At 35.0% G+C, this 60,948-nt stretch overlaps 8 protein-coding genes across 11 annotated transcripts; 2 read left to right on the top strand and 6 right to left on the bottom strand.

The window, feature by feature from the left end:
- Positions 1 to 1,739: 1,739 nt before the first annotated feature.
- Positions 1,740 to 3,047, bottom strand: LOC132309744 (uncharacterized). Its single transcript, XM_059808028.1, has one exon. The coding sequence runs from the start codon at positions 3,045 to 3,047 to the stop codon at positions 1,740 to 1,742; it is 1,308 nt and encodes a 435-aa protein (XP_059664011.1).
- A 1,437-nt stretch (positions 3,048 to 4,484) lies between these two features.
- On the bottom strand, positions 4,485 to 9,280 carry LOC132307709 (uncharacterized). Its single transcript, XM_059805540.1, has 3 exons — positions 9,045 to 9,280; positions 4,922 to 5,001; positions 4,485 to 4,761 (listed from the first exon to the last, which is right to left on the bottom strand). The coding sequence occupies exons 2-3, from the start codon at positions 4,995 to 4,997 to the stop codon at positions 4,655 to 4,657; spliced, it is 183 nt and encodes a 60-aa protein (XP_059661523.1). The 5' UTR covers positions 4,998 to 5,001; positions 9,045 to 9,280; the 3' UTR covers positions 4,485 to 4,654.
- Positions 9,281 to 11,776: 2,496 nt separating this feature from the next.
- LOC132307708 (E3 ubiquitin-protein ligase RMA1H1-like) lies at positions 11,777 to 14,147 on the bottom strand. The gene is made up of 2 exons (XM_059805539.1): positions 13,928 to 14,147; positions 11,777 to 12,756 (listed from the first exon to the last, which is right to left on the bottom strand). Exon 2 carries the CDS (start codon positions 12,749 to 12,751, stop codon positions 12,002 to 12,004), a length of 750 nt encoding a protein of 249 aa, XP_059661522.1. The 5' UTR covers positions 12,752 to 12,756; positions 13,928 to 14,147; the 3' UTR covers positions 11,777 to 12,001.
- Positions 14,148 to 17,153: 3,006 nt separating this feature from the next.
- Positions 17,154 to 20,411, bottom strand: LOC132307707 (uncharacterized). The gene is made up of 2 exons (XM_059805537.1): positions 20,015 to 20,411; positions 17,154 to 17,781 (listed from the first exon to the last, which is right to left on the bottom strand). The coding sequence occupies exons 1-2, from the start codon at positions 20,265 to 20,267 to the stop codon at positions 17,468 to 17,470; spliced, it is 567 nt and encodes a 188-aa protein (XP_059661520.1). The 5' UTR covers positions 20,268 to 20,411; the 3' UTR covers positions 17,154 to 17,467.
- Positions 20,412 to 21,874: 1,463 nt separating this feature from the next.
- Positions 21,875 to 22,758, top strand: LOC132307706 (uncharacterized). Its single transcript, XM_059805536.1, has 2 exons — positions 21,875 to 22,258; positions 22,388 to 22,758. Exons 1-2 carry the CDS (start codon positions 21,965 to 21,967, stop codon positions 22,547 to 22,549), a joined length of 456 nt encoding a protein of 151 aa, XP_059661519.1. The 5' UTR covers positions 21,875 to 21,964; the 3' UTR covers positions 22,550 to 22,758.
- A 1,499-nt stretch (positions 22,759 to 24,257) lies between these two features.
- On the bottom strand, positions 24,258 to 29,265 carry LOC132307705 (3-deoxy-manno-octulosonate cytidylyltransferase, mitochondrial). Its single transcript, XM_059805535.1, has 8 exons — positions 28,909 to 29,265; positions 27,874 to 27,919; positions 27,048 to 27,134; positions 26,841 to 26,965; positions 26,493 to 26,632; positions 26,323 to 26,374; positions 26,091 to 26,201; positions 24,258 to 24,723 (listed from the first exon to the last, which is right to left on the bottom strand). The coding sequence occupies exons 1-8, from the start codon at positions 29,155 to 29,157 to the stop codon at positions 24,631 to 24,633; spliced, it is 903 nt and encodes a 300-aa protein (XP_059661518.1). The 5' UTR covers positions 29,158 to 29,265; the 3' UTR covers positions 24,258 to 24,630.
- A 2,461-nt stretch (positions 29,266 to 31,726) lies between these two features.
- LOC132307704 (uncharacterized) lies at positions 31,727 to 43,016 on the bottom strand. 4 transcript variants are annotated; one of them, XR_009482299.1, is made up of 15 exons: positions 42,423 to 43,016; positions 41,857 to 41,969; positions 41,649 to 41,705; positions 39,004 to 39,099; positions 38,848 to 38,918; positions 37,984 to 38,026; positions 37,783 to 37,863; positions 37,627 to 37,686; positions 35,326 to 35,376; positions 33,984 to 34,081; positions 33,772 to 33,820; positions 33,293 to 33,337; positions 32,471 to 32,771; positions 32,208 to 32,318; positions 31,727 to 31,906 (listed from the first exon to the last, which is right to left on the bottom strand). XR_009482299.1 is itself a non-coding variant. In XM_059805534.1 (14 exons), exons 1-14 carry the CDS (start codon positions 42,994 to 42,996, stop codon positions 32,284 to 32,286), a joined length of 1,674 nt encoding a protein of 557 aa, XP_059661517.1. In that variant the 5' UTR covers positions 42,997 to 43,016; the 3' UTR covers positions 31,944 to 32,283. The 4 variants fall into 4 exon arrangements, 2 of the variants coding, with proteins under 2 accessions (XP_059661517.1, XP_059661516.1); XR_009482298.1 differs by having other exon boundaries at positions 32,413 to 32,771; positions 42,423 to 43,014; XM_059805534.1 differs by lacking the exon at positions 31,727 to 31,906 and having other exon boundaries at positions 31,944 to 32,318.
- Positions 43,017 to 56,278: 13,262 nt separating this feature from the next.
- Positions 56,279 to 59,005, top strand: LOC132309743 (uncharacterized). The gene has a single exon (XM_059808027.1). The coding sequence runs from the start codon at positions 56,279 to 56,281 to the stop codon at positions 59,003 to 59,005; it is 2,727 nt and encodes a 908-aa protein (XP_059664010.1).
- Positions 59,006 to 60,948: the final 1,943 nt, after the last annotated feature.

Raw genomic sequence — 60,948 nt, 5'->3', positions numbered from 1 at the left:
CGTGGGTTTGGAGTAAGCTTTTGGTCTAATAATGATGAAGATAGAAATGATGGATTCAAGCAGACCACTTTTTTGACTTGGTTTTTTATTCACGTGGCATTATTTTGTGGTGAGCTTTTGTGTGAGGAGTCGGTGCAATTGCCTATTTAATGTGTTGTGTTGTGAATAAAGTTGAGGCAGAGAAGATAGAAAGAAACAGAGTGAGTTGAGAGGGATGACAGTGAGTGAGCCGAGGGTATGCAGAGGTGATCTTGGAGCTTGAGGCTTTGATGATCCAGTAGAGAATTATACTTTTTCAGTGTAGGGTTCTCTATACCTTGAATGGCATGAGGAGATTTTGTTTTAATGTTTTTATTAAATGTTTTTAATTAAATGCATATGTATTAAATGTATATGCTTATGTTGTGAATCTGTTTTTATTAAACCTCCATGAGATTCTTGTTATGATTTTTCCTACTGGGACTTTTGTGTCACCACCCTCCAGTTTTAAGTACCGAGGACGAACGGGGATTGCTAAATTCGGGCTTAGGGTGAAGAGTCGGCGTTGCAGGATTTTATTTATTTATTTGGAGAATTTTTTTGTATATTGAGATTATGGCAATTTTTATGATCGTGGGTATATTTTGATGTATTTGCATTGAATAAATTGAGGATTTTGTTAGAAAATCCGGGGTGTGACATAAAGTCAACTCAAGCATATCTTCCTAAGGGCGATGCTATTTAGACCTAAAACTCTAACCGGAAAACTTAGTGTGGGGATTTTTATCCCCGATGACTAAGTAAAGCAAACACATCTTGATATTTGACAGACGCCTTTTAAGGTACCTCTCATTAGCTTTGACAGACGCCTTTCAATTGAAGTTTTCAATGTTAATATCCATATTAGTTTCACCCTAGCTAGAATTGTGGCATGCCGAGGGACCAGTAAATGCATTTCATTTTGGATTTTCTAAAATGGAGAAAAAGAAGAGAAGTCAATATGGGTATTTATGTCAGAAACAAAAGGATTTCCATTAATTTTTGAGCATTTTGTTACAAACTATATTTGTTACACCAGGCTCATATATAAGGGTAATGTTGCCATCAAATATGCAAAAAGTAAGACCATTTCTTGTTACTTTTGTTTCTTAACTCATTTCCATTGCCTCTTCAACCTGTTCGCTTGAATCGAAAGCAAAATATGCACTTTCGTACCTGTAATATGATCATTTAGTTCTAAAATAAAATTTGGAAGTTTTTACCCAATCCTCCACCAGGCTTATACCCAGTTCTTTGATGTCTTTTTAAGATCATATAACCATTTTCTGAGTATAAGGACATTACCATATATATGCTTGTAATCTCAAAATTTATACACAAGCTCAAATGATTTGATAGACAGAAGGTTGTAGGGAGAAGACTCCACACACACACAAAATTTAGAGACTATAGGACTAATCAATGGTTTTATCCAAATCATTACATTACAGTGACCCTGGTTATTGCATAGTATCAATTATTTTTATTTTTGATTAATCATAATTTTTTTTTTTTCATTAACCAAATTGTTGCTTGCAACTCATTTCAAAATAGAAATTATTAAATGGAAAGAGAGATTGGACGTAACACTGAAATTCAACTTTATTTGAGGGTTTTATTTTTTTTAAAAAAAGCTCATTTTTCAACAACATTTGAAAATTTATTATAGGCTCCATTCAATGGGCAACAAGTTCCACAGATTTGCCGTAGTGTATGGAGCTCTAATGTCGAACCATTGCATCCTTTGGATTTGGAGTGGAGAGCCTTATTGGGACAACGTGTTCCATGGTGTCTTTTTGGTCTTCTTGGGCTGTAGCCTCTCTCGCAGTGGCATCCATGGAATCTGTAATGACTGGTTCATTACAGAATCCAAGATGAGGATTACAGCCACAATCATTACAGGTTGGTGGAGGAGCGGCTGGCTCAGGAGCTGGAGGAGTAGTCACAGGTTCACCACCTGGAGGTTGAGGCACAGGTGCATGACTTGGGCAGGAATCACCACACGCTGGAGGTTGAGGCACAGGTTCAATGTCTGGGCAGGAACTAGGTTGCTGCACAGGTGGCAAGACTCCTATTGGCTGCTGCACAGGTGGCAGGATGCTTGTAGGCGGCTGTACAGGTTCAGTGTCTGGAGAGGAACTTGGTGGTTGCACAGGTGGCAAGACTCCTATTGGCTGCTGATCAGGTGGCAGGATGCTTGTAGGCGGCTGTACAGGTTCAGTGTCTGGGCAAGAACTAGGTGGCTGCACAGGTGGCAGGACTCCTATTGGCTGCTGATTAGGTGGCGAGATGCTTGTAGGCGGCTGTACAGGTTCAGTGTCTGGGCAAGAACTAGGTGGCTGCACAGGTGGCAGGACTCCTATTGGCTGCTGATTAGGTGGCGGAATGCTTGTAGGCGGCTGTACAGGTGGTAGGACACCAATTGGCTGCTGATCAGGAGGTGGGCTGCCTGTAGGCGGCTGCACGGGTGGCAGGACGCCTATTGGCTGCTGATCAGGTGGCGAGATGCCTGTAGGCGGCTGCACGGGTGGCAGGACGCCTATTGGCTGCTGATCAGGTGGCGAGATGCCTGTAGGTGGCTGCACGGGTGGCAGGACGCCTATTGGCTGTTGATCAGGAGGCGAGATGCCTGTAGGCGGCTGCACCGGTGGCAGGACGCCTATTGGTTGCTGATCAGGTGGCGAGATGCCTGTAGGCGGCTGCACGGGTGGTAGGACGCCTATTGGCTGCTGATCAGGTGGCGGGATGCCTGTAGGCGGCTGCACGGGTGGCAGGACGCCTATTGGCTGCTGATCAGGTGGCGGGATGCCTGTAGACGAAGGAGGTTCGGAACAAGGAGGAGGAACTGGCACAGGCTCGTTGCACTCACCACAATCTAAGTCCCTCTCAGTTGATATAAGCCCGGTAGAGGATTGAATGTCACTGGCCTTCTTGTACTCCTTCATTTCTAGGAGGAGCCTATGAGCTGAGCAAAGGCTTAAACTTGCTAAAACCAAGAACCCAATGGTGATACATTTTGGTGAAGTCATTTTGACACTTGAGTGCTTAGCTTGATTCTGAACCATACAAGGCCTTTGTCTATATATAGTGAAAAACTGCGAGGTTTAAGAAAGAGAGAGGGAGGGAGGCATAACTCTAGTTCAGCTATTGTAGTGTAAGCACAAAAATTGTTGAGGCTGTTAGTTCTGGGATTCCGGAGTCATGAATCTTGTGGTTTGAGGAACTGCAACTATTTTATTAATCTTTTGCTTCTTATTATGAGAGAGAGAGAGAGAGATTTTCTGAAATTCTCTTTGCATGAAGCAGCATTACTGCAAGAGCCCACTTTATTGCTGTCATGAATTTATTGCTCAAATTTAAAGCATCTGATGAATCCAAAAATCCCAGTGATTACATAGTACAGTATGAGGCTGCAAATTACCAGTGATTACATAGTACAGTATGAGGCTGCAAATTATTGTTTTCAACATGGGTCTCTTGTTAAAAATTTAATAAGTAGTATTTATTTGCATTCAAATAAATTTATGAAACATGAATTTTTCAATATGAGTCTCTTGTTAAAAATTTAATATTTATTTGCATTCAAATAAATTTATGAAACATGAATTGTTGAAGTTTTCTAAATTACTTTGTCAATCACATTTACCTTTCACATTTTGTCAATTATTTGTTACATGCTACTATTATTAAAGCAGGCCCAAGCAGCACCAGCAGGAACCATTCCTCTGTTTTAAACCCTCAACTAACATGGCTAAATGTGTATCACAAAATTTGATTTTCCAAATATATCATATCTTTTTCTGGATTGTTTCTGAAATTTATGCATGTCCATGAAACAAGGTCCAGAGAACACAAAGTCAATTTTGTCATGAGGTAGCGGACACAGGTCCGATCCAACCAATCACAAGTTACCATGCAACAATATGTGTTAAATTTATTCAATTTTTTAATTGCTATACAGCTTGTAATTGGCGTCTAATAATTTTTCCACAAATCAGATGTATGACAGATGCAATAAATTCCCAATCACCTCTAGCGTATGAACAAAGATAATATGTGACTGATAAATCCTGCATAGAATTTATTTCTTCCCTAAATTAGCCAGTAAATTATATTGCATCATCAATAAATCTATATGGAAGCAGAACATTTTACACCAGCAATAACAAATAGAACAGTTTCGCAACTTAATTTGCACTTTCTTATCAATAAGTTTTTGTTCCACAGCTTGTCATCTGAAGAACCCGTCTCTTGGATTCGGCGCCCTTTTGCCCAAGCAAAAAGTTTTTGTTCCACACCATTCTAATTAATTGATTTGGCAAAAATGAGATTCTTCCTACTAAGAGTATTACTCTGCACCACCACTAGATATCAAACATGCTAAATCAAAATTTTGTGAAACACCGAAGTACCCTGCCATCTCCCATTTCATTGTGAATGCATTTAAAGGTTTAAAGACTACCAAAGGCACAACATAAATATTATTAAACTGAAATAAAATTTTCAAAGGCATCCATAATTGTGAATGTCCAAATTCAACAGACTCGTAAACCTACACAAAGGACCTGTTGCATTCACAGGAAGCATAGAAAAAAGAAACCATAAGTAACATATTGAAATTTAGACTAGTCCGCATTTAAACTTCATCGCCAGTGTCTGCACCCGATTCCATTTCCCTCATAGCTTCAGCCATCATCCGGTTCCTATTCTGTGTTTGTCTTTCTACAGCAACCATATAAAAGCCTAAGGAGTTATAGTTGCCAAAAGTTAGTGACAAACAGGGAAGGGAAGCAGATATAATTGCAACAACTGCCTGTATGGATCAATAAAATTTTAATTTCATTTGAAAAGAAAAAACGAATGAAGTGATGAGCAAACATTAAAGAGAAGTAGAAAACCATACCAACTGCACTTCCAATTGCACAGCACCAGAGAATCCTCATGGACCATTTATCACTAATAACTCCTCTGGTTCTCATCTCTCTACCAAGATTGGAAAGATGCATTTTTAAAAATAAAAAATTAATAATTAAAGAATATAGTGCCCAGTAAACAGTTGATGAGAAATAAATCAAATTCGTATTCTTGTTTTTAGCTATCAAACAACATAGCAATATGGAATTGGGAGTAAAATCATATTGAAAAAGAATAATGGTGAAGATGAAGGGGAAAGAACAATGCTTAACAAAGCTTTACTATGTTAAAGCAACTATCTAACAGCTTTGAACCTCAACATCCACAAGAATCAAAAGTTGAGATTGTACACATTCCAATCTCCCCACCCCAAAAAACATAATAATAATAATGTAACTCATTATACTGTTAACAATTTCCAACTACTTCCCTTTGTAACAGGTAGCAAACCAAAGTATAAGCATAAAACAATGTCCAACAACAGATGGATCTCCACTGCACTATGTATAAAAGAATTTTACTTTTAAAGAGTGAATGTCTAATTGAACTAACTAATTCAAAGTGAAATGATTAGTACATCTCAACCATTATACATATTGAGTTGAGAAAGGAGAGATTGGATGCCTCTCCTGCTGCACCTCTCCCTAGGTATGGCAATGGGGGTGTGTTCGGGCGGGGAGTACCCTCCCCGGTTTAAGTTTCCCCACCCCATCCCCGCCCAAAAACCCCCTCCCACCCCGGCGCCGCCCCACCTTCCCGACTCGTTTAAACCCCCACTAACACCAACCAGTTGTCACTATGCTGAAGAACAATCAAAAGTTCTAAACTTGCACAAATCATGCACATACAATCAAAATGCACAAACCCTTGTTGGATTTGCAAAGATATACAAATATAGGGTAAATATAAGCTAGGGTTTTGTTTAAGAAGGTGTGAAGATGAATATTAACAATTAGATCTGCAAATTTATAGTGATATTCTGAGAAGAAGAGGCCTTGGCAAGAGAAAACTAGAGAAAAAAGAGGACTTCAAGCTCCTACAGAGAGAGAGCAGCGCTGATTGGGAAAGAAGAAGAGGGCTTCGTTGGAGCTAGTAGGTTTTGGCCATGGCATCTAAGAGTGAGTGTATTTTCTTCTTGGATGCCAGCAAATTCACCGTTCATGGCACTGATCGGAGACAGCTAGATGGATCATGACGAGAAGTGACTGCCGACGAAGATCTCTTTAGAAGCTGCTGGGCTGAACTGGTTAGAGGACAGCTAGATGGTCATGGCAAGAACGGTGATGTGCAGTTTCGGAGGCATCTTCAAGACTGGGAGATGGAGGATATAGTAGCTTTCAAGTTGGGTGGGCACCTGGCAAGGGGGTTTTGAAATGTGAGTCTTTTATCAGTAGTTTCAGGCTGTGGTACTTGGATTCGAGTACACGTGTCTGGTGTAGGAATGTTTCGTCAAATCGTCAAACAAAAGAACACACAAACACTACTAAATATTAATATTGTTAAATTTTCTATAGTAAAAAGATTATTTATATAACATAATGTTCAATTAAGCATTTCACTCGTTTTAAAGCAATAATATAACAAAGTTGAGTTCTTCGATATATTTTTTAAATACTTGTTCAACCAAAAGCATCGGAGTGCATATCTTATACCATGTTCAAGTATTGCTTGTCCGACAAAACCTACATTTGAAGAGTCCATGTAACAAAGGTTTCAAAGTGCTCAGGCGGCAACCTGTCCGTGAAAAGCAGTCTAGAGAACAAGAGCCCCTCTCAAGGTGACTTTCTTTGGATGGACAGTGGCTTTGAGAAAGATCTTGATGCTCGATAATTTGAGGAAGTTTGTGATGAACTGGTATCGTATGTGCAAAAGGGATGAGGAATCGGTAACTCATCTTCTTTTGCATTGCCTAGTGACTAGGGTTGTTTGGGCTACGCTTTTTACTGGTTGTGCAATGGGTTTTACGGCTTCCAAGATGGCCATGCTTGAGTCTAGGAGGAGATGTATATTGGGAAGACAAGTTCGAGATGCATGGAAGGCAACTCCACTTTGCATGTGGTGGGATTTGAGGTGTGAGAGAAGTAAGAGGTCCACCGATTATGTGGAAGCCCCCGATATGGGTGATAAAGCATTCCATTCTGAATTCTCTATTTTTTTGGGTTGAAGGGAGGTTTGTAAATCTTATAAAGGACTCTTCAGATTTTGTGAATAGCTTGAGATTATAGAGGTGTTTTCTTTTGTATGATTTTTGTTTGGGTGCACTCCCTTTTGTGTGCTCTTTGATGAAATTTTACTTATCAGAAAAATGATATACGGGGAATGGATGGAGACATGTTGTTCATTCTTGACTTGCCAGCTTTTGCTATTATATCTATTGTAAAACTGAAGACAATCTGCAAAGACAAGAAACATGCCGTTTGACTCTGATATTTGAGAAGAAAAAAAAAAAGAAAAGCAGGGCTTGGTGTTTTTCAATCTAAATGGTCATCATCTACTTTGTTCAGGAAACTAAAGAATTCTTGAGGCTTATTGAACATCATTCATGGCTAATCTTTAAAGTTTAATTGTAAGAGGAAAAGAGGCTTTCTACAACTGTTCAACTCAAAAGCACATATGAATCCTGATGTAATGTTTTGGAAATAAATTGTTAAAAGTTCAAACCTTAGTTCTCTCTTTATATGTGCGGCATTGTCCACAACACAGGGTCAGTTTAACCATGACTTGGATTAAGTTTGCTCATGGTTTACTGTTCCATTATACCAATAATGTATAGCAAAATCCAAGAGATTGATTATATTGAGAAAATCTGTACTTTTTGTGTGTTGGGGGAATGAAGAGTTCACACTCATATGCTACCACAAATTCCTTGGTTGACAATGCTTAAATCTTTTTCAGAAACTGCCATCATGTTTAGAGGTGCAGTAACAAAATCAGAAACATTTTAGAACAGTATTAGACACGTACAAAGCTAAGAACAAAGGCATTTTGGGCTAAAATAGTACAAGAGAGAAAATTGGAAAAAATCGTTGAAAATAATGCATTAGATGTGCAAATTATACAAGAACCTAATCTCAAGCATACAAGAAGCCGTCCTTGTTATTTATCTGAGAGAAGCGCATGGATGCATTTACTGATTTGCATCTTTAGATATAAAACCAGAAATCCTAATCCTGTTTCTAACAAACTCAAAATGTGAATGAAATGTGGGGAAAGCAAATTATACTAATAAATTATTAGATTAATTTTACTTGTATGCATTATTGATGACCAACCATGTACCCAATTATGCATTGACAGAAGAGGGAAGAGCAATAATGCAAAATCTTTCGGCTTGCTTTCTCCCTTATCAAAATATGTATGTGTGTGTGTGTGTGTTTACATCAGCACGCAAACATCAAAACCAACACAAGCTGGATCCTCAAATCTAATATACTGTCAATTTTAATGGGGATTTAGGACATTGCACTCTGATGGAACTGCTAAATAATTTTATAGAATTAGAAATTAAATTATTATTTTCCTAACATTTGGGGGGAAAATGCTAAGATAAACCACTACTTGATTTTGCAGTAAAATAATAATACTAATAATAATTTAGGAGTGCAACCAAATCAAAGTAATTAAATCTAACAAAAACGAAAATTATTTTCATGATCATAATTACTTGATACCCAAAAACCTGAATAAATTCCAGTAAAATCAAATGTTCCATATGTGTGTGTGTGTGTGTGTGTGTGTGTGTGTGTGTGTATATAGTCTTGACAGAAATGAAAACCATAAGAAGGAGTGTAAGGAAAAATCATTCAATTTTTTTTGGAGATAGATTACCCTACTAAGAAAGGACAGGCTGAAAATAGTTGATAAACCAAAGAGTCTAAAGAATATCACAACGATTTCTCAGAAAATCATGACCTAAAATCAACCTTTCCCAAATCGCTATCTTATTCAAAACATACATTAAGAGAGAGAGAGAGATCAATTACTAACAAAAAGAACGCAAATTTTCCACATAGTACCTCGTTTAAAGCAATAAAAAGCTAAAACCTTTCATACATTAACATGAAAATGATAGTAATCGATAAAAGCTAGAGAGAGAAAGTCTAACAACATACCGATTTATAAGAGTGAGAGAACAACAGGCACTGTGAATTCCCAAATTTCTGAACGAAAGCTTCAATGGCGAATCAAATCAATGGCGGTGGGTGGCTATATAGAGATAGAGATGGAAATCTCAGTATATTTTAGCCTTCAATTGCCAAACGGATCGCGTCGATAACAGCCAAAGTGAGAGAGAGGGAGTAAAAGAAAGTAAACGGCGTCCTAGGGTGAGTTCACTTCACTGTAGTGTCTTCGACTATCTGGATGTAATAATCTAACTTTTTAACACTTCTTAACTGATAAAAAAATAATAATAAATAAAATAAAATAATAATAATAATTGACTTGAGAGCAACAGAAACATTATCAAATTATAATTATTTTTAAGTACAAAAATTGAATTATATTCTCACTGCTTGAATTTATAATTATAATTATAATTATAATTATTTCTAATGAGCTTAACATTAGAAATTTTAACTTTACTGTACAAAATAATAATACTCCATAATTACTTGTCCTCCTCACTGAAAAAAAATAAATTAAAATACCTGTAGTTCCTTTCATAGTTAGTAAAATTCGAACGAAAAAAAAAAAAAGACGAATTCAGGAATGCACGATTATAATTTGATTTCTTTTTCAAAAAAGAAAAGAAATGCGTTACAAAAATTTGATTAAAAAAAAAATAGAAAAAAAAAAAAAAAAAAAAAAAGAGAAAACCGTAAAAGTACTAATATGAATATGTACTTGTATAAATACATTGGATGAATTAAAACACTGAGTCAAAAAATTTGATCATACATATTTTATTCATTTTCTTATATGTCATATACTTACACTTATAGCACCCCATCGCAGTGAAAATTTAAAAAATGACTATACCCCTTCCTTATATTAAAAGATTTCAATAAAATGACAAAAATACTATGTATTACCATCGGACCGCAAAGAATCAATTTTCATATCAATTTAAATTATTAAATTTTACAAAAATAAATTTTTTAATAATTTTTTTTTTCTTAGTTGGTATTTTAATGACATTTGATTATGTGTATTTTTATGGTTTGATTATTAATTTTTTTTTGTTTTGAAAAAAAAAATTAGATAGGGTAACATAATATTTACAAGATGGGGAAAAAATAAAAGGATAATAGAGTCTTTTGGTTTGACAAAATTTTTTATTTATTAAACTACTATTATATTTATTAAGTGTATGAAAGATTTTTAAGAAAAGTTAAAACAATAAAGATCAATCATTCCATTCATGTATAATTTGTTCAAACTGAAAAAAAATATTAATAATTTACCCTTTTATTTTCACCATATGATAAAAATGATAGATACCATAGATATTTATATATATATATTTGTCATTCAAAGTCTCAAAGGTCTAAAGTCAATATGGCAATATAAAGGCATAAAGCCAAGTCAGAAAAGGCATATAAATCTTGAAGCAAAGCAAATAAATGAAGAACAGATTCCAGATTTGTGGAGAAAACAGAGTCCAACACTCTGCAAACGGAACCATCATGAAAAAAAGTAACAAACTGGAGAGATCGAAAGGTCTGGCCATCAGTACGGTAACCGCTCCAAAGTTACAACCACAAGGAGCTCTGACAAACAAAATCCCACACAAGATCCAATCAAGAAAAAAATGATCAAATCTAAGCGGGAAAAAAATCCAAAACCGGCCTAGATCATAGATCTAGCCGGAGAAAAATAATAGATCTGTCCAATTGAGCCGAAAATGAAACAAACAAGAGCAGATCTGGTCAACAAATACAAAAACATCGTAAAAAAAAAAAATCCACGGAACGTACTTATTCGAACATACTGAGTTTAATGTAACTGTAGGAGGCAGCTAGCAACTCCCCACTCCCATGGAAAGAAGCGCAGAAGGAAGAAGACCAAGGCTTGTTTAGAGAGAGAAAGGTAGAGGGATGTGGGATCGTTTTTCTGTCGGTGAGATATTTTTTGATAGATACGATATTAACTTTGCACCACTTTTGTCTCTACTAACTAGTCACAAACTACCATCCACATTCTTTGCCAATCTCAACTTTTTTATTTTTTCATATGGTGAAAAAGAACAAAAGACAAAATAAAATTTTCTTTCTTTTATTTATTTTAATTTTTAGCAACCAAAAGGAATAGAACTCGTATTGTGCGTATAGGAAATTTTCCTTCACTAACAAAGAATCTATGGACTGAGCATTATAAATAAATATATTGAAATTGGAAAATATTGCTCTTGGAATTTATGGGTTTCTTTAATCTGGGTTTGAGTGTTAAGTCAAACTAAGGACATTTAGACTATATTATTATATTGTATTGTAGAGCAAGCTAGCACGAAGTTTCTGAATATTGCCTCGGGTATAGATACGGACAGCCTTTAATTTCTGGTCTTGTGTTGTTAAGGTCCAAAAAAGTTTGCCATGACTTTTAGTTTTTGACTACATTGTGTGTTACAAGCCAACTTTCATTAGTTTACCCTCAACAACTCCATCGACGAGACTTGCCCAAAATGTTTTCTTTTTCACTTCCATTCTATGTTCTGTCCTTCGTCTTGACTAAATCCGCCAACCAAACATAATTCATTCAGTCCCAAGTATTGCATTTTCTCCGCTTTGCGCCAGATATGAAAAAAGAGGAAAATAGCGTAGGGAAGGTGGTCTAATAACCATCACCACTCCCATCCTCTCTGTTATTCAAATTAATGTGCCTATAGAGTGACAAAGATGCAGAATTAAGTGAAACTATACAAACATCAGAAATGGCATTTCTTTCCATGATAGCGATCAAATTGAATATAATATACTGGAAAATGTCATTTTACAAGATAAAAGCAAAAAAAAATCTCATAGGATTTGCAAAGTACTTAATGAAATATGTTTACAGTATATCTGAGCTATTCCCAACTGGTTATTTGATCCTCACCTGTATAGCATAAATTTTGCAGGGGAATAGACCTTCAGAAAAAGATAAGGCATAAAATAAAACAACAAAAAAGAAAGATGGATACTCTGTTGAGAGATGTGTCAAGCTGCATTTCCTGCCGTCTCATCCTAGGGCTGCCACTCCCCATGACTGGGTAAGAATTCTGATTAGGATACGCAAATACACTTGTGTCCGAGTTCCCAAACATCCTCGCAAAGACCATCTCACCAAACATCCCAACTATTGGACTGAAAACATTGGACGTCACTGCAGTGCCCCCAAAGTTGGATGTTGCCATGGAGGTATAATCGCCATAAGGGTGAGGGAAGTATTGTTGGTGATCAAAAGACTGAGATTGTGATTGGAAAGGATTAGGACGAAGCTGCTCATTTGGATGGGAAGTCACTGAGGTTAACAAGGTGTGCACCCCAAGAGCAGGTGGTCGGTGGGGTATGACAAGATCCAGTCGAGGCTTTCTGGAATTGGATTGGGATGGGGATGAACCACCCCGGCCATATAGTGGGACCAATGAAGAAGGGGAGATGTTAGCTTTACAGACAGGGCACTTGGGCTGCTCATCTGACTCAGGGGAGGAGCCTTGGACATTGAGCCACTTGTAAATGCAAGGCCAGCAGTAAAGGTGACCACAAAGGGTGACCACGGGGTCATTTGCAGAATCTAAGCATATGTTGCACTCAAAGGAGCCATTCACATTTTCTGAAGCTGCTGTTGGAGCTGAAATTGCCTCCCCTGTGGATCCTTGGAAGTTTTGTTCAAATGCCATGAATTCTGTTTTAAAATGAAGACTTCTCATAATACAAAAATCACAAATATACTTTCAAAATGAGAAAAGAAGACACTTTACACAAATACTCATATGTGTGTGTTTCTACATTAATAAGATGTAACGTTCATTCCCATGGTAGATCACAAGTTCGCATTTCTTAGAACACAATAGAATAGGTAGTTCTAAATAATCATGCTGATATACCACAAGGTCATGAAGACACCCTCCTAAACTAGAGTTATTAACACAGAAGTAGCTGAGCTTCTCCAAGCATAAAAAACAATGGACCTCAAATTTCCTTTAGGCAAAAGGATAAGCACATGTTAATCTGTGAGACTTCTGATAGTATCAGTAAAATTATACGAAAGGTAAATGTTTCTCCATTCACCCATGCATATCAAAGATAATATAAGTAATGAATTGAGCCGAATCACTTCTCACTCCAACCAAATGAAGCAAAGTAAGGATGACCAACAGAGTGCCACCAGCATAAATTAGGTTGAATGATTATACCGAACAAATTAGGTTTAAAAAATCTGACGGAAAAAAGTTGGGCATAAATTAGCGTGAGCCTTCGGAAATCGTGAGTATCATTAACCTAACAATTAGAGAAACAACATGTACATCATTCCAGAAAAAATAGATAACTAGTTGTTCGATTTGAGAGAAAACACAAGGAAACCATAAGATAAAACTGAACAAATTTGGAGGATGGGTTTTATATATCAACCAGCAGAGAGGGGTAAATTTTTTTTTTTCCCAGTAAAATCAAATGTTCCATATATGCGTGTGTATATATATATATAGTCTTGACGGAAATGTAAACCATAAGAAAAAAATCATCCAATTTTTTTTGGGAGATTGATTACCCAAATCTTAGTTTTAGGAGAAAAATGATGGAAAGAAAGGACAGGCTGAAAATAGCTGATAAACCAAAGAGTCTAAAGAATATCACAACGATTTCTCAGAAAATCATGACCTAAAATCAACTTTTCCCAAATCGCTATCTTAATCAAAAGGTACATTAAGAGAGAGATCAATTACTAACAAAAAGAACGGAAATTTTCCACATAGTATCTCGTTTAAAGCAATAAAAATCTAAAACCGTTAATACATTAACATGAAAATGATAGTAATCGATAAAAGCTAGAGAGAGAAAGTCTAACAACATACCGATTTATAAGAGTGAGAGAACAACAGGCACTATGAATTCCCAATTTTCTGAACGAAAACTACAATGGCGAATCAAATCAATGGCGGTTGGTAGCTATATAGAGATAGAGATGGAAATCTCAGTGTATTTTAGCCTTCAATGGCCAAACGGATCGCGTCGATCACAACCAAAGTTAGAGAGAGAAAATAGCGGGGAAGATAACAATGGTTCTCTTTTAGGGGAACGTTAATATATATAGAGAGAGAGAGTAAAAGAAAGTAAACCGCGTGGTAGGGTGAGTTCCAAATTGACTAGAGAGCAACAGAAAAATTATCAAATTATAACTATTTTTAAAATACAAAAATTGATTTCTATTCTCACTGTTTGAATTTATAAATCACCTCAACATTAAAATTTTTAACTCTACTGTACAAAATAATAATACTCCTCACTGAAAAAAATAAATTAAAATACTTGTAGTTCTTTTCATAGTTAGTAAAATACGTAAGAAAAAAAAAAAAAAAAAGGGGATTCAGGTATGCACGATTATAATTTGAATTTATTTATTTATTTATTTAAAAATACGTTACAAAAAATCGATAAAAAAAAAAGGTTAAAGTACTAATATGAATATGCACTTGTATAATATATTGTATGAATTAAAAATTTGAGACAAAAAAAAATTATTATACATATTTTATTTATTTTCTTATATGTCATGTACGTAATGCGTATAACATGATTTAAATGACTTATTTATAATTCTCAACATTAAACAACCCTGCTCTAAATATAAAATCTAAAACGTATATCTAATCATGAAGGTCAAAATTTAAAGATTGAAATAAAGGATAAGATATTGTTTAAGTTCAACAATTCCCTCTTCTTATTTTATTTATTACGTTTGATATTATTATAAGCCTGTCCAACATATGTAATCCATCTTTTATACGGCCGCCTTGCTAAAAATTGTATTTGATTATTGTGAATGAAAATTGTCAGTGCCCAGTTGCGTTTTTTTCTGTCCCAAAATTTTTGTTTATTTTTTTAATTTTTTTATATCCTAAAATTCTAGTTTCATTTTAAAAAGTAAATGTAGAAAGATCATGTATTTTTTTTTTTTTTTTCAAAGTATCATTAACTTTTGAGAAAATATTCAACAAAACAAAGTCTTAAATTTTAATTATGTATTTTTTAAATTTCAAAAAGAAGCAACGCATTAAATGTCTCTCAAGAATTTTTTATCAAGTATTAGTTACCATTGTAATTAAGAAACGGTAGTTCAGTTCTCATTTTCCTTAGGGAAGCAATACTCAATTTTAATTTAATATTCTACTTTTATTTTTAATTTTTAAATTACCTTCAAAAAGAAAAGAAAAAATATTGGAGAATTATGAGATACTTCAATAGATATAACACTATTGCGGAACAAAACTATATATATATATATATATATATAGTTAAAATTAACAAATTATTTTTACAGCTTTAATGGCTTCTTTCATGTCCCACATTTTCAATTCAATAGGAGGGTTATTATTGTCATCAACAAGATTGCAACTAGAAGTGTACAAGTTGAACAAATCAACCTTTGTTAGCCTTCTCGATTTCTCTCTCATCTGGTCAATTTCTTTGTTCAATCGAATCCCGGTTATACTCTTTCATTGACTAGGGTTCCTGTAGAACAAATTCAAGTAAATCAAAATGGTCATGTTTCCTTAATTCCTGCACCATAAAAGGTATCAGCACCAAATTTGCAGTTTGCCTTTTATAAATTCTTGAACCAGAATCTTTGGGCTTGATTGTAGAGTTAGGCCGAGGACGGGGTTGGAGGGGACGTGCAGGTCGGATAGCGTGGGAGGGTGATTGGTTGTGGATCCGATGGGGGTCTTGAGTCCAGAACCGTCACTGCAAAACGAATCAGAAATGTACAGGCATCTGGACCTCGGTTTTGTATACTTTAGTTAAATACCGGGTAACACTGTGTTGGTTTTGTATACTTTGATAATATACAAGATACCTTCACTTTCTACTTTGAAAGGTAGATCAGAAACCGCTTGACTAAAATTCTCGGTTGTTAGGTCATTGTAACGTAACCTAAGTATACTGCAAAGGAAAGTTAGATTGGTTGGGAAAATATATGGGGCAGATCCTGATACACAGTTGATAACAGTACAATATTAGTAGTAGAAATGACAAATGAGTCCTGATAAGAGTGTCCCACAGGATGGTATTTCAAAGAGCATGATAAACATGTTGTTTATGACTCAGTTTCAGACATCTATCTCACAGTAACTGTTCAAGATAACAGCTCCATTTTGCTACTAATGGTGACTTAAACCCTACATCTCCTCCTTTAGGGGTTGCAGGACGTGCTACTCAAGATTCACCATCAATCAAGTTGTGCTCTAAGAGATGCTTAATTTTCACTTTCACACGTCCATCTACCAAACATTGTCCCATAACTTGGAAACCAATCATATTGCGCACAGAATTATAAATTTAGCATCTATTGCCTAATAATAAAACACAATTTATTTTTTCATCTGGTAAGATGACCTAATAAAACCCCAACCCCCACCCAAAAAAAAAATGAAAAAAAAAAAAGGTGTCTCTTACGGGTTGTTACACGTATCCTATCTCAGCATTATGGTCAATTAACATTAATAATTTAGTTAAATCACATTTTATCACATCTTTCATTGTTATTTCAATCCACGTTAAATTTGTCCTACTTTTTGTCCTACTTTTTTGTTAAATAGCATTCTCTCACACATTTCCTTGTTATTTCAATCCACACTAATTTTGTCCTACCTCTTTCGTTAAGATTACTCTCAATGTGGACAAGGACACTCCTAGGTCTTTGCTTCACATGACAAACCCATCCTACTCAATTTTCTCTATTTTATTTCAAGTAGATGTCACATCTATCATGAATGGTGAATATTTACATTTCAATTTTATTCTTTCTTGTCATACCTCATATTTTAACATGCACATTTTAACGTATTTAAACCAAGTTGATCCTACAGTTTTTCTCAACACCTCACAGATCATCAACAAAGATAATACAGCATGGAGTTTTTTTTGGTAACCCAAGAAGATAATTCCTCTGGAAGAATCATCTAAAAAAATAATAATGCTAAAAAATATATATACATACCATCAAGAAAACTGAATATTGGGAAAACATGGGCAATGATAATAAGAATTATGTAAAGATTGAAAATCTCACACCAATGCCACTATAGAACTAACATTTATTAATTGGCCAATACTCGAATCTAACTAAATCGGTACATGGCATCAAGAAACAGGCACTGTGCAGTTTAATCCATATATACAAGAATTCTAAAAGAGCCCGTTCAGAAAATTTAAGATAAAGGTAACTAGATATCTGAAGAAAAGCAGGAAACATAGCAGCATCCGACAGCTATACAGGAGTATATCGTGTTTATTGAGGAGCATGCTATCTCGACTTGTGACCTCGTAAGCTTTAGAGAGGAAACAAATTTAAGAGACATCTTAATTCCCAGAAGGAATTTATATACTTACCACGTCTACAAGAATTTTTCTATGCTGCTGGTCAGTGTTGATTTTGGAACTGCACCAATAACTGCATCTTTCTTCTCCCCATTCTTGAAGATTATGACAGTCGGGATGCTTCGGATCCCATATCTTGTTGCAATTGAGGGGCTCTCATCAGTGTTCACCTTGTAGCATTTGAGCTTCCCAGCATACTGCATGGCCAATTCATCGATAACAGGGTGGATCATACGGCATGGCCCACACCATGGAGCCCAAAATTCAACCAGAACTGGAGAATCAGACTCAAGCACAAGTGACTGCCATGTTGTATCAGTGACAGCAGGCACTGCAGTTATTTAAGAAACAAGAAAGTTCATGATGCAAGTTGGATGTAATATTATTGTTTTCATACAACGGTGAAAATTAAATCATAAGCATCAATAAATGAAATACTACCATAAGATTTGGCAAATTTTGAATCTCAAAACAAAATACGTGGCCAGATTCCTAAAACAAATGACCAATGTACTGACCAATACCATCAATTATTGTAGAAGCAGCATGAACACTTCCAAGGAGTAAAGAAAAGTAATTATTATAGTGCCCACCAATTGGACACTTGAAAAATACTTCTCAGACACCCACCAAATTTGTGACTGACTAACCTTCAATGTTAGTATATAATAAATTCCATGTGATGCAGAGAAAAGTGAAAAATATTTAAAAGTAATAAAAAGAGGATTTATAAAAAGATTAAATTTTGTACCACCTAAAAAAAACAGAATTACCATACATTATCATATATAGCTCATGCAGTCAGAAAGGAGAGCATCATAAATTACGTCCAAACACATAACAAAAGCCAAGCCCTTGTTGTGTTCGTGTCTGTTCAATGATTGGTTATTGATTCTTGTGGCTTAAAGGTTACAAATTCCATATTACAACCATAGGTATTAGCTTTTGTCAACCATGGACTTGGGTATGTGTCGTGCAAGCATGTGTCTGTGCGTCAAACATATCAAATCTCCAAACTCAAGGGGACAGAGACATGGCCAAAGATTCATATTATTTAAAAAAATACATTTGCTTTCTAGAGTAACATAATGCTTTCACTCGTTTTGAAGCAATAATGTAATGAAAAGAACAAAATATGCGAGTTTCATGTACGGTGATAAATTTGAAATATTATAGAAATCTAAATGGGCATGGCCAAGTGGTAAGGCAACACTTTTGCTCCCACTATTCAGAGGCTCAAACTCTTTTGTCTTGGAGCATATCCCTTCTATCAGAATGAAGCTTCTAAACCTGCCTTCAGGAACGGATCTATAGTTTGCCAAGTGGGGGCGTTTGCCCCTACTGTTATTTATTTATTTATATTACATACCTATAATTTTGTTAAAATCCTAATAACACCCCCACAAAAATTTTACAAAACCCCACTATATATGCTTGTCCCACTGGATTTTTGGGTCCTAATCGACTTTCTCTAACTCTATGTTTTCTCACACTCTCCATCGTCTCTCTTTCCACCACCACACACACACACACACACACTCTTGTGACGATCGGGCAGTTCGGGTATTCTATTTGTCTAAAAATAAATAAATATATATCTATACATGTATGTATAATATGATAAAAGTGATAATAACAAAATCTATTTCTTTGCTTATTATTGTTCAAAATTTTGCAATCAAGTTGCACTTAAATATAATTGATCATTTTAATCTAATCAAATTGCAGTTAAATTTTGCAATCAAGTTGCATTGTGGTTAGTAAAAATATCAATTAGCATTAAAGTTCTTTTGTTTATTATGATAGTTTGAATTTTTTATTATTTTTTTTGTCTTATAGTTGTTGTCCCCCTCCAAAATAATATTCGAGTTCCAGCAATGCCTGCCCTGATTCAGAATTTCAATACAAATACAGTAGATATAATGCTAATACAATAGATGCTTTAAACCTATACACTAGGTTTATTCCATTTTTAACTTCAAACAACTTAACGTAGACTTCACACTAGTTTCAGGACTAACTAAAAAATTCAATTACAACAATGACTTCAACAACCGGTTAAAGATCAAGAGTTCTCCAACCTAGTTCGGCATTAATTCAAGAGTTCTCCAACCTAGTTCGGTAGAGTCATTAATATAATATTAGAGAATCACAAAAATTAATTAGCCACTATTTCAACGCCTACTAAATTTTAATTCAATTACAACAATGAGTTAAACAACCAGTTAAAGATCAAGAGTTCGTCAACCTTCTCCAACCTAGTTCAATAGAATCATTAAAATTAATTAGCTCACGAAATTTAAAATATTGTCAAGCACTAGCTTTCATTTTTGCACGAAATGGACAACAACAAACCAACTTCATCCCGATTAACATTTACTTCCTACAAGAACCATAACTCGCGTCAAAAAAAATTTGTTCACAATAAAAAATGAGTTCAACTACTATCACTAAATTTTATATATACAATAAATAAAAACATGCATATAACTGTGTTTCTGAGTTTTGATTGACAGAAAATTTAGATTCAATCGAACACTGAAAGAGAAAAGAGGGAAATAGACCTTCAACGGCGGTCTCCTGAGCCTCGCATACGATTCGTCCACCACGACGAACTAGTCTCGACCTCGAACTAACCGATCCCATAAAGCGACTCGAATATCTCGATTGGATCTTAAGGCCTCTAAATTCCGGCAGATTGACCGATTTACAGCTACCGGAAAGTGCAGAAATCGATGAACTTGAGATCGGAGCCAATGAAGCCGCCGGCAAACCGGCATGGCGAGGGACAGTGAGGGTTTCAAGTACACCAGCCATTGAAGAAAACGATCAAAACTATATATGGAGAGAATCGTGTAGAAATGTGGAGTAGATGATCGGAGATCTGAGGGATTGGACTTCCCACAGGGAGGGAGAGAGAGAGAGAGAGAGAGAGAGAGAGAGAGAGACAGGTAACTCACGTTTCTTTAGTTATCGAGGTGGAGATGAATGATTGAAGAGGAGAGAGTTGGACGGATATGTATGTGGGGTCCATTCCACGTGACTTGCACTTGATACGGAGACACGTTAGGTCTTTGGGTTGGGTTCGGGAGATTGGGCTTTTAAGTATGGCGATCTTATTGGGCCCACGAGTTGGGTTTTTGGTAAAGTTAATCGTGCAAGTTATTGCTGTGTCTAACCAAGTCAAAGACTCGAGGGTGACCGCTGCCGACTGGAAGGAAGTTTTTTTTTTTTTTTTTTTGGACATGATAGATATTAAAGGATCTTGTGGTTGATTCAATAATAAAAAATAAAAAATAAAAGAAAAAATAAAACCACCTAATAAAATTCATAATACCATAAGGTACAAATACTTCCAAGAAACTTGTGTGCCAATCAAATTTTAGATTTTATGTTTTAGAGGAAAAATCCTTGCACATCATTTAATTTGATTGACCAAAGAGCATGTTCTTGGTAGGAGATCATAGCGGCACACATGGCATTCAGTCAAGATTCACACAGTAATAAAGGCCTAACCTTTGTTTTTTTTTTCACAGTAAAGGCCTAACTTGGCATCCTTCTATTATTATGCAGTATAAGTATTTTATTTTTTACTGTATTATATATATATATATATATATATATATATATATATATATATAAAATTACGGTGATGTCAAAACTCTTAAAATACTCATAATTTACTATTGGGTATACTCAATCTCTCGTCCTCCATTCACCAAATAATTATCAAAAAAAAATTGATAACAATGATCCAAAAACTTTACCCTAAAATAGATGTTGCGAAGTGTTAATAGGTCACATTATAATTTATAACTTGAGGTCGGGATTAATTGTTTCCTAAATGAGATTGAACTCCTTAAGCTTAAATTCTTTTCCCTCATGAATGACATATGAATTGCAATTCATAACAGTTTGATTAAAGAAACAAAAACAATTACATGAATCAAATTCCCAATTGAATTTCCTAATCAGAATTTCTATTTATTTATTTTTTTAATAAAAAAAAAAGGAACTATTTTCGTTTTGAAAACATGTAATATGATCACATTTATGGGGGTCGAATTTTCAAATTTACCAGTAAAATAGTAAAAGGCTGCATAGTGCATACATTGTAGAGACGAATCATATGAGTAAGAATCTCACACGCTTGTCATGACAATTCCATGCTTTTCCCGTGTCAGTAAACAAAGACAAACATGAGCACACAAATACAACGCCCCTCTATATCACGTCGGATGTCGTCTCATCCAATCAAACTTAAACTTGGATCAAACAGTGGCACAAACCCATTGGATAGTGTAAAACTTTTCTGTATGAAGATGCGTGGTACACCATCTTTACTTTTCAAATCGGCTTAATATTCTCTTCCTCAATACAGTCAAGTCAGTCAAATTTGTTCCTCCCTCTCTCTCCAACTATTCCAACACACTCTTTATATGTATAGATTATATATATATATATATGTATGTATGTATATATAAGTTTATTTTGTTATTCTTCTCTTCATATATATGGTCAAAGTTCAACCTTTTTTTGTGTTGACAGCTCCAGTACTCTCTCTCTCCCTAATGGAGAAGCCGAAGGCATGGAAAGAAAAGCAAGGCTTCCAACATAAGGTTGATGGTTGTTCAACAGAAGAAGTGGAATTGGCTGCAATTGCTATTGGTCTCAACATAAGGTTGAGATCGGCCGACATGCCGGTCAACATGCAAGAACGTGCCCTGCGATTCACCCGAACGCTCGTCGACGAAACGCCGCCCAACACCCGCCCCAATCACACCCACCTAGCTCGAGCTCTCAAAAAGGTCCCCCCCTCTCTCTCTCTCTATACAAATATATATGTTATGGAACTTATGGTTTATTTTGCAGGAGTTTGAGTCGTTGTATGGACCGGCATGAACTGAGTTGTGTTTTGTGTTGGTTTTGTTTTGCAGGAGTTTGACTCGTCGTATGGACCGGCATGGCACTGTGTGGTGGGGAAGAGTTTTGGATCGTTCGTGACTCACTCACCGGGTGGGTTCGTCTACTTTTCTCTGGACTCGCTCTTCATCCTTCTCTTCAAAACAGAGGTTCATTTGGTCAAGGAACAGCCATGAATTGTCGACTTGGATTTTCGGACACTGTTGGAGGACATATCAAATGGAACGCTATAGAACAACTTTGAGCATGTAATCGATGTGTTTCTATTTTAATTTATTTCTTTTTTTTAGAGAAGCCAAATTTTGATCAGTAAAAATTCTCAAAGGTGTTTTGTATAATTAGCCCAAATCCCTCGGTAATAGTCTACCAATTACTTTTTCTTTTATATTTCTTTTGGATTGTTGAACATAATTGAGACAGAATTAGTCCATCGTTGCCGACCTTGCCATTGGATTATATCATTTTTAAAATAAATGTGGCCAAAAAACATATAAATGTGTAATATATACACACACATACATACACTTTCAAAATAGCTGCTTTCTAAATAAATGTATTCTGTTTCTAATTGTGGTTTGAGAATTAATCATTTTGATAAAGAGCAATAAGTAATTCTTAATTTTTTTTTAATTCTAAGACGGTGTTTCTAAATTTCTAAATATAGTTTGTAAATTGTAATGTAACTATTTTTGCATTCTCACGCATCTTCTCCTCCATGTCTTTTCTTGCCCCCAAGGACATAACGTAGAATGCAAGTCCAAAAGCTCCTACCCACTTCTCTTCCATGGATGCAGCTATGCGTTTCAGGTTAGGTGGAGGGCCTGAAGCTAGTAACTGTGTGTTCATGTGACCTGAAGCTAGTCTGATTATGTGGTCCTGACCTGCCTCTCCCTTTTGTCTCACGCTATCTATCTGAAACTTCCTGCTTTTAAACAACTCCTCTAACCCCTACTCTTTGATTTCTCCATTTAGAGCCTTTTTTAAATGCATCTCCATCCACGTTTATTCAAATCTAGTTGGACCAACTAAATGAGTCAAATGAAAGTATCATTGTAAAGAGAGTTCCACAATAATATAATGTATACACTACACACACAGATTAATACACACACACATATGTGTAACAGTAGAAGATGCTATATACCAACCAAAAGGGAAATAATACATGAAGTTTACAAGAAGTGCAAAAAAGGTACAAAAAACATCAAACCACCAAAAGGACCCAAAACCACTTATATACATATTGACCCTCCCCAGACCAATGGCAGGGCGTGTACCGTGCTTAGACTTCTAAAGTTTCAATATATTAGCTACAAACTCCATCAAAAGACTGAGCTTTAAGTTGTGAGGAGGAGGACTTCTCAAAAATTGAGCATTTACCAAGCTTGGATGTACCACCACAGGGAGGGAGGGCCTTCATTCTACCATTTCTACAGGTTTAAGAGCTAAATGAACAATAGCTATGGTTTGAGCAACTTAATTTTCTTATTCATTATTCTTTACTCCATTATTAATGAGACTCAAGTACCGCGAGGAATAAATATACAAAAAGAGGAAATTACTTGAAGCAATTTTCACCTCCCAACCCCCACAAAACTTCTACATCAATCTCTATTACGATTTTCTTAGAATAACCGATCAAATGTAAAAGTGTTAAAATATATAATTGTTAAAATTAATGTAAAACAAAAATGAAGATAGACCTAACCTTTGTCATTTTCTTCTAGTGTGGCTGTCCTCGAACTTGAACTTGAATCCTTGTGCTTGTCAGTTCGTGCTTTTTCCATTGCATCAATCTTAAACCAAAAATTAAATTAGAGGAATATTACTTAAACAAAAAAATTAAGACTCAGTCAACGCGAACACAAAGTTCTGTTCACCCCATTCTCATTAAATATCATGATCATTGATTCCAAATTAAGAATAGTACATTCTAGTTCAGCAAAACTATATAAAAAGAGATGAACAGAATATGAAAGTACATGAAACTTTGAATTTCAACAGCCTGGTACTAGGAAGAAAAGGGGCCATAAAGTGGTTTGTAGACATTGCAAGCTCTTAACTCTATCGAATAAAGGAAAATGATTAACTTATATACTACTTTCAATCGTTTCGTCTGGTCAGGCCAGAAAGCTATAGCCTCTAGATGAAGAAGATGATGATGAAGAAGAATGCCACTGAAGCAAGTGTAAAAATTAAATGAGAGCTGCTTCTTGCCAGTGCATGCTAGGCTCGCTTTCTCTAGGTTCATTTGCAACTAAGACAAATTTCTCTCACGCATAAAAGCTTCTATCTTCTCAACATCTTCTGGGACATCAACACCGTGAGCCTCGTGATCAACTTTTATCACCTGCGACAAAAGAATAATATGAATATTTGGACCATCCCAACAAGGAAAGAAAATATACCAATGCTCTATTCAATCAATGTTAAATGTCAAAAAGTGAGGTATCAAACAACAAAACCCAGTTTGGACACACTGAGTATAAACGTTCCTCCTTTCCCTCTTTATTTTCTTTTCCTTTTTCTTTCAGAATATATCTTACACCACCTTTGACTGTTGAGCATTTAGTTTGAGTATATTGGTTGCACCTAAGATGGTAAGATTAGAGTTTCATAAGACCACACACTTGTGATAGCCGCTTAGTTCCAATTTCTGAGAATACCACTTGGGAAGTCAACGTGCATTTAAATGACATGCAAATTAAGACAGAGTCATCTCATTTCCATGGATAAATTTGTGAAAAGAAAAAAGGGGAAATCAATGGATGTACTTGTCACAGATATTAAACTCTGTAACAGAAAAAGGAGAACACATGAATCAAATATGATTCATCCTCAAATATGCAAGGAGTGGAAACAATTTGGAACGAGAAGCACATCTGATGAGAAAAATTACATATATTGGAAGATTTAGTAAAGCAGATATGAAATAAAAACTTTAGGCAGGCCCAGGGGAGAGAAAAAAAAAAAAAAAAAAAGGCAGGAGAATCAAAGAAAATACTGAGCAATGTTACAAATTATTTTAGGAAAGGTTTGAAAAAGCATATTTAGTCTGCAAGGTTCCCCCAATTTTCCAAATCATTTGCCATGGAAAATATCAAATCTCATTTTAGATGATCAGCAATTAATACGGCTTAGGCACACGCTAATATTCAGTTTTAGAGCCAAAATAACCTGATATGCGTCAGCATGAACAAAATCAGAACAAGTGCTTTTAGTTTCTTACAATGCTTACCGGAACCACACATAACGACATATGGGTATATGTGAATAAAATTTTCCTTTTCATTTTCTTATTAGTATGTGAACACTTGAAAGTTGTAACTTGAGAAAAAATTATTTATTGCAGGGGCCAATGCATTCGAGTGCCAAGAAAATTATGTGCATTCAATTCTAAAATTTCTCTAGCTTTTAGGCACAAGTTCATGCATAATTTATCAAATTGGCGATAGAAACTAGATAAGACGTCACAGAGCCTATTCTGAAAATCCTTCGGAAAAACAATTATTTATTTATTTTTAATTTTTTTTAATGTTACCAAAAACAAAAGCATAAACTTCAATTGACAAATGAAACAGAAAGGATTAAATTTATGTACATTGGCCAAATGTTTGTAACAACTTCAAAGAAGCATCGAGATGTCAGATTTTAGCAAGACATCGGGAAAAACAAGAATCAATCCAAGGAATAAAGAATTAAGAACACTACTGATACCTTCATCTTATACCCATTCTCAAGAACTTTTAATTGTTCCAGGTCCTCTTCTAGTTGCAACGGAGTAGGAGGCAGCTCCGGATATATCCTGAGGAACTTTGAATCATAGCTCTGACAGATATCAGAAACACAATATTGTTTACTCAAGAGTATAGACAACATGGGCAGCATACACTCATCTACAGAACCACATACAAAAAAATCATTTAAAGGAAATAATTCACTATAATACCTGGATCCCAAGATGAAGCAAATATGGGAAGCGGGGATTGACCTTCCCTGACCTTTATTAAATAGGTGGACAAATTTATCAAGTTTTAGTATGCAGCATATAAAACCACAACCAGATAGAACATAAAAAATAAAAAATAAATAAAATAAAATAAAATAAAAAGCACTAACTTATTATGTGGAATCAATCCTCTTGAAAAATAAATTGCATAACCATGATTATCCACTACGCATTTCACCCGATTTGTATCAAATGCATCTTCAGGTCTCAAAGACGTGACTGCAGTGCTAAACACTGCATCTGGGGCGGCCTGCAGAAGTCAGAATATTATTAGTTGAATAAGACAAAATATACAAATAAAGTAATATGATCCAAAGCAAGCTTATTGTTCCTTAATAACAATTCATGTGTGCAAGATGTATGATCAAAAGTCCAGTTATGCTTAAGGTGGTTCAAAAGTTACTGAGATGTTCACTTCATTTACATAACATGTTGAAGCATGTTAAGAGCTATGTTACCTGAAGTGCTTTGACAATACCATCTATTATTTCAGGTTCAATAAGAGGTTCATCCCCCTGAATATTAACAACGACATCATACTTCTTCTCAAGCTTTTGAAGTGCTTCATTGCAGCGCTCAGTACCTTCATTGCAATGACTATTAGTTATCCACATATAGAATAAATTTTTTGAAAATTCTGTTGAAGGAACAAAAATGGCACTTGCCATTGCTACAAGATTCTGATGTCATTATCACATCAGCGCCAAATCCTCGACAGCAGTCAGCAATCTTTTCATCATCCGTAGCCACAACTAGAGCAAGAAGAAACTATAAATGAGAAAATACACAAACAAACCAACCAGAGAAACAGACAGAGAGAGATGTCAGGATGACGAATATATATGCTGGGTGGTTTCCAGAAACCTGTTTATCGTCAATAAAGCACTGTTCTTATGCTTTTAATGATGATCATGTATACAATACAGAATTTGAATGGAGGAAACTTGTCCAACCTAAGAAGAGTAAAGTAGAGCAATGTCTCAATTTCGGTGCCAGTTTGCGGTTGTTAGCACATCAAAAAGAAACAAGAGATTGTGCTTCAAGAAGCCTACTCAACCTTTTAATCATTAATATGAACTTTAAAATTAGGTAAATCATTTAACCAATCCATAATTCTGCTCATCATAGGGTGTTTGTTAATCATTTTGGTTGGCACATGTTGAATATATTTAGTGTTGGAGAGAATGCTCGTAAAGGAAAGCCCCAACAAGATGAAGCAAGTCAATTACCAATAAAATTAAGATGGAATCAAAATTGAAATCTAGTGGCCATTACTACACTGCAGCATTAAGGTTTATACATTCATATGCAACATTTATGCCTGTCTAAATAGAAGGAATACACTATATAAAAGTTGCATTCATTTTTAGTCTGAAACACGTGGCTCTAAAATATCCTCTTGAGAAGCATTTCCTGAGAATATTATGAATTGGAAAGAACCTCAACATCAAAACTAGTAAAATCAGATGAAGCTCGAGAGTCAAGACATACCAACTCGATCCAATGTGGATGCCAGTTTTGCTCTTTCCCATGTTCTCTGCAAAAGATCAGCTAAAAGAATGAGTGAAGCAATTAATTCCTCATAACCTCTCTCGAAATAGGTTAACACTATTATAAAATATTAAAGGAAGCTAAAAGAAAAGCTTAAATAGTGAAATCATAAGTAAAAGATAAAACAAATGCAACTCTGGATCGTGGGGATCAAGTAAATAGTTATTATATGTGAAGAAAGTACAAGAAATCACAAATGCAATCACGGTCTTCATTCCAACTCCACTTTTATCTCGGCAAGAACATATCCACTTTTATCTCGGCAAGAACATAAAGGACCACAATTCAGCTTAATATTTGTGAAGCTTAGAAACTAGTGCAAGAATTACACCCAACATACTGATCAATTTAAAAACCCATAATTGTAACAATCAATTCTAACTTCACAGATACTTACAAAAAAAAAAACAAAAAAAAAAATCTAGCTTCACAGAAAACACCATCCTCAATATTTCCCTCAAAGATATTAACTTTAAATATCTTCTTGTGGTGTCAACAGTATTTCCGATTTGACTTGTTATTTTACTAGGATTCATATTTACAAATACCCACATGTCTATTTTTCAAAAAAAAAAAAAAAAAATACCCACATGTCTCCTTTCAGTTTCATCTCTCTTCAGCGCCTCAGCTAAGGTTAGGGCTAGGATTTGGGACCAAAAAACCTTCTCTCGGTCTCTGAACGATTTAAAAGCAATTCAATTTGAATATTGTTTCATCAATTCAAATAGAAATTAATATTAGATCTAACAGAAAAAATAAAACAATGCAATATCAAAACAGTTGATCCAGTGAGAGTGTGTGAACAAAGAACAAAATTATCACATCTATATCATCAAAAATAGTTAATCCAGTGAGAGTGTATGTGAACTAAGGAGTAAGGACTTGTGTGTATGTATATTATAAGAATAATGAGAATGAAAATTGGAATTCAGATTAAGGAAAGCGAAACAATTGGAGATTGAGTGTGATGTATACCTGGATCATGGGCTTTCCCAGGATTTGAACAAGAGGTTTGCCTTGGAAGCGAGAGGAAGCGAAACGAGCAGGTATAATTCCAACGACACGGCTCCGAAACTTCGCAGATCGGCGGAGATAAAGGTAGGCGTGAGAGCCTAGAGCCACCGCAACTGCAGCTCCGACCACCAGGCCGTGCACAATCCATGCCTTGGTAGATGTTGAAGATCCAGACGACGTAGACGAAGACGATGGAGTACAGATCGACATTTCAATGTTTGCTATATATTAGTAATATTTTGGGCGCGAGAGAGAGAGGAATGTCCTTGAAATCAGATATGAGAGAGAGCAAGTGGCGTTGAACAGCTAGAGTAAACTCGACTCCGTTTATATATACGTGGCGTCGTTGAGTGTTGTAAATTTGAGAAATTATTGTATGGACCAAGTCCATACACCTCACTTGCTGAGTTGGTGGATTACACCAATTAATTCTAGACACATGTAATAAAAATTTATTTTTATATTCAATTTGCCACATCCGCTTTGCAACATCTGTCTCCTCTTTCAGCCCCCCAATCGCCTCCATCTTTATTCTCCTTCTCGACTCGAGCTGAACTTGCCCTCTCTCTCTATGCAACTGCAAACTTTAAAATCTAAAAGAATCAGAAGTTCAAAACCCATATATCCGGAGCGACGAGCGGCGTTGACGGCTTTCTCGTCCTTCCGGGTGGCGGCGTTGGGAGCCTTCTTGCGGATCACCACCGGCTCCCAGTCTGGAGTGATTAGACCAATTCCTGACATCTCCTCTCTTTTCTCTCTCTCTCTGATTCAGCAACTTGCAAAGGAAGCCGGATTGCGATGGTGAGTTAAAATGGTCGCGTGTGGTTGGCCAATCACGTGAGCGATCGGATTGCGATGGTAGGACTGGTTGGACGGATTGTGCAGAGAGAGAGGGGGGGGCGGCACGCTTGAGAGTTGAGAGACAGCGGCTGAAGCTTGCGAACGGCGAACCCGAACTCGAACAGCGAGGGATGGAAACTGAAGATATGGGTTTTGATTTTTTGAAAAATCTGAAATGATATACCGATATGGGTTTTGATATATATAGATAATAGGTTTTATATTAGTTTCTTGTTTAAATATAAATTTTTATAAAAAATATATATATATTAAATATAAACAAATCATTTTTACTATGCAAATTATTGTATTACGTATATAAATTGATATTATAATTACATATATATTGTCAAAAAAAAATTAAAAATTATTTATTATCATAAATTCACATAATACATGTATATTATTTTTTAATTATAGAAATTATAGCTTAAAATGGATATCGTTTAATCGATTTAAAGGTTAGTAATATTTAATTATGGAAAGTAAATTTGAATCCCCTCTAGATTGGAGGCACTACGCGACTGGGCGGTCGCCTTTTCCCGGACCGGTCCTGTACGGCGCCAACGATCCCACTCACCGTCTAACTCTCACCTACTCCGCAGATCCGAAAATCGGCGAGCTTCAACCAGTTTCGAGAATCGAGCAGGACGTCTTCCGGCTTGATATCGCGATGAGCGATCCCCAAAAGGTGATGGTACGCAATCGCGCCGATTAATTACTTCACAATCGGACACACCCGAAATTGGCGAAGTTCAACCGGTTCCAAGAATCGAATAAGACGTTGCCCGGCTTGATATCGCCATGAGCGATCGCCAAACGGTGACAGTACGCGACCATACCGATTAATGACTTCGCAATTGAATCTGCTTCTGGTCCGGAGAATGTGCGCTCGGAGAAATCGGAAGAATCGCAAAGATCCGTGCCTGATCCTGATGTGTAATTTTCACTAATTTAAAAAAAAAAAAAAAAAAAAAACATACACACACTGACACGTGGCTCTCTGTGATTGGCTGGCCCACAAATGAGGTGGTAGGTACCGGACCACCTAATAATTTCACAGTCCGAGATCATTTTCTGTTGTGGGCCCCAGTTCTTCCCAATCCATACGTGGCCTACCAAAAACATAATTTGATTAGCCAGCCAATCAGCTCAAAACCTTCCTTGCTTGAAGATAGTCGTGCCACTCTAAATATGGAGCTAGAACAAGTCTAATGCGCAAAAGCAAACCATGACATGGCTTGGCTAATTAAACAATGTGTTGGAATAAGACATTATCCTTTTTCTATAATCATGTTTCGTGCGACCAAAGATACAACTAATTGTCTTGCTAAGCACTCCCAAACACCAAGTCCACATTTCAAGCATCATTATGAAAATGTAATGCTCTTAAGAAGTAGTGTATTATTATTAATTTACTCGTTTGATTATAAAGATAGAACAAAAGCAATCTTTAAGTATTCTTTATATTATTGACTTCAATACCATCATGTCCTACTTTTGATTGAGCTTTCATAATCTGCATGTATTGTGTAGGACCAAAATAAAGAAATCATATTCATAGTTTGATTGAGCTTTCGTAATTTGCATGTATTGTGTAGGACCAAAATAAAGAAATCATATTCATATTGTAAGTATAATTTAGTTGTTTTCTTAAGTATAGAATTGGAACTCTGGAATTAAAATTTGTAAATTTAAAAAAAAAAAAATTAATTTAATTTTGTGGATGGGCCGAACACAACCTTTCCAATTCCATGCAGCCAAACACAACTTTTGTACTTTTTGAAAAACTCATTTCTCATTTTATATCTTATTTCTTGGATTTCTCTTAATAATTGCCGTCAAGTATAAAATTCTTTATTTGATTATGCAATTGTCAACAATAGTGAGAAAATATATGAAACAGCTTTTAATAACAAAAATATAATGCATGTAATGGTTTTATTTTATTTTTTTTTTTTTGCATGTAATAATATACTCATTATTTGAACTAGATTTCTCCAAGCCACTGATTCAGTGTTCCCAAACCGGCGTTCAAACTTCAAACAACAATTAGAAGCCCTTGAAGTTCATGCCCTACTTCATGCTCAATTTTATGTGGGATTATGTGCTGTAGTTCCTGCAAATCAAGCATTGTATATATAACAAAACACAAGTGCTACAAAAAGAAATATATCATAATTCACAAGGAAATAATGGAACATTAAATATTGAATTATAACTTGCTGTCATGACGCTATAGCCTATTTATACAGTGACTGAATGGCTCATAATCCAAACACAACAAAAGATTATCACAATAGCTATAGCCTATTTATATAGTGACTGAATGGCTCAGAATCTAGACACAACAAAAGATTATCACAATCTCTACATATTGTCAGCTCAAAATTGAAGTCAAAGCAGTAAGACGTACGTACTTTGACTAGGTTTCGAGTAAATCTGCCTTCTGCACTAGATGATCTCATATGAGCTTGAAAAGGTTGGGTCAGTGTCTCACATTGTTGTTGTGCAATCACCGCCAGCAATTCCTGTACAATTGTGTTGGTAGCGTAGTAAGTTATTGTTCATGATGATTTACAAATGAATAAAGAACAAAGAACTGCATGTGAATTAAACTCATACCAGGCAGTGGGATGAAGAAATACTCAAATGTACTGTTTCCAACGTTTCTTCTTCGTACCTTTCTCTTTCTTAGTGCCACTTTCTTCCTGCCACCGCTTCCCCGCCTCCCGATTTGTTTTCACTTTCTTAGCAGGCTGCTTCTCCTTAGATTTCTTCCTCTTCTTGCCAGAGGAAAGTAACTCTCCTGCTCCTGGGAGCAACTTATCAAATGTCACCTCCCCACTAATCCCTCCTTTTCGTTCCAACAGTACCGGGTCTGGTCTTATTATGGTACCCAGAATACTCCTGTTGGGACCTAAGCTTAAAATGGTCTTTGCATTCGTGAGTGCTGAGAAAGCCATAGCAAAAGCTGATCTAACCTGCAGCAGGAAAGAGCTTCACAAGGGAGTTCTCGACAAACCAAAGAGTGAATGGGGGCTTCATCTCATATTAAAATATTGGTTAAATTAAGGCCATGAGATGCAGCATTACTAAGATACAAATTGATACATTAAATCCATAAGTTACAACTCCAAAGCATGCCTCCCAAGCTATGATGCAAAAATTAGAAGTAAACAGACAACTCATATTGAACAAAGAAAAAAACCAAAGAACCAAGGATCAAAACAAAATTTCAATGTGTCACAATTGACTCTCGTCAAATAAAAAAAATTGTCTGCTGTAATTGACTTCTTCTCTAAATTATTATCTCAATATATTGTCCAAATTAATGAACAACCACGTCAAATCCTGATTGTATACCTTACATATACAACAACACAAATAGCGCACATATATTGCTGAGGAATCCCTCGTCCCCATGTGACTAACATAAACTATTCATGAACTAGACTAGAAGAAAAGCACCAAAAGTAGAACAATGTAATCATGGAGAACTTACCTGGTAGTAGTTAAAGGAGTTCTTCCCTACGTCATTCGCTGGTGCCTAATACAACAAAAAATCTTTAGTGAACAAGAATGAAGATTGTATTTATTGCTTTTAAGGGACAAGGGTCAATGGGTCATCCAGTTTCCCACTCTATATTCATTCTGTTCCAACCAGTGTGACGCAACAAGGTGCAGAAATGCAAGTCCTTCATCCCACCACAAAGAAAGGAACAGAGCTCTGTGAACAACTGAACAAAATGTAAAATGAGGTGTATTAACCTCGTGGGGTATTCTAGACAAGCTTGAAGGGTGCAGCCAATCAATCAATAAAAACCAGCTCGCGGTTGAATAAAAGTCAATAACAGTTAACAAACACAATAATGGCGACTCAGGCCAGAGCCATGCCCCTAGATGACTGTGTCCTAAGATTACCCAAGCGGTTTGTCCGGGAAAAAAAAAGGAAGTTAGAAAATTCACAAATTTCAAGGTAACCTGTGGGTCCTCGATGGCGATAAGCATTTGCTGTCCATTAACTGACATCCTAATGGGGAGACAAAACCAAAGAACAAGGATCAAAACAAAATTTATCTTCAACGGGACAATCTATCTCAAAACAAGAAGGTAAAACAAAAAGAAAGAACAAAAAAAAAAAAAGGGAAGAAGAATAATAAGATGTTATCTGTTTTACCATAAAGGAATCTTACCCTCTGGTACTCTTCAAGAAGAATGTGCCTTCCCCTTTGCAAGATACACCAACATCAGATGTGTTCAATTTGCGTCCGTAAATATCAAAGAACTTAACCTAATGTCAGCAAGCAATTCATCAATGAGACAGTAGAAGTCTAAAATATTACTACTAAGTTCCTCAAACATAAAGTTTAAATCAATTCAATTGAATATATATAATCAGCAAGCTAAACAAATTGCACTCTATGGTTAATGTACATTCATATTTACGGATGAGTTGGACCATCTGCATAAGACCGCTTTCTGTTGCATATAATTTCATCCTTCTAGATACAATCAAGTGTATGAAGCTAACCTATCCCCAAGGGACACTTAAAGCATTTGATAACACTGTGCTCATTAGGTGGGTCATGCGGTAAAGCTCCCTCTGAAACTGGGGTGGGGCACCCCTGGTGCCAGATCTCTTTCATAGCAACAACTTAAAGAATATATCTAATTCCCAAAAATAAAAAGGGAAAAACTCTGCAAAATTTTATGACATTTTGCATAAAATATAGTCTATGCTTCTATAAAATATAGTGTCAGTGCAGTTGCTAACATTTGATAACTACACAGATCATTTTATGACATATTATCCATGATATGGTCTCTTTCAATCTTTATTGTAATGATTTCCCAAAAAATCTCTTTTTCCGCCTATGCTTCTATAAAATATAGTGTCAGGACAGTTGCCATTTGATAACTACACTAAACATATTACCACTACATTTAAACAAGTTTTTTTCACTGTAAGTTTCAGATGAATTGTCCTTGGATTTTCATGAACATATGCATGGCATACACATTTATGCAACTTTATTATCTGTGGTTGGCATACACAAACAGCAAAGTTGCAGGGAGCAGACCAAAACCCATTATTTACATAGATTCTTCCTAAAAATTCAACACCATAATGATTGTGCTTATATAGATTCTTCCTAAAAATTCAACACCATAATGCAGAGACTTCTGTTTTACATATATCAAGTATCAACAATCCCTTTCCATTTTTAAATTCAGTAAACAAAATTTTTTTCATACTGTTTAGAAAAGAAAAAAGAAACATAATCCATTGGATATCAACTAATACCTATAGTTCAAGCATCACTTTTAAGCAGAAAAAGGACTAAAAACAATTTCAGTTGTATTTTAACATGTTTAATGTAAATCAACAATGATGTATGTTGCACTAAACCCCATTCAACACAACTTTTTGACAGGAATATCAGTTTTTTGACATATTCACTGACTATGTCACTGCAACAAAAAAATTTGACTAGAACAAGTGAAAGATTGCACAAATAGTTTAAGGAGACATACCAAAAGGATTCCCAAGTTATGCTCTGGAGAAGCTTGGTTCTCATGGAGGTTCTGTATATTCAGGTGCATCATAAAGTGAAAGCAAGATCATGAAAAGGAAAAGGAAAACAAGAAGTTAATGACGAACAGTTTACATGCATAATTTTAAGTACTAGTATTATACATTATTAGCTTATAAGCAGTGCAAAAATTGGTTCTTCCATAACTTGATAATATGCTGGTAATTGAATGAAGAACATCTCAGAATCAACCACTGTAGTCTATATCACCAGCTACACTTATTTGGCAAAAACAATTGATCTTAAATGATTATTTTATTACAGATGAATGTTAATCTATGTAACTCAAAAGCTTGCACAAAATATCAGTCATAATCTCGTAGGAGTAATAGGGCTTTGATATTTTATTCCATCGTTCAATTTAGAAATGCCTTTTTCACCTGGTTAAGCCTTCAAAGAGTGACTCTTTTCTTTACTCCAGCAAGTATCATGTTTCCTCCAACATCATCATCCAGCACCCTAGGCCTATCTCAGTCTGATGCTCATATACCAATAGCGAAATGAATGCGCCCAGTTCCTCACAATTAATTCATGTTTATGGGCCACAACTCAACCATCATTCATTTCTTTCCAACTATGGCTACATTCAATTCCATAGCCTATACATAGATCCAGCCACCAGTGCTTGTAATAGATATGGACGATTCAGCCCAATTAGATGCTCCAGTTCAGTTTTAGATACTTATGTATTGACAACAAATAATAATCAATACACCAACGATTAATGGTTTATACTCCAAAGTTATTAGTCAAGAAATAGTGGCATTACCGCATTAGTAAGTTCTAATTTGGATTTTAGTGCAATAATAATATACGTATGTGTATGTCTATGAATATGTGTGACTTTATTTAGGATGTCCTCTCAAAAATATGGAAGTGCATTCTATTGCTGCAATACATATCATCAATGAGCAAAGGTCTGATGCATAAATTGACAAAATAATAGTGAGACTCTATACGTATCCCACACTAATAAAATTCTATTACACCCTAAAGGTTAAGAGGACAAATCAAGAACATGATTCTTTGAAACTACAAAGAAAATATGTTCCCACAGGTGCTATGCCCACGTGGTATAAATGTAGGACACCCACACTTCTCAAACGCTATATCTGTTTGGGATGTCCTAAAATAGTTCATAAATTGATTCAAGAGGAGAGGGAAAAAAAAAGGAGAAGAACTTTCATCCTAGGCACGAGGTTGAAACTTCCAGGGCATTTTCATACTTCCTAACAAGAGTCTTAAAAATTAGAAAGCACCCTTCTATAGCATAGAAAAAGAAAATGAATATAGAGAAGAAATTCAATTTGCCTTCATTCAAAAACAATAAAATTCAATGTAATTGTTATTAAATAAAAATATGACATGATCAGGGTTTAAAATAGACCAAAGGGCTGGGAAGAGGATGAGAAGAGCTAAATTGTCAAAATTATGTGTGCTTGTACGTATAAATTCTTACATTGTGCGTGTCAGCATCCAAATCTTCACTACGTTTGTATCCCATTTACAAAAATATACCAAGTCAATGTGTTCATAACGAGAAAATCTGTATCACATATCCATTCCCATGCAACATAGTTTGAATAAATAAATAACTAAAATAAAAATAAAAAAGAAGGGGAATGGCCTGGTGTTGGCCATTCCTAGAATAGTAAGAACCCAGTTTGAGAGAGAACTGAAAATCACTCTCTTATTACTTTTTGTTAACCACAATCTACTCAAAAAGCTTAAGCTGTTAGAGAGGTGTAACTTTAAATTATTAAATCCTTCAATATGGCCCCTCACATGTGGCCTTCTTTTCGTCCAATACGTGTTTCAATTTGAATATGAGAACTTGCCTACTTTGATACCATGTTAAAAGTTTAAGCTGTAAGAGAGGGTGAAACTTTAATATTTACATCCTACAAGACTTTTCATTGTAAAACATTAATTAAGATGGCTGAATGAACACCCCCCGTGGGAAAAAATCCTAGGGCTGAAGGAGAAGCTGATTACAATCTTAAGTGAGATCAACATGGTTACAAATGTATTGAATTTTTTTTAACTTACCAAAAAAAAAAAAAATGTAGTAAATCCTTTTTAACATAGCAGACTGTGGTTTCATCCATTCTACTATTCTGATGTGTTAATATTAGAAGTTTACTACATGTCTCTCCATGAACAGAGCCAATATGTGTCTTATGACTCTTATCACATGCTCAAATTATGTTCAAATTCTAAAACAGAATCTCATTTCAAATACCCTCAACGTTGCTATTAGCATGATAAGGAGTGCGTATGAACCAATTCCACCAGAATAGACCTGCAAAGTTCAAAGGACCATTAAAGAGTTCAATGAACAGACTTGAGTAAACAGTTTTCTGGAAAATCAATTAGAATAAAGTGAAATAACCCCCACCTCATTCAACTCTCTTTGTTGTAAGAAAACTTTCAAGATCAAACACAATGGCCGTAATGGGGGCCACTTAGATACAGCATCCTGAAAAGAGATCCACATTCTCCGTAAGCTGAAAGATCCACATGGAAATAGATAGTGCATATCAAACATGATAGCAATTAAGGGATGATAGCCCCAGCTAGAAGAGATATCGAAACACACCTTTATAAACTCAGCAGCTTTTGGTCCGTTTTGCAAATCAAAACTGTGCCCAAACAGATAGGAAATCATAATTCACCCAAATTTCATACATAATAGGATATTTGAGTATCTATTCATTGCCATGCACACAAACATGCAAACAAATATCATTGGAAAACTTGCAAGATATCAAATGCACATAGATTGTTTCAATATTCGAGGTGAACTCATCAACATTTGTATAAATCCAAGCAATTTGATGGGTAAAAACATGTACTGACATCAAATCAACTAGAAACAAACAACCACAAAAAGGAGAAAAAAAAAAAAAAAAAATTATTAAATTCAAGAATAAAAAAGCAAGATCTAAAATTTGCATCACTCAACTATGAGCAGCTTGAGATGACCACATAAAATCATCACAAATCAAAACACTGTTTTGTCATCGAACGGAAAATCATCCACAGAAGATCAGGTACATTATCCATTTCATTCATAATTCATTGTTTGATACAGTAGTAAAAAGCCCAGACTGCCGGGAGTGTCAATGTGAACACAGGATCACGTCTAAGACAGCCACTTCGTCGAATGTTACGTCTAAACCAAACCTACCCCTCCCAAGCACCCTTGATTTACCATCAATATTAGGAGATTTAAGGTTGTTGAACTTTTTATGATTATAATAAAGATATGCAAGAGTTAGGAAAAGATCTACTAAAAAATGTTATAAAATGCAAAAAGGCAAACAGTGGAAGGAAAAAGAAAAAGGAATGCAAACTTACAATATAAAAAGTTCAGATTTAAAAATTAAATAAAGGGCAGCAAAAAATATATACAAATATTTTATTAGGAATTTTTTTAATCCAACGGAAATGGTCACCGAACCTTATATCAAATGCAACACCACTTTTCTTCTCTACAAATTTGATAATTGGCACGCGTGCTTTTGCAATCACCTGAGAAATGAGAATCCCTATATAATTTAGATCATAATTATTAAAGATAATGAAATTCCAATAGTCATTTGTTAACAAGGCAAACCTGTATCTTTTTTGCTATGCCTCTCTGTGATAGGGCCCTAGAAAGAGCCTGTAAGCCAATTTTAGGGGTTTTGATTTCTGATCCCAAAATCACAACCTACAATTTAACAGTCAGACAATTGCTTAGGTTTAGTGAACACCAATAATCAAACATCTTCATACACAGTTCATCCATACAAGGGGAAAAAATCTGCTATTCTAATATAATCACAACCTTGATGAACAAATCATAGACTGCTTCCAGACAATTAAAAAATAAGGAACATAGGTCTTGGGCTTAGAATTGCTGTGATATTGTGGCCCGAATTTGGTGCTGGCCCGCATTGCGACCCGCTTATGACCCAGTGAGGAAATTTTTTGACCCGCTTTTTGCTCATGGGTCGTGGACCCTAATTAGTCTCTTGTAGCCCAATATATAAGGGTACTTAGGGTTTGGAGTGGTGTAAGAGAGAGACTCTGAAATTCGTACAGAAACAGAGCGGGGGGCTAAAAACTTGTAATCTCCGATTTTACCCATAGTGAAAACTTTCGCCGGATCCCAACCGTGGACGTAAGCTATTGCCGAACCACCTATAAATCTTTGTGTTCTTTGTGTGGCGTATTTAATTTTCTATCATAATTATTGGTTCAACTTCGATTCGTTGCATTTGTCATAACAATTGCAAATACATGGTCATGGAGGTAAGCTTTTAGTTGCTAAGTAAATGATTTTAGAAGGTCAAAACAATGCACAGGAAGGAGATTAGGTTGGTAGAAATACGGCCACGTGTGTTGCATGTGAAGATGGGGAAGGCCTACAAATTAATAAATCAACATCCAAGCAAACAACTAGCGACATACAGGTATAACAGTCTTTTCATTAACCAAAAGTTCAATCCAGGATATGAATGATAGTATAAATAGAACTGTAATGCTATCAGAGGTTTTCGTGAAATAAAAACCTCTGATAAATGATTTGGGAAGGTCAAAACAAAGCACAGGAAGGAGTTAGGTTGGTAGAAATACAGCCATGTGCGTTGCAGGTGAAGATGGGGAAGGCCTACAAATTAATAAATCAACATCCAATCAAACAAATAGGTATAATAGTCTTTTCATACACCAAAAGTTCAATCCAGGATACAAATGATAGTATAAATAGAACTGTAATGCTATCAGAGGTTTTCGTGAAATAAAAATAAGTTTAACAAACCATTGACACTAAACTTCAAAAAAAAAAAAATAACATTGACTTTATAAACCTTAGTAGATATACGCACAATTCCTAAAAGTATTTAAAAAATCTAAGTTTAAATACTTTTAGGAATTGTGCGTATTTAAAAAATCTAAGTTTAAATACTTTTATCCTTTATCTTGTTTCCAGTAAGATTGCCTTGGCAAGTGAATAGTCCTCAAAGACCAACCCTTGATAATTTTCTAAAATTCTAATATTTTCTCTGTTCTTTCTATTTCATGTATATAAGACATCATTGGATTACCAACATTAAAATGATCCAGTACCAATTATAAACTAATAGCATGTGGAAGTTTGTAGGTCTAGCTATTGAGTCAGTTTAACCCTCACCACCTGAAGCATAAATGAAATGCTGACTAAACCAAGCAAGACATTCCTAAAGTAGGTGGTAAAATGATAATTTCGGAACATGCCACCCACTATTTACAAATTATTGAAGTATGGGGCATATCTTAACGTACTTCATAAATTTGGTGCAATAAATCATTTTAAATCTTAGGCATTTCAATAAAATAATATTCTTCTATGCATGATTAGTACAACTTTATATGAATAAAAATAGTGCTTACTTGAAAATTATGAATATTTTCTAACTAATAACCAACACTAGCTCGTACCCTATGCTTACAAGATGAAGCAACATGGAAGCATTTATCATTTTTATCCATGCTATGTTAATCACCTAAGTCCATTATATATAATAGACCTCCATAATGTCGGCATATTTCTTAATTTTATACTACTATTAAGATAGCCAACATTGCTAGATACCTTCTTCATTCACCGAGTCACATAATCCATATTATGATAAAGAAGACAAATTATGTTCTGTTGCTTTGTGGTGAGGATAAGAATCAAGTTTGTTAAATGTACAGCAAAACTTTGTGTGAGGACAAATTCTATTTTTGTTCTCCCCCCCCCCCCCCCCCCCCCCCCCCCTGTCTGAAGATTATCGAAACAGTAATGGTCTCTGGATCAAATTAGACTGATCAGTTGGCATGCTTTGAATCGGGATCAAATTAGACTGATCAGTTGGCATGCTTTGAATCATCGAACCTGTCAACCAAAACTATTTTCAATTTTGATCAGCACAAATCAACCCAATCAATCTAGACAAATAAACCAGCCACCATCAATTGCATAAACTGTGAGAGTTCGAGAACATATCTTTCTTTCCAATAAGAACCTTATATTTGATCATCAAAGTCGAACATCAATGTTAAATCTCAAACACTTCCACAAAACAATTATAAGTTTATATAGCTTGGTTTTTCTCTCTCACAAAACAAGCTGAAACAGTTTTCCAAGGAGAATGCATGGTGCAAATGACTATGTGATAAATTATAGAATTTAAGGACTGTATGGGAAAAACTTGATAATCCATAAGAGTATTTAGAACAAAGCGACAAACTTACATCAATATCACTAGTTGGAAGATAAAGCCCTGTCCCGAACGACCCGAAAACCTCTATCTGCAAGCAATTGTAACAATGTAAACTAGTCGAGATTCCAACTTCTGAAAATTAACATTTTTTTAATAAATACAAAAAAAATTACTACATATGCATAAATATAAAATGTTTATACAGAAGGAAAAGAGAGAAAAAGAGTCAGAAAAGATACCTTGCAGTTGGGCCATATGTATCTGATAACATCAAAAACAATATCTACAGCTGTTTTTCTTGTTGCTTGCTCCTCTGGAGTTGGAGAGAGAAACTCACAGAAATCCAGTATCTCTGTAAAACCCACAATCAACTTCCACTGTTTTAACCAAAGGACATTTGGCCCAATGATTCCAATCCTCAAAGAGGAGGGAAGGAGTCCGAGTCCAGGCGTGAACAAAAAAATATTTTGTTTTTGCTTTACCATCCAAAATAAAAAAAAATAAAAAACTTCCACTGTTTTATTATTGAAATCACTTCTAGATGTTCACAACTAGGTTGCTAATCTAAACAATTTCTCAATTTAAATGGATAGATTAAATTCCCTAAAATAAAACCAAATTTTCATATAGTCAATGTAACATAGGGATTCAATTCCCTTGATCATGGAAATTAAAAATTTTACTTGTATATCATATAAAAAACTAATGAGAATTTCCGAATCAGCAAGTAAACATATGTTTACCATTCAAGTACCAGTTCTCAGTCAGAAACTTAAGCATATCATCTGGAAGACAAAATCGATACCTCTATGTAGCTGAAGCATGGGGCTCCTGAACCCACTATTAGCACGAAACCAACCACCCTCCAGTTGCCGTTCCAATTTTCGAGTCGAAGCCGGACTCGATGCCGGCGCCGGAGTCGAAATTAAAGTCTCTTCAGATTCGGTGTCATCCGCACCAACATCGAGAGAAAAGTAGTCGTGTGCGGCGGTTTCCGGCGATTGACAATGGATTGTAGAGAGAGAGATTTGGTTGCGGAACACGACGTAGGGTTCGGAGTCGTCGGAGAGTGGTGGAGGAGGCGGCGGTGTTTGGTCGGTGGCGGAGAGAGGGTTTAGGGTTTCGTAGAAGAAGTCTTGAAATTCCATTGTGTCCGGTAAGCTCGAGAAACCGACTTTCTGACTTCTTACCGGGAGGCCGACTATATTATGAACTAGTTTAAAAGTAGTACTTTTATTGGGAGATAATTTTTTAATTTTAACAGTGTAGGTTTGGAAAAAGGATGGACGAAGGATAGAAGAGAGGTAGGATAGATGAAGCTTCTGCAGTTTGGTTGCAAAGTAGAGAAGAGAAGAAGGAAACAACGAGGGCGGAAGCATACGTGTAAAATTGAGCCTAAGGGTGTGTTTGGTAGGGTTGATTTGGAGGGATAGGGAGAGAAAAGAAAAGAGAGGATAGTGTAGGGTGTGTTTGGGTAAGTTAAGTGGAGGGATAGGGAGGGATAAGGAGAGATAGGAAGGGATAGCTATCCCTTCTTATCTTTCATTTGCTTTCTCCTCAATTTTGAGAAGATAAGGAGAGATAGGGAGAGAAAGGATAGTGATTTTAGTGGTATTTTGATAATACCAAAATTAGCCTCCACAAATCAATACACAGATTTATTATTCCATTCAAGTCCCATGGTTATGAAAGGATAAAAAAGTAATTTGTCTATTATCCTTTCTTTTCTTTTCTCCCCTCTATCTTATCCAAACAAGAATAACTATCCTTTCTTTTCTTTTCTCCCCGGTCTATCCAAACACAAATAGAAATTATTACTATCATTTCTTTTCTTTTCTTTTCTTTTCTCACTAAACTATCCTTTCTTTTCTTTTCTTTTCTCTCATAACTAATATTATCCAAACACACCCTAAGAGACGAGGAAAGGAGGCAAATTTAGGGTAATACTATCAAATTTAATCTTCTATTAATTTAAATATGGAAGGGTAAAGTGAAAAATAAATAAATAAATTTGTAATTCTCATTGTTTATAAGTTCAAACAGTGAGGGTATTTGATATAAAAACTAGGATGGCATCAGGTCGGGGATGGCATAAGTTTGAATACACCTGTACTCGCCACATTTTATTAATGAGAATTATCCGGGCGCGTTGATTTCTCAAAGCAAGACTATGCTTGGGTTGAAAAATCAAAATTCAAATTTAATTAGGGTTGAACTTGAGTTGAAGTGCTAGCAACCTGAACTAATTCGAATCCGATTTTTAATATTATTTTAATATATATATTTACTTTTAAATATATTATATATAATATTTAAGCTATGATTATTTTTTTCCTTTTAACTTCTTTTGTTAAATCTTAACTTATTGTAGGTTAACATTCATGAGAATTAATTCTCTAAAAAATTGTTTATAATTTATTAAAAATCTACAAAAAAATATTTAAATTTTTTCTTATTTAAGAGTAATTTAATTTAAAACTAATTCAAGATCATATTAAATTTTAGGTGTAAGGATTAGCCATATGGATAACCCGAATTAACCCAAACTTTTTATCCGAAATTTAAGTCCGAGTTGCAAGCTCAAATTTAAAAGTAGAATTTGAAAATATTGACTTTGACTTCATGGATTTGGCATTTGGCCACCATAACCCCATTTTTTTGGAATTATCCCTAAAATATATGTTTATGTATGTATGTGTGTGTATATATATATATATATATATAAAATAAGGCGAAAGAGGCGGGTTTTTATCAAACCCTATTCCCTCGTAACCCATGACGAGCCTTCATTTTTTTCCATACATGTACCTTACGATACATGAATGGTTTTCATACCCTTGCCATTAGGGGCGATATGGAGTGGGCCCCCGACGGGGAGGGACAAATTGTCATCTCTACAAAAAAAAAAAAAATTAAACTATTGTTCTCTTCCTTTGAAAAAATAAATAGATACTGCACTTTTGTCTCTATCTATCATTTTTACTATCAATTTCATTCAATAAAACAAAATTAGAGAACATAACTCCCCTTCCCTCCAAATACCCATCCTACCCTCTTTCCTCCCATCTATTTTTTTCATCATTCCAACCCAACAAATCATTGACTGGATTTTTATTCCTATAAATTTTTTGTTTTTAATTTTTATTTATTGATATTTGGAAGTTAAAAGAAAGTAACATTTCAAAAAATTATTTATCCATTCTTTTGACAATCGTTATTTGAAACGAAATTAATAAGAAACTCTAACCACAAATCTTTCTTTCTTTTATTAAAATTACTTTTCTTATAATACTTCGTTTGATATGTGTAATGTTCCATATTTTTTCGCATTTTTCTTTATTTTTATATTTATTATTTCTGAGTGTCAGTTTGTGTGCCACGTGAGTTCCAAATGTTGTTTAGGACATTTTTTAAAGTTTAGAACTCTTATAAATGCATTATGGTTCATTTCGCCATTTTTGGATTTTCGGGCCCGACAGGTCCCGGGTCCAGTTGGGTCAGGTCAGGTCCTCATAGTCGAAAATTTTCCCGACTTTATTGCATTTTCTTATTTATTTTATTTGGTGTATTTATATGTGTTCATAGGCAACTAGATATTTGTTTGGCTTTGTTGTAGTTGTATATAGCCATGGATGATATATTTGTAACTTAGTGTGCATAGAGGGATCCATATTTGACCACACATGTATAGAAAGGAACTAGAATATCAAGTTTTTTGCCCATTCTCTCTCCATCTGAAAATCTTTCACTCTCTCTTTATATTCTTCATTTTTCTCTCTATACACCATAACCACTTCATATAACCTTAGATTTGAGCTATTTAGGTTGAGATTTAGACTTTGAGCTAGAAGGAAAGTTTGATGTACACTACAAGGGCTTCGTTTTGGTACCACTCTTGCATGCATTAGAGTATTTTCTTCTTTGAAACACTTAGGGTTTTGGTTTGAATTTGAGCTAGGGGTGTCTAACCCGCAAAACTTTGCCTCATTGTGAATTTTCTACATATTAATTTTATCTTGAGTATGTAAACTTTGGATATATATACATATACTTGCCTTAGTTTGTGTTTTAAGTTGAGAATTTCACGTTTTTAGTTGCCTAATTGTGTAATTTGATGTTAATGTGCCTAGTTTCTCTATTTGGTGTTCTTATGTGAGATTTGAAACATGCTTATGATACTTTTATATAATTACGAGGAAATGCATACTCACTTTGCCAACAAAATATGTTAAATTTCACTCTTGTTGTTTGATTACAATTGTCTCCCACCATGCCTATTTATTGTTGTATTAAATACATCAATGAAGATGCGTATTAGTTGTAGCATGAATACTTGAGTTGAGATGGATGATCATGTGCATGTATGTATATAGAATTGATGAAAATGCACAATGCATTCTTGGCATTGGCATGGTAATGGAAATTGAGTTTGTTTGGTCAATGATGGGTTTGATTTCTAAAGGTTTTATGAAAAAATGATTTTTATTAAAGCAAGGTTCGGAAGTCACAATTCAGATGGCTAACTCAATCTAGAGGGAGTACGTGCCGGGTAGTACGTATATGGTTGAAACCAAATTAGGCCCCAAATGGTCATTGGTAGGGGTGACAAATTTTGACACAACCTGCCAACACGACTCGAACACGACATGACAAGAGTTAAGCGAGTTTGAGTTAACCTTAAACAAGTTAGATTCATAAATAGGTCAACACGATTAATCCGTTTAGTTAATCGTGTTGTGTTTGGATTAAGGGATTCAACCTGTTTAGACACGTTTAATTATATATATCATAAATAAATTTCAATTTAAGTTCCAAAATTACTATATAAACTTGTATGTTATAATTTAGGGCTAAAATATGAAAACCCCCCTGTTGTTTACAAAAAGTATCTACTAACCTCCCCAACTACATAAAATATCATATTACCCCTTTATATTTTTAAAAATATATCATATCACCTCCTCTCCGTTAGTTGACCATCTAAAAGTGACGGATGCTATCACGCGATCATCATGTGCACCATGTATTGTATTAGAATGACCAACATACCCTTATTTTGACCCACGAGCAAAGTCAGAGACCCGCCACGTTGGTGAGAAGCAAAGGTGGTCGACTGGTCCAGTCTAGCAAAAACGTGGCCACCAAGATGAACATTGTCTTCATGAATCCAACAGCAATGGTCACAAGTAGTTTGTCGTTGTACAAAACGACAGAGTCTATGCAAGATGATTGCTCGAAGAAGTGAATTCCAATGCCGGCGATCAATACGTGACGAACGGCCAGCATGGGATGAAGAAAAAACTTTTTGCACACGGCTTCACCGTAGCTGCATTTTTGCAGCAACAATGATCAAACCCAGCAATGATCATAGCCAAGCTCTCTGCTCGCCGAACATAACCATCATTATCAGTTCAATTCACCATTCCAATCACCGCCACAAGCACTGCCGATTCAGTTCCAAGCTTGTGGACTATTCCTCTCACCGTCGAGCTTCCTTGCTTGCCAGACAGATCATTCTCACCGGACTCTTCTCTGTACCGCCGTTGCCAGCCTCGCTGCCGATCGTTGCTCACAGCTGCTGCGCTTGTCCTCTCCACCGACTGGCTAAATCTGAGCCGCAGCAAGTCAGCAGAATTCTCTTTGCCGTCGGACCTCCGATCGAGCTGGGTCAACTCTCCTCTATTTAGAGACATGTTGAAAAAAAAAAAGGATAGCGTCCAATTCCGCAGTTCATCCTCGACGGAATCTACGCTGCCGTCTTAATCTGTGTTCGTTGCAGACGGTGATCAAAGACTTCATTGATTGTACGGCCCATTCCGGACGCCATCGTTTTGTACAGCCCCGAATTTTATCTTATATTCATATATTAATTTTTACTTATCAAAATAAAATAAAAATATATTAATATTAATATAATATCAGGGTCATTCTTGTCATTTCGCTTGCACTTAATGGTTCTATGACGGAATGAGGGCAATGTGATAGTTTATGTTATACCAAGGGTTTTTTTAAAACTTGAGAGGGTTAGTAGATAGTTTCGATAAACAATAGGGGGGTTTTCATATTTTAGCCCTATAATTTAATATTTTGTAAACTCGAAATTATTTAGTAATTTGATTGATTAAAACTTATATTTTTCTAGTATTTATTCTTTTATTGAGTATTATTAATAATATATATATATATATATATATATATATATATATGTATTGTAAATTGGTCATTAAACAGGTTACAAACCCGTTTAATAAACAGGTCGGGTTAGTATTGAGAGTTTTTGATACAATTATTAAACGGGTCGTATTCGGATTGAATTGTTTAATATAAATATCCTTAAGTCGAAACGACACAATTATGACCCGCGAACACGAATTGTCGCCCTTGGTCGTCGGTGAGAGGCCAGTGATAGTTGGTCAACTTCACCTCGATAAAGTTGGTTAGTAGTTTTAGCATGAGTTGCGTGAGTTTGGGGTTTCGAGATGACATTCCATAACTTGATTCATGTTCATTAGCATTGATGTTTATATGGCTCTGTTAGTTTGTTGCTATGAAATTGTGTATTGTTTATGTTTTACGTATCCCCTAAGTATGATCTCAATACTATTTGTATTCCCTTTTTTAAGTGTTTAGTTCACGGGAGCTTAAAGTGCGTGTTTTAGGTATTTCTTACTATGCAAGTGTCGTTTACTCCTTATTTAACATTTTCAGGACATGGAAAAGAAGTGATAGATGACACCCCTCCACAAGCATAACAGTGAGTGAAATGACTCATTTAATTCATTTTGTGACTTGACTAGTGTAGGAGGATGGCTATTACTTTGAAGTTTTATTTTTGTACCTTTTGGCGTAAGGCGTTGTAAATGTATCCTAACAGTCCTAACTATGTAACCATATTCTTTTGGACAAATTTATGTACTTGGGCATGTATATAATGACATTAGTATCATTTTATATAACTAATTTAAATCGATGACGTGGGAGGGATTTCATGCAAGCAAATGCATTTATTTTGGTATTTTTCGTTTAGGGATGAATAAAATGAACTATTTTTGTCAAATTCTTGTGTATGATTACCTATGCAATTTCATTGTGGGATATGCCAGGTTTAGCATGGTCCAAATGACCAAATTTTGATTAAAAAGTAAAAGTGTTTTAAAAAGAGGCCAGAACCAAATTCTAGATTTCTACATCGATCGTAGACCCTTTACGATCAATCGTAGTGCATTGCATTTCAATTTCAAGGTCCAAATACTGTAGCATTGAAACTTGAGTTGTGGACGATCGATCGTAGCACCCTACGCTCGATCGTAGCTTGTCATGCTCTGTGCACACGTGCACAACCCCCTACACCTTTTGGTGCAAGGAGGACACTATACGATCGATCATACAATACCCTGCGATCGATCGTAGCTCCTTTCATATGCATATTTTGGAAACTTATGTCTTTGACCTGGGACTTCATCCCAACCATACAGTGCATGTTATTAATGATCCATATGATTTTTAATGAGAGTATTAACCAATTGTATAACGTTAAATGACCACTTTGCCCTTAGTTTGTCATCGGGTTCGAGTAAGGACCCTATTGTGTAGCACCACCCACTCATGACTTGGATCCACCAGATCTGGGTCATTACAGTAGGAAAAAAAAAAATTTGATGGAGAAAAAAGAAGAAATTAAGGATGAGAAATCCCCAGAGAAAAGATTGTGTTATTCCCTTTCTTTGTTCAGTTGGATGGAAGTGAAGATAATAAGCTCATTTGCTCTTTTAGTTAAGAAATAATGGAAGAGAGAGTTTTAATTTAGGGTAGTAGTAATTTTTTGTGTTTATATAATTTAAAATAGTAATAATTTAAAACTTCTTTAATAACCTTACTTGTCAGATATTAAATTATTAAGGATGACACATTGTTCGAACATTAGATCTCAGGGTCTCTAAAAATTAAAAGTATTAAAAGATTCAACAAGTATGATACATGAAAATAAGATTTAATGGTGAATTTTGGGTAAACTGCTTAAAATTTTAAAGTTCTCGATTTATTTAATCCTTTTCTATTATCATTATTCTAAAAATGAACCAATGGTGATTCTCTCTGTTACTTAGTCTTATTTAATATACACCCATAAAAAGGAATTGGGTTTATTTAACATACGCAAAAGTAGATTAAAGACTTCCTACCCTAACTACTTTTCTTTTGCCACACCTTTTATTATTGTAAAATCATTTTTTGTTATATTATACAAGTTTCAGATACTTTTGTGTGAGCTAGTATGTCTTTACATTACAGTATTGAGGCTCTTCTTGTATCGGGTTGTATGTCTTTACATTGCTTAATGTAACAACGCATCGCAACAACATCCACTCAATTGCAGTTTTGAAAGCAAGAATCAGCGCAAAATATAACTCAATTCTGTAACAATTCACATCGTTTATACAATTTTACATTAATTTCACGTTGCTTATGAGCAATTTAACATTATCACTATGTAATACATTGCACCAGCGATGCAAGATCAAGACACATTGATCATCCTCTCCATCGTCCGAGAAAACATAACTGTTATAGCATCATCTCATTGCTAATACTCAACAAAGCATGAAGAAAATCAAGACCATAGAATCCCATCATCAACGCACTATGTAAGTGTACTATGACTGACCAATACCACAAATATAATTAGCAAATCTATTAGATTGTGTTAGTAAAAACTAAGTTATCGATTTTTGGATTTGCACCACAAATCATTCATTTTAATGTAACAATCTGAAAACAATTGGTTTATAAATCACATTTCCCAAATCAAATCAGCAATAAAATTATATCAAGGATTCAATACAAAACCAGCTATTAGTATGATTTGAGGAAAGTGATCATATTCAATTTCGCCAACTCAAGTTCTCAACAGCTAAATATTTTACCATTGCAGTGACAAAATGAAAATTCTGAAAACTACTGAACCAACGGAACAGAGTGGTGCCCTAATTTTTGTGAAGAAACACCATAAATCAATAAAAAAGATAACAACTTCCGAATCAAGAAGGAATAAGACGATGATGATTGGATGAAATTAGACGTATTCACTTCCTGCCGGAAGCAAAATTTTCTTCATCACCATCATCGTCGTCGCAGTCATCAACATCTTCGGAATCGGTGGGAATTTCATCACTGTCGTAGGATTCATCATCATCATCATCATCATCATCATCATCAGAGTTGATGTTGTCGTCGTCGTCGATATTGACTGGACCGCCACGAGCAAGGACGCGGGACTGATGCAGGGCACGGACTGACTGCAGTGCACTCGGAATCACTCGTCGAATTTCTTGGGCAGGGAACCAATTTCCCGCGCCGAACGCAGTCACCGATCCGTTTTTGGATGGTTGGAGTCCGGGGAAAGGTGGGACTTGTACGGCGAATGGATGAACCTGGCTCGATTCACCGGCGTTCTTATTTAAACGAGTGGTTGCGGTGGAGGCGGCGGCGGTGATGGAGCGGTGGTGGCCGTGAAGCAGATGTTGAAGTGAAGCCTTGCAAGTGTATCTCGTCACCTTTGACGCCGCCATGGTAGCTGGAGATCTTCACACTCTCTCTCCAAATGTATCCACCACACTCTCCCTTCTCTAACTAGTTGGAGGCTATTGAAGAATATGAGGTTTTAAATCGCGTGACTAGGGTTTAAGCTATTGGAATCGCAATTCCAGAGAGTTCCAAAAAGCGAGCACACGTGTCAGATTCGTGCAACAACGAGCACCTTTGATTTCAGGTCCAATAATCAATTTTTCTTTTTGGGAAAAAATAAATTAAAATAAAACACTTTCAAGCTTATTGACATGAATAAATTAACACTATAACTTGTGAGAGTAAGACTTGAGTTTTAAATTAATTTTTTTTTAATTATAATTTTAAATTGTCAATTTGATACTTTCAAATGCACCATAATATTTTTTTAATAGTATTTTGATTTCTAAATAAATCAGACACCCACTCTATTTTTGTCAAACAAATCTTCAACTTCTATCTTCAAAATTTGAAGCATAAAATAATTTAGATTAAAATGCATAAAAACTTCTTGAACTTTCATTTTATAAATAATCTCTCTAAACTATAAAATATTTTTTGAACTATTAATTTGTTACAATTGAGGACAAAATTATCGCAAAATACCATTTTACCCTTTTTCATTATATTTGTCATTTCTTATTAAATTATTTTTATTATCTTTTCTTTTATCTAAATATTAATTATACTATTTACCTTACTTTTATTATTACTATCAATTTATCATAAAATAGAAAAAATAAATAAATTTGTAACTACCATTTTATAAAATGATTAACTTATTATTAAAATGTTATTATATATATATATTTTTCACTTTACACAATAATTTATCTTTAAAACACTTTCATTTGTGGAGCTAGAAATATGATTAGATAATATTAAATGTCCTTTCCTGATGTGGAAATTATTACTCATAAATAATCTATCCCTTTGTGCATGGTTGTGTTTGTTTTCTTTTATTCTGTTTGAAGTTTTAGCATTCTATCTAAAATTATTTCTCATAAAAGAATAAATAAAGAGACATTCAGTTAAAAAGTTTTTAAAATTTTAAAATTTCAATAATTTATTAAATATCATATTATAAAGTTCTCCCTTTGTCTTCATCTAAGAGAATGCCCTTAAATTTTCACATACTAAATAAAAAATGATCTAATATATATTTTTTATTTTGTTAAATCATTAAACTTATATACAAAATTCAATATTGTGCCAAATTCCATATAGCTCGAGTTTTATGAATATTCTACGATTAATTTTTGATAGTGCAAGTAACATAAAAGCAAAATTATCAATTAAGTTTTGATGGTGTAAGTAAATTAGTATGAACCAAATAAAAAATCCTCAGTCTACGATTTCGCTTTTATGTGCATTAAGGCCAAATTGAAAAGTAAATTATATATATATATATATAACCCTTAATATATATAAAAATGTGATAAAAAAATACCCTGCTATTTAGTATGGGCATATAAATCTTTAACATTTAAAAATATTTGCAAATTACCCTTCATACATGTAGACTGTTAATTTTGACTTTTTATTTTTATTTTATAAAACCCCAAAAATACTCTTTGATACCTTTAAAAATTGAAATTAGTGTTTTTTATTTTTATTTTTTAAAGGGCATTTGAGATATTTCAATCTTTAAATTGACAAAATGTCCCTATTTAGAAAATGTAGGTTTTTTTTTTTTTTTTTTTTTTTTTTTTTTTTTTGAAGGGATATTTACAAATTCTATATATAAACAGTTATTTATTTATTTATTATTTTTGTACTCCCATTGTGAAAAAGTGTATGCAAATGTTATAGTCTAATAATATTCTACTTTTAATTTTACATTCAATTTAATATTTTAATTTTAGGAGTAAGATACTATCCTGGTTAAGAGAGATATCTTATTATACTCCGTACTCTTTATTATTTTTTAGAAGGTTTTTAGGTTTTTAGGTTTCAGAATTGTTACTCAAAACAAAATGATTTTATAATTCAGTTGGACTCAAATGTTTTAACAATTATAATTTCAATTCAAACTCTTTTGGAAATTATTAAAATTGATTCAGTTCCAATTTTGCCTTGAACCATTGGCGTGCACCCCTAATTACCCCCTAATTACAAATCAGTAATTATTTTTATAAGATACAAATAAGTAATTAAATATATGAAAATGTTGATAAAAGAATAGAACTTATTTTTTTAGATATAGTAATATATTATTATTATTATTATTATTTACAAAAGTGGACCTTACGCGGGATAAAATTACAGAAAAATCTTTACTTAAAAAAAAAAGGGGGTAATTTACATTTACACCTCCTCTGGTTTGCAATAAAGACAGGTAGGTACAAGTTAAGAAGAGTGTGATCCAATTACCCCTTCAAGTTTGCAAACTTGTACAATAACACCCCAATCATAATAAAAGTACCTAATTGTCCTTTAACTTTTGAATGACCAATTTAAATTATTAAAGTACAATATTAACTTTTATAGGTCCTTTTATTTAATTAAAATAACCCTTAGCAAAAAAAAAAAAAAAAAAGAAAAAAAAAAAGAAAAGAAAAATCAAACTCTATCACTGTGGCCGTCAATGCCATATGCATACAAACAAGGCAGACCCAGAAATTTTTAATTGGTGAGGCCAAACTAGTAATGTAAAAATATAATTTTAAAATAATATAAAATCATTGTAAGAATTTTTTTGTGCAAGTTTAATGTATATTGTTAAAATGTGTCTATAAATAATTTACAATAAAATTGAAGAGAAAAGTTGTCAATTGAATCATTATTGTTTTCAAGTGAATAATTTTTTTTCTTTCTTTTTAATTCATAACAAATAATATTTATGCGCGTGTGTGAATATATGTGTGCGCAAATATAAGCATGCTGTTATAAGGATTATCATAATAATTTATATATATATATATATAAATTATTATGATAATCCTTATAACAGCATACTATATATATATATATATATATATATATATATATATATATATATATTTACACAATTTGATCTTTTATAGCAAGAGGTTTATTGGAATTTGATGGGGTTAAAAGTAATTTCATTATTAAACTATATTAATATCTAGGAACCATATAGATTTTTTTTTTTTAAATAGCTAAAGAGATCAATTTTAATTTTTATATAGAAAATAACTATTAGTATTTACGATTTAGTACCATAAATAGAGTGTTACAAAAAATTTGAGGGGCTAACTTTAATTTTTATGTAAAATATTATCATAAATAATTTTAATTTAATACTATAATATGGTTTTGTAAAAAAATTGCGAGGGCTAAGGTAGAGTTTTTATTTTTTTATTTTTAAAGTGTCATTTTGGTAAAATCAAATGACTTATAAAAGGTTAATATTATAATTTTATGGTTTAAATGGGTTAATTCAAAAGTCAAAGGGTAATTACATACTCTTATTATGATTGAGGTGTTATTATTCAAGTTTGCAAACATGAGAAAATAATTGAATCACGCTCTACCTAAATTGTATTTGGGTATCTTTATTGTAAACCTAGGAGTTGTGAGTACAAATTACACAAAAATATAAAAATAATAATAATAATAATAAAAATGAAATGGCAATGTTGTGAATGAATACGAATGGACACCATAGGCGTTTGCGATGGTGGCGCACTGGCGGCGGAGGAGGAGCTGGATAAGTTGAATAAACAGTCGGTTTATTCGTTGTACGGCACTGATCGTGGACTGGGAGCAACGAGGGTGTCGATAGCGGAGATTGTAGAGTTGATTATGCAGCTTGAGGCCAGGAATCCGACTCCGGCACCGACGGAAGCTTTGACTCTCCTCAACGGCAAATGGACTCTCGTGTAAGTCTCATTTATCACATATACAGACATATATACATATGGATACAATATAACCCTAATCCTAAAATAAAGGTGGTGATTCTGGTGAATCGAATACTTATAAAAAAAAATTAAAATTCTGGTGAATCGAATGGAATCGCTTCAAACAATATATATATATGGATACAATATAACCAGTATGGTTGAAAGTTTGGAACCATTTGGTTCTCTCAAAGCCATCCCAGTTGCCGATATCAAGGTGATGTTGAGTCATTCTTCTTCGGTGAAACTTAATTGGGTGCTGTTGATACGATGATAGTTGTTGATAGTTGCAATTCTATTTCATTCAAAGCTAGAGAATGAGAAAAAGTTTCAATTTTTGTTTAAGGGATAAAAAAGATTTCATATATTTATATTTTAATTATTTAATATCATAATCAATTTGAAATAAAGTTGTTGTTATGCTATAACTGTAAGTCTAAGTCTAACATGGTCCCTGGATCGTCTTGACAGGTAACGGAAATAACAAAGCCATTTTCCAACCTTAAAATGCAGTATAATAAGGGCCAACAAAAAACAAAAAATATGCAGTATAATTTCTTTGGTAGCACCACCAATGCTAACCTTTTGCTATGTGTCCTCATTGTCATTGGTAAATGACTAAATGGTAAAGATGCAACAAATCAAATTTAATTTCACAAGCCTTATCAGAAAATGGAGTGCACATAACAACTCCACCATCACTGTTCTTATTTTCTTGCCGGCCGTCCCTTTGTGTCAGGCGCGAAGTTTCCGAAGTCTTCTTTTGTTGATATCTTTATATTTATCCACTGAATTAAAAGAATGATTCATTTGATTTTTTACATATTTTAATATGGAGAGTTAGCGTCTCTTGTTCTCAATAGCATTACTCATTTAAGATAAACATGGCTCTATGAAGTATAAGGAAAAAATGTTGAGATCATGACTTGTGCTTTGCTGACTTTGGCGCAGTCCAAGTCGAGTTCCTGCTGTGAGACCTTGAAGCATATACATTCATACATATATATACATGTATGTATGTGTATAACAGGTCATTCTGTTGGACTGTAGGATCCCAATTATGTACTCCAAAAATATTCACTTTGTATTGAAAAAAATATTTATCCATAGACACGTATACATGTACAGTAAATACAAATACGAGACACCATAATTACTTCTATAAGTAAGAAGCATCACCTAGTATGTGGTAATCGAGTCTTCTTCTCTTCATACCTTGAAGAAAACTATGATAATGGCAATTGACTCTTATTCGACAGTCACCTCTTCACAAAGGGGGTATCAGCTCACATGGCTTAATTTTTCCTTGCTTCTCTTTCTCATCACTGTCCTCTCCACACCCTCAGTATCTTCTTCTACAACTTCACCCTCTTACACCAATCATTGCGCTTCAGTAGTTCCTGAGTCAACCCCAACTGATCCCGAATACCACACGACCTTACCACCTCTCCAGATACTGACCGGTCCCTACACTGGTGGTGACAAAATTCTTGGCAACAGCTCATCTCATTTCTCCCTTGATTACAATAAATATCATACCTACTTCCGTACAACCCGAAACCTTTATAAAACCAAAGCCAGCGGTGTTTACAAGGTTGAGGCCTACTTGCTCTTCAGTGGTGTTCTGAATAATGCAACTTATCGGAGAGATCCACTGACATTCATACTAAAAGGGTTCTGGTCTGAATCTTCTGGCATGCTTTGCATGTTGGGCTCAGCATCTCGGCACTCAAGAGAAGGTAACTCTCTTAAACTTGACGCTGTTCTTAAGCTTAATTATGCTAAGAATGCAACTATCTTTACTAGCTTGGTTAGTGGAACATTGGAGAGCTTGAGTTCTCCTCATGATTCGAATTACTTTGAACCAATTTCAATTTTGTCGTTTCCTTCCATGAGTTACTACAACTACACATTGGTTTCAGAGGAATTCGATAATGGGTGTCCTGGTGGAATTGATATTCCACCGAATGGCTCTCTTGGATTGCAACCGAGAAGTATTTGTTCAATGCTCTCGAGGCAATTCAGGACTTTTATGTTGAAGTATGCCAGCGAGTGCAATTCTTCCCAGAACTGTACTCCCTTTGGCAAGGGTTTTGGGTATTCGTTCATGTCCTTGTCTAAAATTCAGTGTTCTGAGGATGTACAAAAGCTACGGTATCTTGTAGAATTTTCAAACAGTAGATATGGTGGGTATTATTACCAACCTTTCAATCCCAACATGGGATTGGTTGCAGAAGGATCATGGGATAGAAAGAAGAACCAGCTCTGCATCGTTGCGTGCCGGATCTTGAATCCCTATGACTCTTTGGGAAATGCTCATGTTGGGGATTGTTCAACTAGGTTGAGCTTGAGATTCCCTGCAGTCTGGTCAATCAAACAAAGATTGGGTATTGTTGGGCAAATTTGGAGTAACAGAACTGTAAATGATTCTGGGTACTTCAATAGAATCAGGTTTGGAGGTGGTTCTTTGATGGGTGTTCCTGGTATGAAGTATGAGTATACTGAAATAGACAGAGTAAAAACGTTATGCCCAGTAAAGAAGCTTTTTAAAACCAAGGGGATGAGATACCCAAGGGGAAATTTTTATGATATGAGATTCCGCACGTCGGTAAAAGATTCTAAAGGAAGAACTGTTTGGGGTTCTGTGGTCCCTGTCTCTGTGGGTGATCAGTTTTATAACCGTGCGTATGTTGAGATTATCCATGCAAACTCAACAGAAGCCAACCATAATAGCCCATTAAATATCAGCTATAAGATAAGGTTCCCTCCATTAGCTGGTGGCAAATCTAATCTGAGTATTGATGGTGAGGAGGAAATTTCTGCTGAGGGGATCTATGATGAGCAAACAGGACACCTCTGTATGGTAGGCTGTAAAGAGCTGGGTTCATCCATTCAGGAACCAAATATGGACTGTGAAATTCTTTTGAAATTCCAGTTCTCTCCAGTAAATGCAAAGAAGGGAGGTTTTATTAAGGGAAGCATTGAAAGCACAAGGAAACATTCAGATCCTCTTTTCTTTGATCGTTTGGACTTATCCTCAACAGCTTTCTATACTGTTGAAGCTAAACGATCCATCTGGAGGATGGATTTGGAGATCACAATGTCTCTAATCTCTAACACACTTGCATGTGTCTTTGTGGGGTTGCAACTCTTTCATGTCAAAAAGCACCCTGATGTGCTTCCTTCTATTTCACTGGTCATGCTTGTGATTCTTACTTTGGGGCACATGATTCCTCTTCTGCTCAACTTTGAAGCCCTCTTCTTGGTAAATCATAATAGACAAAATGTGTTGCTTGGGACCGGTGGATGGCTTGAAGTGAATGAGGTGACTGTGAGGATGATTACAATGGTGGTTTTCTTGCTTCAATTCCTTAATCTCCAACTGGCTTGGTCTGCGCGATCTGGTGATGGGAACCAAAAGGGACTTTGGATTGCTGAAGCCAAGACACTTTTTGTGACTATAGCATTCTACATATCAGGGGCACTTATTGCGTTGTTCATGAATTGGATGAAGAACAAAAATGACAAGATAGCATTGTCTTCTCACTCTGTTGCTTACCAACAACATAGCCTCTGGGGGGATTTGAGATCTTATGCTGGTTTGGTCGTGGATGGTTTTTTGTTCCCCCAAATCCTTCTCAACACATTCCGGACTTCAAAAGAGAATTCTCTTTCTCGTTCATTTTACATTGGCACTACCTTTGTTCGAATGCAACCACATGCATATGATCTTTACAGGGCTCACAACTTCGTTCCCCAGCATTTCAATGGCTCGTACATTTACGCGAATCCTACTGCAGATTTTTACTCCACTGCTTGGGATGTGATCATCCCTTGTGGGGGTATAATCTTTGCGGTGATCATCTTCCTGCAGCAGCGATTTGGGGGTCGTTGTATACTTCCTCGGAGATTCAGGGAATTGGAATTGTATGAGAAGGTGCCTGTAGTCTGCAATGGGTAGTTGGTAAAGGGCTCTACCATTTCTATTTGCCGTTGAGTGTTTACAAATGTTGGCTTCCTTTTGTATTGTTGCACTTTAGTTTGTGTTTTAGTAATGTAGCCTATGTAAGCTTTCTTTATATTATATGTTAAAGTTGTTTCTTTAGCTGCATATATGCTTCCTCTCTGTCTCTTGCGTGTATGCAGAGTTAAATGAAAAGTACTGTTGATGAATGATGCAATTCTTTCACATGTATATATATTGAGGAAAATATAATTAAAAAAATCAACCCAAATATATAGAAATAGCAAATTATATGTAAACATAAAATACAAAGAGGAAGAAACAATAAGTTGCAATTATTTTTCTTCTGTGAAGCTTCATTGGGTGCTGTTGATGCGATGATGTAGATAGTTGCAATTCTATTTCATCTAAAGCTAAGAGAATGAGAAAAAAAAATTAAAATTTTTGTTTGTTAAAAAAGTAATTTACTATATTTATTTTAACCATTAAGGGTACTTCTGTAGTCTTGTATCTTTTATTGATTCTTACTACTGCACTGGGAGTCTTTTTAAAAGTTGTGGAGATTTTTTTTGATAGTTGATGTGTTATGTAGCATGTCATTATGTCTACAGAAAGCAATTTTTCCGTTCGGAGAGAAAAAATTCGCTGAGTCAGAGTCATTGGTATGCTCAATTATAGAAATTCATGAGCTCCTGCCGAAAAGGTGTTTCTCAATTTAGCTGCATATGCATTATCTGACGAAGCAAGCAAAGTTGTATGCTTAGCCACAAGAAACTTTTTTGCTTCCTCTTCATCTCTTATATGTGCATGCAGGATTTAGATGAAAAGCTCAATTGATGAATGATAAGACTAAGATTATGAAATATATATTGAGAAAAATATAATCCAAAAAATGAGAATAATCCAACCTAAATAAATAGAGATGAAAATTTATATGAAAAGAAAAAATACGAAGAGGAAAGAAACAATAAGTTAAAATATAAAAAGAGAAATGCTCGTTTCAGCGGCTTTCTTAGTCAACCGAGTGGTGGTGGCCGTGAAACAGATGTTGAAGTGAAGCCTTACCGTTGGTATCTTATTATTTAATATTTATCAGAAAATGGCGAAAAGAAGATGCTGTAGGCTTTTCACTTGTATGGACCCCTACTGCAATCAAGTTGCCCACGCCTTAGCCAAGTGGGCTCTCAGGACCCTTGAGTGTAAGCTTAGTGATAGTGCATGGGGGAGGTCTGGCCCTAGTGGTTGATCTTCCTTATCCTGAGCCTTTTTCCTTCTGTTTTCTAGTTTTCTCTCTTTTTGTCAAGTTTCAAAATAAAAAACCTAAAGCGCTTTTTAAAATCTGCACACACAGACAGAGGAAGAGAGAATTTCTCTACTTGTCTGATTACAAATGCAGCTAAAGAGACAACTTTTGCACATATTATGAAGAAAGCTTAGTTAGTAAAACACAAACTAATGCGCTAACAATACCCAAAAAAAAAATTTAAAAAAAGCCAACAGTAGTAAACACTCGAATGCAAATTGAAATGCTTAGCAATTACCCATTGCTGACTACAGGCACCTTCTCATAAAATTCCAATTCCCTGAATCTCCGAGGAAGGATACAACGACCCCAAAATTGCTGCTGCAATAAGATAATCACTGCAAAGAGCATACCCCCACAAGGGATTATCACATCCCAAGCAGTGGAGTAGAAATCTGCGGTATGATTAGCGTAAATGTATGACTCGTTGAAATTCCGGGGAACGAAGTTGTGAGCCCTGTAAAGATCATATGCATGTGGTGCAATGGAACAAAGGTAGTGCCAATGTAAAATGAACGAGATAGAGCATTTTCTCTTGAAATCTGGAATATGTTGAGGAGGATTTGAGGGAATAGAAAACCATCAATGACCAAACCAGCAAAAGATCTCAGAACCCCCCATAGGCTATGTTCTTGGT

This window comes from Cornus florida, unplaced genomic scaffold, assembly GCF_030987335.1.
Source record: "Cornus florida cultivar Cherokee Brave unplaced genomic scaffold, ASM3098733v1 CherokeeBrave_3.0.0_Hap2_Chr05, whole genome shotgun sequence".
NCBI lineage: Eukaryota > Viridiplantae > Streptophyta > Magnoliopsida > Cornales > Cornaceae > Cornus > Cornus florida.
The sequence above is the reverse complement of the archived record's forward strand: the minus strand, read 5'-3'. Positions and strand labels throughout refer to the sequence as shown.

What these genes read in the sequence shown, in the direction of transcription:
- LOC132309744 (XM_059808028.1), bottom strand. Translation starts at nt 3,047, where the DNA reads ATGACTTCACCAAAATGTATCACCATTGGGTTCTTGGTTTTAGCAAGT.
- LOC132307709 (XM_059805540.1), bottom strand. Translation starts at nt 4,997, where the DNA reads ATGAGAACCAGAGGAGTTATTAGTGATAAATGGTCCATGAGGATTCTC. An exon ending in TGCAATTGGAAGTGCAGTTG is followed by an intron (nt 4,762 to 4,921) that starts GTATGGTTTTCT and finishes ATAACTCCTTAG; the next exon opens with GCTTTTATATGGTTGCTGTA.
- LOC132307708 (XM_059805539.1), bottom strand. Translation starts at nt 12,751, where the DNA reads ATGGCATTTGAACAAAACTTCCAAGGATCCACAGGGGAGGCAATTTCA.
- LOC132307707 (XM_059805537.1), bottom strand. Translation starts at nt 20,267, where the DNA reads ATGGCTGGTGTACTTGAAACCCTCACTGTCCCTCGCCATGCCGGTTTG. An exon ending in TCAGGAGACCGCCGTTGAAG is followed by an intron (nt 17,782 to 20,014) that starts GTCTATTTCCCT and finishes AAATAACTGCAG; the next exon opens with TGCCTGCTGTCACTGATACA.
- LOC132307706 (XM_059805536.1), top strand. Translation starts at nt 21,965, where the DNA reads ATGGTCAAAGTTCAACCTTTTTTTGTGTTGACAGCTCCAGTACTCTCT. An exon ending in TAGCTCGAGCTCTCAAAAAG is followed by an intron (nt 22,259 to 22,387) that starts GTCCCCCCCTCT and finishes TTTGTTTTGCAG; the next exon opens with GAGTTTGACTCGTCGTATGG.
- LOC132307705 (XM_059805535.1), bottom strand. Translation starts at nt 29,157, where the DNA reads ATGTCGATCTGTACTCCATCGTCTTCGTCTACGTCGTCTGGATCTTCA. An exon ending in TGGGAAAGCCCATGATCCAG is followed by an intron (nt 27,920 to 28,908) that starts GTATACATCACA and finishes GATCTTTTGCAG; the next exon opens with AGAACATGGGAAAGAGCAAA. An exon ending in GTATTGTCAAAGCACTTCAG is followed by an intron (nt 26,633 to 26,840) that starts GTAACATAGCTC and finishes TGACTTCTGCAG; the next exon opens with GCCGCCCCAGATGCAGTGTT.
- LOC132307704 (XM_059805534.1), bottom strand. Translation starts at nt 42,996, where the DNA reads ATGCTTCCGCCCTCGTTGTTTCCTTCTTCTCTTCTCTACTTTGCAACC. An exon ending in TTCTTGAAGAGTACCAGAGG is followed by an intron (nt 33,821 to 33,983) that starts GTAAGATTCCTT and finishes TCTCCCCATTAG; the next exon opens with GATGTCAGTTAATGGACAGC. An exon ending in TGGCACTAAGAAAGAGAAAG is followed by an intron (nt 32,319 to 32,470) that starts GTACGAAGAAGA and finishes ACAATTGTACAG; the next exon opens with GAATTGCTGGCGGTGATTGC.
- LOC132309743 (XM_059808027.1), top strand. Translation starts at nt 56,279, where the DNA reads ATGGCAATTGACTCTTATTCGACAGTCACCTCTTCACAAAGGGGGTAT.